General features: G+C 47.1%; 4 protein-coding genes across 12 annotated transcripts in view; 2 read left to right on the top strand and 2 right to left on the bottom strand.

Annotated features, from left to right (window-relative positions):
• TGIF2 (TGFB induced factor homeobox 2) overlaps window positions 1-9424 on the top strand; it is a 16789-nt gene extending 7365 nt beyond the window's left edge. For all 5 annotated transcript variants that reach the window (XM_081256075.1, XM_081256074.1, XM_081256078.1 and 2 more), the window contains exon 3: window positions 6627-9424. In XM_081256075.1, coding sequence (XP_081112201.1) covers window positions 6627-7148 — 522 coding nt within the window. In that variant the 3' untranslated portion in view covers window positions 7149-9424. The remainder of the gene's footprint in view (window positions 1-6626) is intronic.
• Window positions 9425-18671: 9247 nt separating this feature from the next.
• On the top strand, window positions 18672-27816 carry RAB5IF (RAB5 interacting factor). The gene is made up of 4 exons (XM_081256081.1): window positions 18672-18948; window positions 20529-20632; window positions 25697-25826; window positions 27269-27816. Exons 1-4 carry the CDS (start codon window positions 18835-18837, stop codon window positions 27308-27310), a joined length of 390 nt encoding a protein of 129 aa, XP_081112207.1. The 5' UTR covers window positions 18672-18834; the 3' UTR covers window positions 27311-27816.
• Window positions 27529-47466, bottom strand: SLA2 (Src like adaptor 2; the record flags this gene model as incomplete). The annotated part of the gene is made up of 7 exons (XM_081256073.1): window positions 27529-28990; window positions 29399-29531; window positions 30292-30441; window positions 40963-41066; window positions 42802-42888; window positions 43274-43373; window positions 47376-47466. 7 exons carry the CDS (start codon window positions 47464-47466, stop codon window positions 28825-28827), a joined length of 831 nt encoding a protein of 276 aa, XP_081112199.1. The 3' UTR covers window positions 27529-28824.
• Window positions 47467-53149: 5683 nt separating this feature from the next.
• Window positions 53150-70392, bottom strand: part of NDRG3 (NDRG family member 3) — an 87069-nt gene continuing 69826 nt past the window's right edge. For 2 of the 5 annotated variants that reach the window (XM_081256953.1, XM_081256954.1), the window contains 8 exons: window positions 65108-65211; window positions 63905-63970; window positions 63733-63784; window positions 60006-60053; window positions 57182-57217; window positions 57045-57096; window positions 55814-55852; window positions 53150-54736 (listed from right to left, as the gene is read on the bottom strand). In XM_081256953.1, the coding sequence (XP_081113079.1) occupies window positions 54555-54736; window positions 55814-55852; window positions 57045-57096; window positions 57182-57217; window positions 60006-60053; window positions 63733-63784; window positions 63905-63970; window positions 65108-65211 (579 nt within the window). In that variant the 3' untranslated portion in view covers window positions 53150-54554. The remainder of the gene's footprint in view (window positions 54737-55813; window positions 55853-57044; window positions 57097-57181; window positions 57218-60005; window positions 60054-63732; window positions 63785-63904; window positions 63971-65107; window positions 65212-70392) is intronic. The other 3 variants (XM_081256955.1, XM_081256957.1, XM_081256956.1) reach the window with 2 other exon arrangements.

The following is a 70392-nucleotide window of genomic DNA, read 5'->3' as shown; positions in this document are numbered from 1 at the left end:
CTCAATGCCAGGTGTCTGGTGGGTGCTCAGTAAATAATTGTTGAAGTGACAAAATGAAGATAAAAGTGCTAGAGGGAATTCCCTGGTGGTCCAGTGGTTAGGACTCTGAACTTTCACCGCCGAGTGCCCTGGGTTCAATCCCTGGTCGTGGAACTGAGATCCTGCAAGCCGTGCGTGGGGCCCAAAATAAAAAAAGAAAACAAAAGTGTTGGAAATGTCAATAGGCAGGGCCTCAGAAATAAAGGAAATGTAGTGGCTCCTCAATCTGGAAAAGCTGGTTTAAGTCAGTCCCCGGAGACATCTCTTTTTCCTGTATTGAATTTTAAAAATTTCCATTGCTTATTAGGAACGTTTGCAGATAACCGCAAAAGTAAGAGAATATTATAACGCACCCCTGGCACCAGTCACCTGGCTCCAGCAAGCATCAACATTTTGCCAAGTTTGTTTTCTCTCTCCCTGGGGACCTCCCTTTCGATTGTCTTCTTTAACCGGCCCAGGAGCAATCTCATTAGCAAGTCAATGAGTTATTTAACTAACTGGTTAGCTGGTAGTTGCCCGGGGGGAGGCAGTTGGGAGGGTAAAACCAGAAAGTCATTTGTGAAGGATTTTCACAGGTCCCAGTGACACCCTGTAAACCCACTTTATTGCTGTGGTTTCTGTTCTGAGGGGCTGCCAGTTGGGCAGGGGAGGTAAGTGTGGCGGGGACGGTTCGTGCCCATTCCTTCTCTGTGTAATATTGATTGGGGGTGTGCTCTGTGCCAGACCCAGTGCTGTGTGCTGGGAACAACACAACAGTAGAACCGGCACTGTCCCCCCTGGGGGAGGGAAGACATCGAAAGGACTGAGAAGTCAGTGTAATTAATTACCCGTGTGTGTCAGCTGAGCTGCCCTGGTAGGCGAGGCTTCTCCGGAAGCTGTATATGAATGGAATCTTGACGGACTTGAAGGATTGGCGAGGTGGGGAGCAGCAGTCTCTCTGGTACTTGTACTGGGCAAGAAAGGAGCCTGGTGCAGAAGCTGTAGCGGCCTGCTGTGTGGTGAGGGCGTGGCCTGGCTGCTGTCCTTACTCTGGCTCCACAGATTGCTGCCTCCCGATTCTTCCTCCTGGTAACCCCTGTCTCCCCACCTTAAGGCCTTTCATTTGTATATTTTTTGAGCTTTTGTGTAAGCTTTTTTGCTTAAGTAAAGAGTTTGGCCCGCACGGACAAGTTAAACCAGTGGGTTAAACCATTGATTGGTTCCTAAGCTTGGGTGGCAGAACTCTGGAGAGCTTGTTTAAAAACACATTCCTGATTCCACCCAGCCCTCTCCCCTGCCCCCCATCTATGAAGCAGATGAGACCGAGCAGTTTTTTTAAATCACCCTCAAGGTTATTCTCATACAGCCAGCAGCCTTTAGGAGCACCTGGATACGGGTGGTCACAACGCAGGTTGAGGGACCGTGGTGTTTGGGAAAGGTCTCTCCATGCCCTCTCTCTCCCCTCTTTTGCTTCTGTCTTTCACAGTTGAAAAGACATTACAATTAAAGCACTTGTGTCGCCTTCAAAAGCCCTGCTCTGGTCCTCCGGGCCTTTATCTGCTCCCCAGGGCCCCTCCCACTCCCATTTGCCACAGTGATTCCTCCCGTGTCCTTCATCTCAGCCACTGATTAAAAAAAAGAGAAGATACTGACAGGGCAGCAGCTTTTCAGATAGAGCCCTGTTTTATGGTAGAGACAGGCTTTCAGGCACCCAGCCTGTGTTTTGCCGAATCAATCACAGAATTCACCTTGGCATTCTCCTACCCCCTCCCCAAGGACCTTGAATTGGGGCAAGTCACATGCTTTTTTCCTGACTTAGGCGTGGGTCAGGCTGCTGGAAGGGGCTACAGAAAATCCGCAGAGCCCATTATCACAGCTGGCACTGGTGGTGCACTCGGGCCATGTGCCCTTGCCCGGCTGCCCTCAGCTGTGCATTTCTATCGGATGAGAAGACAAAACAGTAAGTAGGCTGCCAAGTTTTCTGTGGACCAGGGTGAGCACGTGGGGGGGGGGTGTTTTTCTGCTGTTCTCTTCTCAGAATTAGAAGCCAAAATGGGAGGTGCAACTAGAGGCTAAGTGCCCACGCATCTGCTAGTAAACACCAGGCTCCCCTCCCCAGGACTGCTCTCAGCAAAAGCACTAGTCCCTACTCCTCTTGACCCAGGTCACGTTTCCCCTGCGTCCTGGGCTGAGGTGGAGAGGTGTAGTGCTCTCCTGTAGCGCAGGTAGCCAAGGAGGCAGCTGTAGGATGGAGAGATGGAAGCATCTGAACAAGGAGAAAAGGCCTCAGGCTGACTCTCCTCCGTCTCTTATCTTCACCTGACAGGTAGTCGCCTGGAATCAGGCTGTCTGGATCACATCCTAGCCTTTGCCCTTGAGCAAGTTACTGAATCTCTCTGATCAGGGCCTCTGTTTCTTCAGTGGTTCACATAAAATGGAGATCATCACAGAACCTGTCTCATAGGCTGTCGAAGATTAAATGAGTTAGTTAGATGGGAAATGTTCAGAACAGCACCTGATATGTTTTGTGTTCAGCCAGAGTCTGCTTTTAGGATTATGGTGATGCCTTGCAGCTATCCATTTTGTTCCTCTTTTGGTAAGACAGCAGACCAGAATGAGAACAGCAGCAGGAGACCTGAGTTTGAATCCCAGCTCTGTACTCGGAGGCTGTGTGACTTTGGGCAGGTTCTCTCATCTCTGAGTTCCAGGTCTCTCTGTAGTACTTTGGGGACACTGCTTACTACCGTCCAGGCTGTCATGCAGATTAAACATAATGCAAGTGAGATGGTTGGCGTGATACCTTGTGTCAAAGATCCTTAGTTCCTTCGTCCACTCAGCTGTTCAGTCTTACTTCTCCCTTGGGGCTCCCCTGCAGCTCCAGCCAGGATTGGAGTGAGCAGCTCAAACAGTGTCAGCTGATGTCTGCTGGCGGGCGCGCGCGCGCGCGCGTGTGTGTGTGTGTGTGTGTGTGTGTACGTGTACGTGTACACTGAGAGGACCGGAGAGGTCAAGGGGTAAATGAGAACCCCAGAAGGAGGGTCCTTCCAGGCTGGAATGGAAAGGGAGAGAAGCCCCAAGAAGGCTCTGGCTCTGCCCTGCCCATGAGCTTTCCCAGCCTGACAGGACCTGGAGCCTGGTGCTATCCTTGGGTCACCTGTGGAACAGGTACAGCTGCAGGCTGCTGGGCAAGGAGCCATGCCAACTCCAGGCGCCTGCTCTTGTCATAGGTGGCCATCCCTTTGTCTGGGTAGTGGTACTCAAGGCCTTGCCCAGGTGTCAGCTAAGGAAGGTGATAGGCAGGGGTAGGAACTGGTATGGGAGCCCTGAGGAGGGTTGGGCCTTTGATCCAGTCACCCATTAGAGGAATGTTAGGCATTGCTGCAGCCCGCACAGTTCCTGGCCTCAGCACAGGAGGGGTGTGCGGGAGGGGTTCCTTTCATTTCTTCCCCTACAGCAGCTACTACGTGCTCTGTAAGTTTCCGTTGATGAACTAAGAGGAGAAAAAAGACAGGACCAGGAGAAGGACGTACAGTTTGAAAACTAGCTTAAGCCACTGTTTAGGCCCCTTTGGTGGTTAACCATGGTGTTCTGGCCTAGTGGGATCAGCCCTGCCTGCTTTCTGTCTGTTCCTTAAACCAAACCCTTTCCTGCCTCAGGACCTTGACATTTACTGTTCCCTCTGTCTAGAACACTCTTCCCTCAGCTTTCTGTGTGGCTGGCTCTTTCTTATCTGTTAGGTCTCAGCCTTCCCAGACCCCTTATCTACAGAGGTCTCCCTTATCTTTATATACTATCTTTTTATTCCTGTCTGTTTCCTTCCTGGCACTTCTTGTTGCTATAGTGATGTTCGTTCATTGCCAGTCTCCACAACTAGAAGGACTATAAGCTCCACAAGGCAGAGTGCATATCTGTTTAATTCACAGAAGCATCCCCAGCACCGAGAACTGGCCTGGCACATAGCAAGCATCAATAAATATTATTTGAGTGAGCACGAAGTCTTGAAAGGGAGAGCAACAGGAAGGTGAGAAGTTCTAACTTGACCATTCTAGTGAGTAAAATAAGCTGGGCTCTGGGGTCCTGTGATAGTCTGAGAAAGATTCAGAGAGTAGGGGTTCTCGTTCCTCCAGATCCAAAGGTCCAGGCTTGGGGATCCTTGGCTAGAGGTAGAATCCTGCCTGACTTCTCCAGGCTCAGCTTTATATATGTTCGTCAGTAAAATGGGAGCTGATCAAACTCACAGGGCTGATAAAACTGTTAGAAGAAAATTGCGTAGATGTACAGTGCTTAGTAAACGGCAGCTATTGGTAAAGCTTCTCAACGAAGGCTCCCAGAAAGATGCCTAGATATGTGGAGGCATACCATGCCACACCCAGGCCTCATCACCAACACACTCCCACAGTTTGTTTCTTCTCTCCAGCTAGTTTTCTGTTAGCAAGAAAGTTTAGGCAACTTTTCCCCTGTGGCAGCTCCTCCAGTGGAGGGCAAGAGGGAGAAAGACATGGAAAAAATGATAAAGGGTTGTATTTGTCTATTTAAGGAAAAACGGGTTTTGCATTTATGAGCTTACACCAGCCATGCAGCTAAGAAACTGTTCTCTAGTCTAATCCATAACTTTTAAAATAATGCCCAGGTGAGCTTGTTAAAGGACTGGTCTTGTCACATCTCCAGGCTGTTAGGAGTAAATGAAAGGAAGGAGGGGGTAAGTGGCTGGTCTTTTAGCTGATCAGTAATGATGCCATGATTAGGTGCCTTCTCTGGGGTGTGCAGAAACTATTCACACTCTTCCTGAACAGTTATCTACCCTCATGGTGTTATTCATTCAAGTATGAAAAGAAACTGCCAGGCCCTACAGCAGCTGTAGGTGAGGAGAGATGTTTTGAAACCATTTCCTCTGCCTCAGCCCAGTCTCTAATGTCTTACATCAGCCAAGACTTAGAATAGTGGGCATTCTCCAGGTAGAGAAGAGGGTGTTCCAGAAAGAAGGAATGTGATGTGCAAAAGGCATGGAGTTGTGTTTTGTTTTTTAAAGCACAGGGCCTCAATGAAGGCTGGTGAGCAATTTCACATGAAGAAGAATATAGGGACTTCCCTGGTGGCACAGTGGTTGAGAATCCACCTGCCCGTGCAGGGCGACATGGGTTCAAGCCCCGGTCTGGGAAGATCCCACATGCTGCAGAGCAACTAAGCCCGTGCACCACAACTACTGAGCCTGAGCTTTAGAGCACACAAGCCACAAGTACTGAAGCCCATGCGCCTAGAGCCCATGTTCTGCACTGAGAAGCCACTGCAATGAGAAGCCCACACGCAGCAACAAAGACCCAACGCAGCCAAAAATAAATAAATAAATAAAGAAGAAGAAGAAGAAGAAGAAGAATACAAGGGCTGGAAAGATAGGCCATGAACAGGGGAGGCTTTTACCACCCAGGCCCAAGAGTCTGGAGTTGTTCCTATAGGCAGTAGGAGACAAATGGCAGTTTTTTAGAACAGGAATAACAGTACTGCATTTTGGAAAGTGAGTTACAACCAGTGACGAGGCTGGATTGGAGAGCTGTGAATCTGGAGGCTATTATAAAGGGTCCAGACAAATATAGGATGGGTGCTAGATATGCCTTGGTTTTGCAGCAGACCACTTAACAGTAAGAAATGTCATGCCTCAGGCATAGGCCCAAGAGGATTGATCTAAACAATCAGCTGGACAGGAATGGGGTCACGGTTAATGGTAGCTTTCTCAGCAGCATATAGGAAAAAAGGATTTAAGGATGTTGGTTGAATGCACATTCAACCACTGACCTTGGTTTTGCTTGGAAACAATAACTTTTCTTCTACCTGAGAGTCCCTTTAGTGTCTTTGTGGCTCTTTCCCTGGCATACAGCAAGACTCTCTTCTAGAATCTTAGGAGTGAATGACCCTTGGCCCCATCCCCTCTCCTCTCACACACCCATATCCAACTGGGCACCAGGTCCTGTCATTTCCAGTTTCCCAGACAGATCAAACGTTTGTCATCTTCTCCTCATCTCCCTTAACCTAACTTGAACTACTAACCTTGCACTCTGCTTGCACTCTGTTCTCCACATAGCATTTTTAGCATTCTTTGCCTAAAACCCTCCTGCGGCTCCCCATCGTCCTTAGAATAAAGAACCAGATCCCCACCATGAGAGGTAACCTCTAGTTACCACTCTGAACTCCATCCAGACGGGACTTCCTTCTCTGAGCTCGTCGTAGGCACTTTTCAGGTGTTGACCCTTCTCAGTCGAATGCTCTCCTCCCCTCCGGCCTCCCACCTAACCTACTGCTTATCCTCCAGATCTCAATTCACAAGCCGCTTCCTCAGAGAATACGACCCCGCGTCCACGAAGACTGGATTGGGTCTTCCCATTACTGTGTCCAACAGCACCGACGTACCTTCCCTTCATTGGCTGGATCACAGTTGCAGTTTATTTTCAATGATATGATTTCTTCTTTAACTCTCTCTGCCCAACATAAATCTGAGGGCTGCGATTGTGCCTGAATTGTTTGCTGCTGTGTTTCTGGGGCCAGGAATGCAGGTGCTTTGCAGCCGGTTTTGAGAGAGTAAACTGATCAGTCTCTCGAACTCATTCTCATTCCAGATTTGTAACTGGTTCATCAACGCCCGGCGGCGGCTTCTCCCAGACATGCTTCGGAAGGACGGCAAAGACCCCAACCAGTACACCATTTCCCGCCGTGGGGGCAAAGCCTCCGATGTGGCCCTCCCCCGAGGCGGCAGCCCCTCAGTGCTGGCTGTGTCTGTGCCGGCCCCCACCAGTGTGCTTTCCTTGTCCGTGTGCTCCATGCCGCTCCGCTCAGGCCAGGGAGACAAGCCGGCAGCCACCTTCCCACAAGGCGAGCTGGAGCCCCCCAAGCCCCTGGTGACCCCTGGTAGCACACTCACCCTGCTGACCAGGGCTGAAGCTGGAAGCCCCACGGGTGGACTCTTCAACACACCACCGCCCACACCCCCAGAGCAGGACAAGGAGGACTTCAGCAGCTTCCAGCTGCTGGTGGAGGTGGCGCTCCAGAGGGCTGCTGAGATGGAGCTCCAGAAGCAGCAGGACCCGTCACCCCCATTGCTGCGCACTCCCATTTCTTTTGTCTCTGAAAACCCCAAGTAGGCATCTGCCAACAGGGGTGCTCGAGGCTCGAGCCAGCTGTCCTGGGTTTCCGTTTTGGTTCCCCTTCCTACAGAGGGTTTTCTTTGGATCACTGCCAAACATCGGGATCATCTCCTCTGTCCAGAGGTCTTCAGCAGGAAGACGCCAGCTGGTGTCACTGCACTGTGATGGGACCTCTCCTCTGCTGACTCTGCCGTTTCTCCAGGCCTCCTCAGTGATGAGACCAAGAGACTGGAGACAGGCATGGTGCTGCTGCTGCAGAGAATCCCCGGGACCCCTTTGTTCCCACCTGCTTTCCTGGGCTGGGCACAGGAAACCTGCCAAGTTCACTCACACCTGTGCTGGGTCCCAGTTGCCCCTGACAGGGCCTCTTTTTGTTAAGTGTGGACATTCCAGGTTCATGAGTGTGAACAGAAGAAAAGAGGAGCCCAGCAGATGTAACAGAACCGACTCCGGTTGAATGTTTAGGTTTTTGCTAAACTTTGTGTTTATTTTTCCCTTTGCTGTGGTTTGCATTAACAGGAGTAGTTAGCCCAGGTGTGGGGAATGAGAGTGCATTGCTTGGTGGAGTCTGACGAACTGAGAAGAATCCACCACTGCAATTGGTGATTGTTTTACAAGGAAGGAGTATTTTCATTTGGGGGACCAGCTAAATCTCTGCAAAATTCCAAATGGTTGTTTTATTGTTGGTTTGGTTTACAAAAAAAAAAAAAAGTTAGAAAAAAACTTTTATGGGCTTTGGCTTTTCTGCATCATGCACAGAAGGGAGAAGGGGATAAAGGCACAGCCAGAGAGAGGGTCCAACAAATCTGACCAAACCTTCTAGGTGCAGAGCAGAGAAGGATGATAGAGGTGTTTTTCTGGTTGGTCGGTGGTTGTTTTTACTGTATTGTGGGGGAGGGGAGGGGGAGGTAAGCTAGGCTGAGCAGTGGGGTGGTGTTTTTTTTTCTCTTTCATGTTTTCCCCTTCTTTATCTTTGAAAGCTTCACCCCACGGCCTGAGTTCTGAATTACTTCTAGGAACTTGGCTTAGTGGGGCCAGATGTCAAAAGCTCCCTGTTGCTCCTACTTGGAGAGAAGTGAGCCATCTAGTGGTCAGGAAGGCCTTTTCGCTGATCCAGACGGGCAGCTTTTCCCATGATGGTGGCCGGAAACTGTTCCTGGAGGAAACATGGAATAGTTCCCCCTGCTGCCTGTGGAACTGCCCCGGGAGGAGGCTGGGGCTGGGAATCGGTCACGAAGCCTGTTCACTGTGAGTGTCTTTCTGTTGCACCTCTCTTTAAATTGGAGTTGCAGAAGCCCCTGCCCTGAACTTCACAGTGAAACCGATCACAGTTAGTCTTATTCTCCTCCCGCCTCCCCCCGCCGGGCCCCACTTTTTTTTTTTTTTTTTTTTTTGCTGTTTCATTGCTGATAGCATTCAACAGCAATATACCCCATCTTTCTAGTATATCCTAAGAAACACTAATCCTAGGTTATTAGCTGAAATATTTGTGTTCTGAATAACATTGTTACTGGGCCAAAAGACAGGTCAGGATCCTCAGCCTGTAGTTTCCTGAAGTTGCCATGCTGGGCACAGGGGGAGAGTTCCTGGGTATTGGCTGACGTGGGTGGGCTTGGCTGGGAGAAAGGCAGCAACATGTGTTCTATCCTTTCTGGGATGATCCCTGAAGACTTCAGGGAGGCTCCCCAACTTCTGAGTGGCTTGGCCCACCCATTGCTGTGGGAGTGGGGATTGGTTATTTAAGAGAGGGGGCTTTGCTCTCTGTTAGTGGGCAGGCTTTCTAGGCTCTCTCTTCTGCCTCCTCCCCTCTCTGTGCCCTCTCCTGGCATGCCCCGGGGGGGATCAGGGACCCTCACCCTCCTGAGGCCCAGCTGGGGAAGAATGAACACGGCAGCTTCAAGATCAGTTGAAGCTGCTGCTTGCCCGGCCTCTTGCACCCCACCCATGTCTCTGAGCCCAGGTCTGTTGTCACTGTTGCAGGACTCTTGGCAGCAGGGGACTGTGGAAGCGTGTGGGGCTGGGGTGGGAATTTCCCTCCCACAGTGCACTGAGCAGTGGAGGGTGGTGAGGGGTCAGGGAGCCATGCTGCTGAATTCTGGTTGGCACTCCCCCCTTGTACAAGACGGGGAGGCTGGGGGCGGGACAGCCTCTGCTTGGTTCGGTTCTGAGGTAACCCTGGAAGCACAGTTATCCCGTTGGATTATTTGAGCAAAAAACTACTGTAAATAACTTTGGTTTTTGTCTTTTGTCAAATAAAGTTTTTTTGTTTTTTGGTTTTGGTTTTGTTTTTCAAAGCAGAAGGACTGATCCACTATGACCCTGGGCCCAGCCTGGAGACAGGACAATTGCTGAGTTCTTACTCTGCCTTACCTCTTTCACCCTCCCTCTAGTAGCTGCCTGTGAGTGTTGTGTACTCTGCATCCTTATTTCCTGGGCCTCACGAGTATTCCACATCCTCTTCATCACAGTGTGCAGGGGGCATATGTATCCCAAGCTGGACCAGTCTTCCTTTGTGTCAGCAGTCAAGCTTTGGAGTTGCTAAGTGGTAAGGGGACTTAGTGAGCTGGTAACTTTGTCCCCCCCTCTCCTAATGAGGAAGGAGCATGACTACAGGATGAAGCCAGCACAGAAAGAAGCAGAGATGTTATATGGATACTTTAGACATGTCTGAAACCAGTACCGTCTCTGGACTTCCCTATTATGTAAGCTAGTAAATTCCCCTTTTTGCTTAAGCTACTTGTAGCATTTCTGTTGAAATGACTGTACATTGTAATTGCAGCCCAAACATTATCTCTTAACTTTTGTACACACATTCACCAAAAAAAAGAAAAAGAAAAAAAGAAAAGAGAGGGCTTCCCTGGTGGCGCAGTGGTTAAGAATCGACCTGCCAGTGCAGGGGACACAGGTTCAAGCCCTGGTCCAGGAAGATCCCACATGCCGCGGAGCAACTAAGCCCGTGCACCACAGCTACTGAGCCTGTGCTCTAGAGCCCGTGAGCCACAACTACTGAGCCCATGTGCCACAACTACTGAAGCCTGTGCGCCTAGAGCCTGTGCTCCACAACAAAAGAAGCCACGACAATGAGAAGCCTGTGCACCGCAATGAAGAGTAGCCCCCGCTCACCGCAACTAGAGAAAGCCTGCGCCCAGCAACAAAGACCCAGCACAGCCATAAATAAATAAATAAATAAATAAATTTTTTTTAAAGAAGAAATATAGCAACACTCTATAATAACACATTCATTTATTTTTTTTTTTTAAAAAGGAATCCCTAGGGATTCAGGACTCTGGATTATTTATTTATTTATTTATTTAGGCTGCTCCGGGTCTTAGTTGCAGCACACAGGATCTTTAGTTGCGGCATGCGGACCTCTTAGTTGCAGCATGCATGTGGGATCTAGTTCCCCGACCAGGATTGAGCCCAGGCCCCCTGCACTGGGAGCACAGAGTCTTACCCACTGACCACCAGGGAAGTCCCTGGATTTTAAAACTACACGCTAGGGACTTCACTGGTGGCACAGTGGTTAAGACTCTGCGCTCCCAATGCTGTGGGAGGGGGTGGGGAGGGTTTAATCCCTGGTCAGGGAACTAGATCCCGCACGCTGCAAAGATGATCCCGTGTGCTGCAACTAAGACCTGGCGCAGCCAAATAAATAAATGTTTTTTTAAAAAATCACTTGCCCAATACCACACAGCTTTTAAGTGGGAGAACCCAGAGAAGTAGTTCTCATGCATCAGGAGAGCTTACAAAAATGCAAATTCCCAGACCTTACCCCCAGAGAGTCCTGGAATCTGCACCCTTCACTGATGCCACAGGAGATTCTCATGCTATTGCTCCAGAGACCTGATCATTTATAATCAGGACACTGACTTATCCCCAGGAAACTGCTGGGTTGGGAAGACAGCACCTCATCTTTCAAAGTTACAAGGTGAAAGACAAATACCGTATGCTAACACATGTATATGGAATTTAAGAAGAAAAAAAATGTCATGAAGAACCTAGGGGTAAGACAGGAATAAAGACACAGACCTACTAAAGAATGGACTTGAGGATATGGGGAGGGGGAAGGGTAAGCTGTGACAAAGCGAGAGAGAGGCATGGACATACATACACTACCAAACGTAAAATAGATAGCTAGTGGGAAGCAGCCGCATAGCACGGGGAGATCAGCTCGGTGCTTTGTGACCGCCTGGAGGGGTGGGATAGGGAGGGTGGGAGGGAGGGAGACGCAAGAGGGAAGAGATATGGGAACATATGTATATGTAAAACTGATTCACTTTGTTATAAAGCAGAAACTAACACACCATTGTAAAGCAATTATACTCCAATAAAGATGTAAAAAAAAAAAAATTTACAAGGTGAGAGGAAGACTGCCACCAAGTAGTCCCCCAAGACCATTTGACTTCCCTCGGCTCCTAGGAGTTTACAATGTCCTGAAGGTCAAGTGTAGCCTTCCTGAGGTGGTCATTTTAATTACATAAGTAGTCAACATTCACTATAGAAAAATTTTAAGTAAAGGTACAGTAGTCCTTTCACTTTCTGCAGTTTCAGTTACCCATGGTCAACCTCAGTCCAAAAATATTAACTGGAAAGTTCCAGAAATAAACAGTTCATAAGTTTTAAATGGCATGCTGTTCTGAGTAGCATAATGAAACCTCCCACCCTCCGGCCCGGGAACGTGAACCATCCCTTTGTTCCGCTTACCCATGCTGTCGGTGCTCCCCACCCCGCCTATTCGTCACTTAGGAGCCCGCTCTGTTACCAGATCCAGTGTTGTTCTACTTCGGTGCTTGTGGGCACGTAACCCTTAGTTTACTTAACCATGTGGCCCCAAAATGCAAGAGTGGTGATGCTGGCGATTCAGAGATTCTCTTACTGTGCCTAACTGATGAATTAAACTTCATCACAGGTTACGTACACATAGGAAAAAACAGAGTGCACATAGAATTGGCTACTATCCATGGTTTCATGCATCCACTGCGGGTCTTGGAACATGTACCCTGTGGATAAAGGAGGGACTACTGTAAAAGGAGAGGAGTTGAGTACAGTGACTAAGAGCCCAGCCAGCTTTTGGAGACAAATGTATGAAAAACATTTAGTAAAGTTGGGACCTGGTAAGGGCTCAATAATGCCAGTAAAATAGTTCTTGTGGGCAAAAAGAAGAGGACCAGGGCTTCCCTGGTGGCGCAGTGGTTGAGAGTCCGCCTGCCGATGCAGGGGACACGGGTTCGTGCCCCGGTCCGGGAAGATCCCACATGCCGCGGAGCGGCTGGGCCCGTAAGCTATGGCCCCCGAACCTGCGCGTCCGGAGCCTGTGCTCCACAATGGGAGAGGCCACAACAGTGAGAGGCCTGCGTACCGCAAAAAAAAAAAAAAAAAGAAGAGGACCAGCATACAAACTCAGACCCCTACTTCACAACCAGTGCTCTTTCCACAGCTCCTTGGTTTTCCCCCACATGGCTCCTGATTTCTGTGACTCCATCTATCTCTGTCTGAGGCCACAATCTTACCCCTCAGAGCACACCTTCCTCCAAACCCTGCTACAGGCAGCTGGCAGTGGTATAGGGGCATTCAACTGAAAGGGACACCCTCAGGCCCAAGACTGACATCATATGTTTAATTGGTGCTAAAAAGCCCCAACCTCACAAAGGCAACATTTCCCCTACTTCCAAATCTGTCTCTCCCACTTCCAAATCTGACTCTTCATTAAGTTCTTTTCCATCTTAGACCACCCAAGACGTTTATTTTAACCAGATGGATGCACTGGGTTTCAGCCAAATTCCCCACTTCCTAAGATAAGGAAAGCTTTGGGTAAAAGCAGAAAGGGAACACGTCTCAGTCCCATGAATACCTTCTCGGCAAGGGCTTTCCAGGCTGCCAGCTTGGCTTTGTCTGCTCCTAGAAAGCTAAGAGGAGGGACACAGATGAGGTTTCAGATGCCTGTTGGACCTCTAACTTTGCTGTGTGACCTTGGGCAGGATCTAAGCACCCTTCCAAATACAACTTTCTGTGACACTCTCCTCTCCTCCCATGTAAACACAAACTTACAGAATCTTGGAGTTAATAGCAGAGCTTCAAAATATGATACAATATGACATATAAAGAATTAACTTTTGCGGGGGGGGGAGGCGGAGAAATAAATTTATCTCTGTTTGCACGTATGATCGGCTATGTAGAAAACCCTAATGATTCCACACAAAAAACTGTTGAACTAACAAACGGATTCGGCAAAGGTGCAGGATACAAAAATCAGCACACAAAAAGCAACTCTGTTTCTGCAGTGAAAAATCTGAAAAGGAAAATAAGAAAACGATTCCATTTACAATAGCATCAAAAAGAATAAAATACTTAGGAATTAACCAAGGAAGTGAAAGACTTATATGTCGAAAACTACAAAACATCACTGAATGAAATTAAAGAACATACAAATAAACAGAAAAACATTTCATGCTCATGGATTAGAAGACTTGATATTGTTACTACCAATGCAATCTACAGATTCACTGCAATCTCTATCAAAATCCCAATAGCTTTATTTTTTTCAGAAATGGAAAAACTCATTCTAAAATTCATATGGAATCTCTAGGGATCCCCAATAACCAAAACAATCTTGAAAAATAAGAACAAAGTTGGAGGACTCACGTTTCCTGATTTCAAAGCTTACTACAAAGCTACAGTAATCAAAAGAGTGGTACTGGCATAAAGACAGACAAACAGACCAATGGAATAAAAGAGACGGCCCTGAAATAAACCCTTGCATATATGGTCAAATGATGGTGCCAAAACCATTCAATGGGGAAAGTAGAGTCTTTAACAAATGGTGCTGAGAAAACTGGATATCCACATGTTGAAAGGATGAAGGTGGACCCTTACCTAACACCATATAAAAAAATTAACTCAAAATGAATCAAAGACCTAAACATAAGAGCTAAAATTATAAAACACTTAGAACGTAGAAAAACTTGATGACATTGGACTTGACAATGATTTCTTGAATGTGGCACCAAAGGCACAGGAAACAACAACAAAAAATAGACAAATTTCACTTCATTAACATTTAAAACTTTTGTACATTAAAGGACACTATCAACAGAGTAAAACGGCAACCCACAGGACAGAGAGGTATTTGCAAATTACATATATGATAAGGGATTAATATCTAGAATATACACAGAACTCCTAAAACTCAACAACAAAAAACCAAAAGACTAGACTCAAAAACAGGTAAAGGTCTGGAATGGACATTTCTCCAAAAGAGATATACAAATGGTCAGCAAGCAAGTGAAAAGATGCTCAACATCACTAATCATTAGGGAAATGCAAATCAAAAACAATGAGTTACCACTTCACACCCATTAGGTTGGCTGTTATAGGAAGAAAAAAAAAACCCCAGAAAACAGGTGTTGATGAGGATGTGGAGAAACTGGAACTCTTGTGCAATGTTGGAATGTAAAATGGTACAACTGCTATGGAAAATGGTATGGCTATTCCTCAAAAAATTAAAAACAGTATTATCATATGATCCAGCAATTCCATTCTGGGTATACACCCAAAAGAACTGAAAGCAGAGACATGAACAGATATTTGTACACCCTTGTTCACTGTAGCATTATTCACAATAGCAAAAAGGTGGAAGCAGCCCAAGTGTCCAGTAACAGATGAATGGATAAATAAAATGTATATACCGTGGACACTTAACAAAGCTATTATTCAGCCTTACAAAGGAAGGAAATTCTGACATGCCATGACATAGATGAACCTTGAAGATGGTGTGCTAAGTGAAATAAGCCAATGAGAAAAAGACAACACTGTGATTACAGTCTTATGAGGAACTCAGTCAAATTCAGAGACAGAAAGTAGAACGGTAATTGCCAGGTGCTGAGGGGAGGGGAGAACGGGGAGTTAATAGTTTAATGGGCACCAAGTTTCAGTTTTGTAAGATGAAAGTGTTCTTAAAATGGATAGTGGTGATGGCCACACTACAAAGTAAATGTACTTCACTGTGTCACAGAACTATAGACTTAAACACAGCAAATTTTGTTATGTATATTTTAGGGCAAAATTTTTTAATTTTTTTACGTTTTAAAAAAGAATTAACTTTTATTATTTTAATAATAAAACTTTAATAATTAATAAATTTATTATTTAAATTTAATAATAAAATTATTAAATTTAATAATTATTAATACTAATTATCATTATTTATTATAAGTTTTATTCCAATTTTCTCCATCTTCACTGCCCCCACCAAAATTCACCTGGGTAAACTAGTCTCCCAGGGCTTCCCTGGTGGCCCAGTGGTTAAGAATCTGCCTGCCAATGCAAGGGACATGGGTTCGAGCCCTGGTCCGGGAAGATCCCACACGCCGCAGAGCAACGAAGCCCGTGCGCCACAACTACTGAGGCCCGCACGCCTAGAGCCCGAGCTACGCAACGAGACGCTACTGCAATAAGCCCGCGCACCACAGCAAAGAGCAGCGCCCCCCTCGCCGCAACTAGAGAAGGCCCGCGCAGTAACAAAGACCCAACGCAGCCAATAAAAAGAGAGAAAAAAAAATCTGATCTAAAAACTAGTCTCCCACTGTGATCCAGTCCTTCAAATAGCAGCCAGGGTGATCTTGTCAAGATGCAAACCTGAAAAGTGAAGTGTTCCCTGCTGAAATCCTTTCTGTGGCTTCCTCCACGCTTGGGATAAAAACAAATTCTTCATGGCCATCATCAAAAAGACAAGAAATAACAAATACCGGCGTGGTTGTGGAGAAAAGGGAATCCTTGTGCACTGTTGGTGGGATTGTAAATTGGAACAGTCACTGTGGAAAACACTGTAGAGGATCCTTAAAAAAATAAAAATAGAACTACCATACGATCCAGCAATTCCACTTCTGAGAATATACCCAAAGGAAATGAAAACACGAATTCAAAAAGATATTTGCACCCCCATTTTCATAGCAATATTATGTACAATAGCCAAGACATGAAAACAACCTAAGTGTCCATCGATGGATGAATGGATAAAGAAGTTGTGAGATACATACATACACACATACACGAATATTATTCAGCCATAAAAAAGAGAACATCCTACCATTTGCCACATCATGGATGGAACCTGAAGGCATTATGCTAAGTGAAGTAAGTCAGACAGAGAAAGCCAAATACTGTATGACCTCACTTACATGTGGAATCTTTAAGTATAATAAACATTTTAAAACCCGTAGCAAAAGCGATCAGACTTGTGGTTATCAGAGGCAGAGGGTGAGGGGAGAGGGAAGTGGAGAAAGGTGGTCCAAAGATACAAACTTTCAGTTAAAAGATAAATAAGTACTAGGGATGTAACATACAACATGATGACTATAGCTAACACTCTGCCATACAATGTATAGGAAAGTTAAGAGAGTAAATCCTAAGAGTTCTCAGGACAGGAGAATTTTTTTTTTCCTTTTTCAGATTCTTCTTTCTTTTCTTTTTATTGTATCTATCTGAGAAGGTGGAGGTTAGTTGATCTTACTGTGGTAATCATTTCACAATATATGTAAGTCAAATCATCATGCTGTAGACCTTAAACTTATACAGTGATGTACATCAATTATTTTTCTATACCACTGGAAAAAAATTATTCAGCATGATTCTCCTCGTCCTTCCCCAACTTGTGGCTTTATACCTCACCATTAGCCGACATGGTTTCATCTCCTGGAATGCCCTCTTCCCTTCCCCTCCCTCTCCCTCTTCTTAACTCCTATTCTTCCCTCAGAGTTCAGTCTTCCCTAACCCCCCAGATCAAATTCCCCATTACAAACCTTTGCCACCAGACCCAGCAGACTAAAAACTTACCTCTTCTGTCTTTGACTCCAGGGTAGGTATTTTCCCAACATTCTATGACAGAATGATCTGTCTGTCTCCAGCACTGCATGCCACCAGGGAGTCTATAAAATAGGCTTTATATCAGTGGTGCACATCCAAACTGGAGTGAGCTGGTTAGGCTTTACCACAGTTTTGCATATGGGAGAGAAACTGTTCAGAGAAGGGAGGGCTGATAAGAACAAGATCCACGGGAAAGTTAGTACTAAAGTTGTAAGTCCATGTCAGGTATATGGCTGTCCCACCAGGTCCAGACAAAGTAATGTCTGTTGAAGTGTGTATCATCTTTGGGGTCCAGCCCCACTCAGCCTACTGAAACAGGATCTTGGGATTGGGCTGTGGGAGAAAACAACAGCTATGGTATTCTGAAAAAGTTTCCTAGGAGATGCCACTGTTCACCTAAGGTGGAGAACTACATCTGAATGTTGACAGGTATGCAAAGGATGTTCTGACCTTATTGATATTCCTTAAGACTTCAAGTGTAAGATTAAGAGTGCGGATTTAAAAAAAAAAAAAAAAGGGCGGATTTTCCTCTTTTTTTTTGGCCTCGCCGCCCGGCTTGCAAGATCTTAGTTCCCTGACCAGGGATTGAACCTGGGGCCATAGCAGTGAAAGTGCGCGGGGCCCCAACCACTGGACCGCCAGGGAACTCCCCAGAGTGCAGATTTTGAAGTCAGACAGACCCAGGTAACAGTCGAGTGATTCTGAGTTAAGTTTCTTTGCCTATAGAAACCCACCATGTAGGATGATGGGCCTTGCTACATAGCACAGTGCGCATGACACCACCTGGAGGGCTTACTGAAACGCTGATTATGGGCCCCACCCACAGAATTTCTGATTCAGTAGGTCTGGGATGGGGATCTCAGAATTTGAATCTCTAATCAAGTTCCCAGGTGATGCAGCTGCTGCTGGTCCAGAAACACACTGTGAGAACCACTAACCAAGTCCATAGCGAGGCCACGATAGATAAATACCCAGATCTTCTGATAGCCAATAAAGTACTCTCGCAACTTTACTCCCCCGAGGAGTCCTCAGCTGGTTCCAACATGCTATACAGCCTTAGAAAATCACTTCCCCTTTTTGGATCTCCGGGCTCACATTTGTCAAGAGGGTGCTAGGCATGAGGAGACACTAAGTTATTACAGAAAAGAGTTAACTCTGTGAACAAGGTCCTACGGGACTTGAAGGGTTAGGGGAGAAAACGAGCAAGGGCTAAATCCTGAGGGGCAACTTGTGGCTTCCGGGGAGCAAGGTTTGGGCTCGAAAGGACGCCTCGGGGAAGGTAGCGCCGCGTTCTGCCCCGCTGCTCGACGGGACAAGCTGTGGTGGATTAGACGACGCTCCTGTCCCAACCTCTGCTTTCGCCTCAGCCACCGTTCTTCAGTCTCCGCAGCACCTCCTCGCGCTCGTGTCGCCGTCCCTACCAAGATTGTCCCTTCCCTCTCACTCTACCGCTGGGCTGGCGGAAGCGTCCCGTCACTTCCCCGCGCGTAGAGCGCTTGCGCCGAAGCGGCGGTTGCTCTTCCGCGTAGATGGCTGTGCGGCCACCGATTGGCTGCGTGGGCACGTCGGCGGGAGGACGCGCGGCGCTGCGTTGTTCCGCCCTCCGCGCTCCTGGTCTCGGCCGAGCTAGCAGAGCCAGGGTGTTTGGGTAAGTGGGGGCAGTCGCAGGCGCGCCGCCGAGCCGATTCGTTGAGCCTGTTGCTGCCCGCCGCCGCCACCGCCACCGCCACACCCCGTGCGCCGTGACCCGCGACCCGCGACCCCGACCTCTTTTAGATCGGCCCGCGCGCCCCAGGCTCGGCCCGGGCGGCGCGACGGGAGGATGAGCGGCGGGCGGCGGAAGGAGGAGCCGCTTCAGCCGCAGCTGGCTAACGGGGCCCTCAAAGTCTCCGTCTGGAGCAAGGTGTTGCGGAGCGACGCGGCCTGGGAGGACAAGGTGCGGTGGGGCCTGGCGAGGGCGCACGTTCGAGGAGCCGGCTGGGACTCGGGGACGAATAGACAGGCCCGAGCCTGCCCCTGCCCCCGTCTGGGCGCTGCCGAGTGTTCGGGTTGGTGGGGCGGGTGGCCCAAGGGTGTCGGGGCGAACTCGGAGGGCCCGGCTGTCGGGCTCCGGGCTCACTACGGAGTGGCCTAAGAGTGAAGTCGCCCGGGTCAAGGAGGGGGCGGAGGTGTTGCCACCCCGCGGGCAGGTCGGGTGCCTGAACGGCGAGAGCGAGCTGAATTCGATTCGATCTCCGCCTTTTACTCCCAGTAGGATCTTGAGTAAGTGACTTACCTTGTCGAATTAACTACTTACCCCCGTGGTTAGCACGAACAGTAACGGTAACAGACTTCTACTGAGTACTTGCTGTGTGTTGTGCGCCCTCTGTGCGTCATCTCACTCAAGTCTCCGAACAACTCTGAAGTGGGGTACCGTGGTGCGGTAAAGCATTTAGCACATGGTGAGGCTCACTAAAGTTGAGATGCCAGTGCTTTACTGCTGAATGAGAAAACAGAATAAGCGTGAGAGTTGAGAGGGGAGAATGAGACCACCTTTCAGGGGTGAGTGTGTGTGGGGGGTGTGTGTGTGTGTGTACACGCGAGGGAGGGGGGGAGAAACCACCAAATGTGTGTGAGGAATGGTTGGGGGACTTCAAGATGTCCTTACTAGTCACGCTCATTCAGAAGATCTGAGTGTAAGCGCTTCCCCAATTCTGCTCCATCGCGTGGAAGGAACCATCACAAATAGCTTGATTCCAGTTGGCCTGAAAAGAATGTTATATTTGCAGTCTCCCCCCCACCCTTTTTTTTTTTGGACTGATGAAGTAGTTTTTCATCAGTTACTTTCATCAGAAAGTAGTTTTTCCTAGAGTTCCTGTAAAGGGGGGGATGGGAGGTACTTCCTGAAGGTGCCCTTGTCCTGCCCATAGTGCTGCCCAGCTGTTGTAAAATCTTTCTGATTTGCTGTGTCATTTCTTTCCTTCCTTGTGTAAGGACTGGTTTCTGCAGTCCAGGGCAGGTCAGAAACCTGAGTCTTCCGTGTTCTTGTATGAAAATTAGATATGCTGGCACCTGCCTCCTGCACTTTTGTTTCTCATCTCTTTTCTCTTTTGTGACTTACTCAAAATTCAGAGTTTGGGAAGGTGGTACTGAATTGGTTAACAGTCAGCCCTTCTGCCTGTGGATAGTCTGTTCATGTCTCTCCAGGTCAGATAACTGGCCAGTAGCTCAGTTACTATCACAGCTATCTCATTTTTGTAGCTTCTGAAAAAATAAAGTAAATGATTTTTCTAAAGATTTTTATGTAGAGCACAACGTCCTGGCAGCCATCACTTAAGATAACTAAATGCATCATTTTTTAACCACATTTTAGTATAAGAAGATGTGGAGATTCAAGAACCATATACCATTGCTTTTGGGGAAAATTCCTCTGGAAGATGAGTTTAGCAGAAAGCTTTTCTGTTCCTCACCTATCACAAGAGGCTCTCTTGTGGCACCCACTCCAGATTATGCACACATTCTCTCTCTTTTCTACAGGATGAATTTTTAGATGTGATCTACTGGTTCCGACAGATCATTGCTGTGGTCCTAGGTGTCATTTGGGGAGTGTTACCATTGCGAGGTTTCTTGGGAATAGCAGGGTAAGTCTTGGGTTTTTTGTTTTGTTTTGTTTGGTTGGTTTTTTTTCCCTGTGTGTGTGTGTGTGTGTGTGTGTGTAATGACTAAATCAAAAAACTGGCCCCATGATGGCACTCCTGGGTCTGATACAGCACTCGTCAATTCCACAGGCTTGGGAGCAGCTTGGGTCAGGCATGTTACCTTTATGAAGATCCGGGTTAGTTTATTCATTCATGGGTCCATAGTGACCTCATGCAAGAGGTTGCCATATTGCCTGTTGGCAGCAGGCATCTAGTTCTGACATGACCTTTGTTGTCTGTGGAAGAGCTTCTAATACTTGATGACCACTCCCTTGTGCACTGTGCTGGATGTCCTGAATCTTGGACTTGGCAGAAGTTGTTTTAGGTCCCTCCTTTTTTTTTTTGGCCACGTCTTGCAGCATGCGGGATCTTTAGTTCCCTGAACAGGGATGGAACCCGTGCCCCTTGCAGTGGAAGCGCGGAGTCCTAACCACTGGACCGCCCGGAAAGTCCCAGGTGCCTACATTTTAAAGGCAGTGAAAAGTAGGAGATGAAGCCCTCAGTTTTTTATTGTGTGCCTGTGGCAACAGTTGACACCAGCTCCCGGTCGTGGCTCAGCTTGTTAACCAGTCACTGAGAGCAAGTCCGAATGCCCGCCAGGTTGACTTAATAGGATCTGTGGAAATTGTCTTTTTCTTTTTTTTTAAGATGTATTTATTTATTTTTGGCTGCATCGGGTCTTAGTTGCAGCACGCAGGATCTTCATTGAGGCATGTGGGATCTTTTGTTGCGGTGCGCGGGCTCTTCGTTGTGGCGTGCGGGTTTTCTCTTCTCTAGTTGTGGCGCGCAGGCTCCAGAGCATGTGAGCTCTGTAGTTTGCAGCACGTGGGCTCTCGTGTTGAGGCGCACGAGCTTAGTAGTTGTGGTGTGCGGGCTTAGTTGCCCCATGGCACGTGGGATCTTAGTTCCCCAACCAGCGATTGAACCCAAATCCCCTGCATTATAAGGTGGATTCTTTACCACTGGACCACCAGGAAAGTCCCGGAATTGTCTTAGGATAGGAGTTGTGGGCAAGTTATAGTAGAAATGGACAGGCAGGCCTCTGGGAATACAAACTGTCGTACTCACCCATGGAAAATCACATATATTGTTTTAACCGTGATCACATACATCTCTTATTCCTTACTCTGGGGTGAAAAGTGTGAAATCGTTTCAAACTCATTGGAGTTGCCTGTTTTTTCAGAAGATAACCCAAAGGAATGTACAGTCCCCTCTCCTAACTAAAGAGTTGTTGTTGTTGTATTTATGTATGTATGTATATATGTATGTAAGTATGTATGGCTGCGTCGCGTCTTCGTTGTTGAGCGCAGGCTTAGTTGTGGCGAGAGGGGACTACTCTTCATTGCGGTGCGCGGGCTTCTCATTGCAGTGGCTTCTCTTGTTGTGGAGCACGGGCTCTAGGCACGCAGGCTTCAGTAGTTGTGATACACGGGCTCAGTAGTTGTGTCTCGAGGGCTCTAGAGTGCAGGCTCCGTAGTTGTGGCACATGGGGCTTAGTTGATCCGCGGCATGTGGGATCTTCCCAGACCAGGGCTCGAACCCGTGTCCCCTGCATTGGCAGGCAGATCCTTAACCATTGCACCACCAGAGAAGTCCCTAAAGAAGTTTTCGATTTATGATGCTGAGCTTCATTTGTCCAAGGAAACTGTAAGAGTTTATCCTCTGACTGACTTTGAGTGGACATTTGATGAGGACTCATTGAGGGTCATGAGACACAGGCAGGACCTGGCGTTCACAGAGGTCTTCTCAGGGTGGAAGTGGTATGTAGATACATTTTTAGAATGTTGGTCACCCAGTTTTAGCTTTCTATGAGAAAAAAAAAAAAAAAGCCAGATATAAGGAAAATGCCAGAGAAGGCAGAAGGCAATCTAAAGGCAAAAGGTAGTCTCCTGTCTTCCCCAGATCACTTTTCTAGGAGAGGATGACACTGGTTCAAACCCCCAGCACCTATCTCGTCTTGTAGGAGTCCTACGGGATTTTTCCGAAGTCACCCAGTCTGGAAATAATATAGCAAAGACTAGAGCTGGTCTAGTATCCTTCCCACTGTGGCAAATGAGTAAGGCTGCCCAAACAGATTTTTTTTTTAAACTTTCTAGAGAGCTCTGGATTCAAGTTCCAGCTCTGCCACTTTCAAGCTACATAATTTGGAGCTCACTTTCTGAGACTCAGTTTCCTTATTATAATGGGCGCAATAAAGAAGTGCCTTCCTCATGAGATTGATGTGTGAATTAAATGAGATGATACAAGTAAATTGCTAAGTGTAGGGCTTAGTACATCGTAGGTACTCCATAAGTGGTTCACTGCAATCATATGATCAGCTTTACAAAGAGTGATAAAATATGGCTGGCTATTGAGAAAGCAAGAAACAGGGTGTTTGCAGTGAATTCACCTTGGAGTGGCTTACCCATCATGCCACTTTCTCAGGACTGCCTGTTTTCTAGGGTTCAGTCCCACACTGTCCTGCCAGAGCCAGTTTCTCTCACTCCAAAGGAATCCCTTCCCTCCTTTGGTTGGCACCTTTTTCCCAGCTCTTGGAAAGTGCCCAAGGACATTGATTTTTCCACACACACCCACCCCCTTTCCTCCATCTGTCTGACTCAGCTGCCTGGTGCTCAGTTGTGGTGACTGTCTCCTCCCCACTTCCCGCTTCCGCTGCCCTCTGTCTGGACCCCCACTTGACTTCTCTTCATTTCTGGTGTGGCCACCAGCTAGGGCCTATTAAGGTAAAGCCATTTCCTTGGGTCTCATTACTTAAAATTTGCCTGGGAACTGAGTGTGATGGTTCTGCTCTGTCTGCCGAGGTTTTACATTATTGGAGAGGGGTTCTATTCATCCCTTTCTGCCTCTCTGTCTCTCATAGAGCTTGGCACATGATTAAGAGGTGCTCAGTGGATGCTTGTTAAATATTTTGAAAAGCTGAAATGAGTTCCCATTGACCCTTGGAAGCAGAGTCATATATTACCTTCCAGCCCTGAAGTCAGTATTTGTTAGAGATTCATTATTTTGTTAAGACTGGAGTTTTTAAGATAGAATTGTTAAAAATCCATTTGAGAGTCAGTCTTTTTTTTTTTTTTTTTTGCTGCCCCATGCGGCATGCAGGATGTTAGTTTCCCCACCAGGGATCGAACCCCTGCCCACCTGCAGTGGAAGCCAGAGTCTTAACCACTGGACTGCCAGGGAAGTCCCCAGTATGTTCATTTCTTTGTCCACCCATTTGCTATGTCATTCTCTCCCATTTCCAATACAGAATTTATGCCCATCCTTAAAGCTCAGTGTGAGCCTTTCCAGTCCTTTTCCTGACCCCTCCCCCTTGTACACTAGACTTTTAAATGCCTTTGTGTCTGTGAATTCATTTTCTACTTAATGTGTGCCCCTTGGAAGGCAGGGCCTCTGTCAGCCCTTTTCTCTCTCCCGTCATCCTTTATTTATCTCTTTCTCTTATATTTCCCTTTCTCATCTCACTAAGCAACCACCTCACAGCTGGAGACTGTCAGTGAGTCTCCATTCACTGTCCAGCCCTAGCTTATTAGCTGAGCCCCAGAGTGACACTGCTAAGTCCTGATAGTAGGCTCTGTCTAGAGCCACTAACTCAGCCTGTCCAAAATGGAACGCCTGTCAGGGGGAGGTGGCCAGATTGGCTGGGTCCCGAGATTTCTAGTAGACGATCAGGATATGGCCATGACATAGCCAAGCCAAGGACTGTATTTCGTGTGAAATCCAAGAAAAACGATCTGTCCTTCCTGACTCCCTGCTTCTGTTACTGGACCCACGGTCCTCCCAGGTCCTTAGGCTTGAAGCCTTTGCGGATTCTTGCCTCCCCATTCAGCCGTTTTCCCAGTCCCTGTCCTTAAACTTTATTTGTACTTACGTCCAGAAACAGGTCTAAACCAGCCTCCTAGCTCCTTTTCCTTCCACTCACGAGAAAGCCCATACTCTTGACTACTCACAAACTAGACTTCCTGGTGTATGTACACCCTACCTCCTTGTTACCTTGCTCAGACAGCCTCAGGGTCTGTTCCCTGCCCCGCCCCCCCAAATACCGATTTACACTCATCGCCGTCATACTGCCCTGCCCTACACCAGCCCACACTTAACTGCTAGGAGGAACCTGTTCTCTTTGCATTTTCTACTGCAGCCTTCAGGAGGCATGTGGCCTAAGGCTTATAGTCCCCCATTGGATTAGGTGCCGTAACTGGAAAGATCATAAAGAGAGTTTTGATCACTTTATGAATATTACTTTTACATAGTGACAGTACCGAGAGATCAGTAGAGCAGAGTGATGTGTTACTACTCACAAAATGTTATATACGCATACAGTAGAATATTACTTGGCCATAAGGGTATTCTGATTCCTGCATCAGTTAAATCATATGTGATAGGGGTCAAAGACCTTCCTGGAAGTGCTCACAAACCTCTGGTTTCAATTCCACCCTGACTGCTGTTTCTGGCCCCTAATAGGTGGTGAGCTGAGGGCAGGAACTGTCGTGTTCACCTCTGCATCAAGTGCAGTAGCAGACAGTGGACATTCAGAAATTGTCTCCCGTTGGGAATTTTGCAGAGGCTGCTTTACTGTGCCCTTGCTTGCTCAACTAGGCCATGAAGCAGCAGCTTAACATGTGTTTTCCCCATGCCCCCCCACCCCCACCCCCCGAGCTGGAGCTACCTGGAGGCCCATGTCAGGTACTGGACCTGTTTGGGGTTGTTCAGCAGGCAGCCTTCTGTCATACTTCAAGGGGACTTGGAGAACTTATATGTGCTTTATTTTTATTTTATTTTCTGCTTTTGCTGGTCAGCTAAAAAGAGTTGCTCCTTTTTTAAGTCTCTAGCACAACCAAGTGGGCAGCTCCATTGAGGGCCGAGGCGTTTTTATGTATTATTTCATTTGCCCCCATAATAGAGTTAACTGTGCAACAGCAAGTGCCCTGATAGAGCTGGACCATGTTGGTGGGAGTTCTCAGTCTTCCAAGCTCACAGTTTATGTTTGGTGCTTGTCCTCCCTTGCTCCAGATTCTGCCTGATCAATGCAGGTGTCCTGTACCTCTACTTCAGCAACTACCTACAGATAGATGAGGAAGAGTATGGCGGCACATGGGAGCTCACAAAGGAAGGGTTTATGACATCGTTTGCCTTGTTCATGGTATGTGTAGCTGATAATTTCACAGCAGGTTTTGTCATTTCCTGAGATGTCAGTTATTCAGGGGGAGCCCCTTGATTGAGTTACAATGTGTGATTTGGGTACCATTTTTCTAGACTCCCGAGGCTGGAGGGCATGTCCTTTCTTGAGTTAATGTCCCAAAAGATGTGGTGTGATACACTGTATAGTCTCCCTGTGGTGAGAGCTCATTGTCAGTTTCTACATCTAATTCTCAACTCTGGCTGCATATTGAGAACTGGAAAACATTTAAAAATATATTCATAACAGCCAAAAAATGCAAACAGCCGTCACCCGATGAATGGCTAGATAAAATGTTATATACCCATACAGTAGAATATTACTTGGCCATAAAGAGGAATGAAGAACTGGTACGTGTTACAAGGATGAACCCCGAAAACATTATGCTACGTGAAAGAATCCAGACACAGAAGACCTCATGTTGTATGAGTCCATTTATGTGAAATGTCCAGAATAGGCAAATCCGTATGGATAAAAAGTAGATTAATGGTTGCCAGTGGCAGGGGTGGGAGGGGAAATGGGAAGTAACTGATAATGGGAATAGATTTTTTTTTTTTTTTTGCGGTATGCGGGCCTCTCGCTGTTGTGGCCTCTCCCGCTGCGGAGCACAGGCTCCGGACGCGCAGGCTCAGCGGCCATAGCTCACGGGCCCGGCCGCTCCGCGGCACGTGGGATCCTCCCAGACCGGGGCACGAACCCGTGTCCCCTGCATCTGCAGGCGGACTCTCAACCACTGCGCCACCAGGGAAGCCCGGGAATAGATTTTTGTCTTCAGGGTGACGCAAATGCTCCAAAATGTTTTTGCAACTCTGAATATACTAAAAAACCTCTGAATTGTATCCTTTAAAAGGGTAAACTTCACGAAATATGAATTACATCTCAAAGTTATTTTTTTTAAATTATAGAACCTAGCCCAAACAACGAAATGAGAATCTCTGGGAGGTGGCGCCCAGGCATCTCTCTGTGGGTTTTTTAAGAGCCCACAAGATTGCAAAGGCGAGTCAGGTTTGAGAACCTCTGCTTTATTTGATATGAAGCTGACAGGGTATGATGTAGTTTTGTTTTCACGTTTGTTGCTAATGCTAACACTTACTAGCAGTACAGTTTGCTTTACCTGTATCATTTCCACACCTATAACTCTAAGCCCTCACACTCTGGTCTCTGTTTGGCAGGGGGAGAGACTTGTCCAGGGTCCCTTTGGGAGCACAGGACGGTGGTCCTGGGCTCTATTAGAGACAGCTTGATTTCAGTGAAATTATGTAAGCCCCCAGGCAGCTTATGCATTGGATAGCCCCCGGGAAGTACACTGTGCGCGCATTCTTAGGATGCTTTTGATTTGTGGAATGGGAGCCTATGTTGACCCTGTTGGTGAGGGAGCCCATGAACATTGCTTGTTTCCTCTCTAGGTCATTTGGATCATCTTTTACACTGCCATCCACTATGATTGACGGTGCACAGTCCCCACCTGCTCCCTGTCTGGTCCAAAGGACCCTCTTAGTTACACCACAGAAGCACGATTGTTGGGGGGCACCCCAGCCACGCGGAACCTGGAAGACCCGTGTTTCCTGGACCGAGAATCAGTGTGTGGGGCGTCAGTGTTTTCTGCAAGGGTTGTGACCTGAAACTTTTTAAAGAACCATCCACCTTTTGGGGAAGCATTTCTGAATTGTCCATCACCAACCGTTTCTTCTTGGATACCATCATGAAACACCTGTTTGCCGATTGGAGCTGTCCTTCAATTTGGTGCACCTCTGGATCCGGATGAAACATTAAATTGTCTTCCTTTTCCATCAGGTGTATGGTTTTTAAACTATATCAAACATTGGCATTTCAAGTCTCCTGAAAACAGTATGGCAGTACGTGCGTGGTCCATAGCACAGTACAAGCAGCATCTAATAACAGTTTTCGTTGTAGAATGTTTTCAGATACTTGAATAAATCAGATCTTTAATTGAGCCCCTGTTGGTGATACCTGATGAAGCCTTTCCCACCTCACCTCTAGCCTCAGAACCCAATAGGACCAATAGAGGTGGTGCCCTCCCATCCCCTTCCCTCTTCCCCCTTCCCTTTTCCTCCTCTCCCTGCTCCCTTAACACCTCTATCCAGGCTTCTTTCCCTTAATGTGCAGCAGGGAAATCCAGGGCTGGAGTTGGTGTAGGCTGTGGCCTTGACTTTGTGGAGGGAGGGCTTACCGCCTCCTGATGCCCTGATGCTCCCGCTCAGCACTGAGACGTGACTAAGCTCACCGCAGTGTGCTGGGCTCAGATGGTGTCCTTTGCATTTGGCTACAAGACGGCAAGGCTGTTGTAGCCGAGAAAGCTTAGCCAGGTTCAAATGATGAGCCACAAAATGAAAGATCTGAGAGCTAGGACTGTCCAGAGAAGGGGCTTAATGGGGACGTGGAGGGACCCGGACTGTCAGAGGTCCTGCTCTTTGCCGTGGCGGTCAGGTGGAAGCTGGAGAGCCCAGGTTCTGCTGCCGTTTAAGCCACCCATCCCCTCTTCCTTCCTGTCCCTTCTAGGCCGTAGTTCTACCTTCTGAGGTGTGGTGGCATTCTGAGTGAGACTGGTCAGTTTTCCTTAAATGATGGTTTTTTTCTCCTTGATGCCAGTGGGCGTTCTCTGCCTCGTGGGAGTGGTTGTGGGGATGTAGAATGAGACTCGACAGGCAGAGGGAGGAAGGTGGTACTGGGGCTCCCAAACTCGGGAACTGGCTGGGTCACACCAAGGACATCTAGTCTCCCTGGAGTCCTGGCCCTGTTCTTAACTGGTCTTTACTTGAACTAGAGGCTGTAGGTCGGGTCATGGCACTGGGAGGAGGTTAGGTGACTTCTTAGGGCTGAGAGAGGAAGGAACAGAGGATAGAGGTGGGACTCTGGCCGTGCCTCTGTGTCCCAGCCCTCCCCTCACTCTGCACAGTCTTTGCCTCTGGGGTGCTCAGTCAGGCTGAGCTGAGTTGGGGTTCTAGGTGCTGCAGCGTTGGTTCCCCTTTCGGCCTCTGCTTTGGGCCTTGGCATCGTCCAAGGAGATGTCATCAGTCAGGCTGATGTAAGAGCTAAGGGCCTCCCGGAGTCCCTCACTGAGGGGGGACTCCTCCCCTGTGGTAGATGCTTTGGAGAACAGGAGAGAGCTGTGGAGAGGGGGAAGGAGTTGCATCAGGGAGCCTCACCCTCCTCCCTGCACCTACCACATGGTTCCCTGTTCTCAAAACCTGCTGAAAAACTCACAGTGGTTCCCTGTTCCCTGTCAGATCAAACTCCCCTTGACTTCACTCAGGACTGGTGCTCTCTGTTGGACCCCATCTTGTCTGACCTTCCATCCTGGCCACCTTGGTGCCCAGGCATGCCCCATATCCATGCCCACTTTGGCCTCCCTGCTAGTCCCCCCAGCAGACCTGCTGAGCCTGGGCTGGCCTGAGTTCAGTCAACGCTTATTGGCTCCCAGGTGTCCCTGAAGGTGACAAGCCCATTCTGGGTTCCCAGGGGTGGGTCCTTCTAACTCTCCTTTGTTCTGCCTTCACGTTCCAGGGGCTCCTCACCTGTCCAGCTCTTTCCAATTGAGTGGTGTCCTCTGCACAGTCACAGGTAGAGGTATGGACTTGCCAGGGGGTGAGCCGGCCCTCCGCAGGGCACAGGGCTTCTTGAGTAGGCAGCAGATGTCATCCGCCAGCTCTGAGGAAGAGACCTAGACCCTTGACATGGCTGGCTCCAGCCCTGCCTTCCTCCCCAACAACTCCACCCTCACCCTGACAGCTTTCCACACTTGGCAGGTGGGAGCATGAGCCCCAAGCTGTTAATCTGGAAGCTGACATGCAGTCAAAGGTCATTCTGGGCTAGGTTTCGGGAGACGTAATTTACCGTGTGATTTCGGGTAAGTTGATGAACCTCTTTGAGCCCCAGTTTCTGGTTAGAAAAGTGCTTTGGAAAGAAGAAAGCTAAGGGATGATCAGTCTCTACTTGTTCTGTCAGTATCTGCTGCATGGAATGACTGTCCTGAAATCCCCCGATCAGTTTTCCCAGTAGCAGTCTTTCCTCTCTGCTTCTCTGACACTCTGCTGTAGTGGCTGCAGTGCCTGTTACAGAACAGGCACCAGAAAATGCTGAGAATCAACTGAATTCCACGATAGCAACAGCTCTGGGCCTAGTTCCTGTGGAGAGAACCGTGCCAGCTATTGGGGACTTTGACTCAGAACCACAGTGGTGGGTGAGGCACTGGCGTGCACTAACACGGGACACCTCCGTGGCTCTGTTGGCACGAGATGAACTTGGGGCTTCCGGGCTGTGTTCCTTGGCACAGGGACTGGCATGGAGAGAGGGGAGGTCCCTCTTCTGCCTAGATATTCTCCAGCAGGCAAAGTGTCCGAGGGTATGACTAACTTCCCCACAGACCGACACCCCACTCTGCTCTCATGGAGGTAGGGGATGGCCATACCAGAGTAATGGTCCACCAGGGCCTGGAGTGAGGGGAAGGTGAGGCGCGGTGAGATGTACAGCCAGCCATTGTCAAGGCGTTGGATCCTGTAGTGTCTGATCCGGTCCCAGGATGCAGGGCGGCTGAGGCGGACCGACAGGGAGTAACAGCCTGAGAAGGAAAGGGTCCAGGATGGGATTAAGGCTATGCTGGGACCAAGCCCAGCCCAGAGTGGAAGAAGGAAGACATGAAATGGCCACAGAGAGTGGGCACTGGGCCCAGACGAGGGAAGGGGGAAGGGAGGGACAAAGACTTGCTCCCTTGCTCATAAGTGACAACACACTTATCATAGCTAGGGCTCTCGTGAGGATGAAACAAGACCACGCACACAGTGCCCAGAACAGGGCCTGCCACAGTTTAAGTGAGCATTAAGTGTTGGCTGTTCTTATAAAGACTCAAGTGGGCAGAAGTGTTAGGATGTGAAAATGTGTCAGGAGATGTCAGCAAGGATGTGGAGAAAGGAATTCTTACCCTGCTGGTGGAGAGATAAATTGTACAAGCCACTTTGGAAACAGTTGGCATTATCTAGTAGAGTTGAACATGCTCATACCTCACAACCCAGCCGTTCCATCCCAGCACGATGCCTTGCAAAGATACATGAACAAAAATATTCATAGCAGCATTGTTCAGAAAAGCCCCGAACTGCAAACAGCCCATATGGACTCAAGAGAATGGTAGGTTCTAGAATGTAACACTATTCAGCAGTAAAAGTTAATAACCACTACACACATAAGCATAGATAAATGTTTAAAATAATGAGCAGAAACAGCAAGTCACAGAAGCATACGTTCAGTATGATTCTATTTAAATAAAGTTCAGAGGCAGCCAAGACTACTGCATAGAGACGCATGTATGGCAAAACTATGAAGAAGGGGCTTCCCTGGTGGCACAATGGTTAAGAATCCGCCTCCCAATGCGGGGGAAGCGGGTTCAGTCCCCGGTCAGGGAACTAGATCCCACATGCATGCCACAACTCACAGTTTGCATGCCACAGCTAAGGATCATGTGTGCCGCAACTATAAGGAACTGGTGAGCTGCAACTAAGGAGCCCACCTGCCGCAACTAAGGAACCCACCTGCCTCAACTAAGACCCGGCACAACCAGGAAAAGAAAAAATTGTGAAGAAAAGTAACTGATTAACACAATGAAGCAGGCAAAGGGCTTCAAAGGGACCGTTGCACAATTTCTTAAGCTGGTAAGTGGGCATATGGATGTTGGTTTTATTATTAGTCTTTTTTTTTTTTTGGCTGCACCACACGGCATTTGGGATCTTAGTTCCCCAACCAGGGATCAAACCCACACTGCCTGCAGTGAAAGCACAGAGTCTTAGCCACTTGGACTGCCAGGGAAGTCCCTGTTATTAGTCTTAAACCTATACATGAATATTATATTCACTGATGCAAGTGACAGAATTTTTCCAGTTTAGTTTTAGTTTTTGTTTTTTTTTTTTGCCGTGCTGCGTGGCTTGTGGGATCTCAGTTCCCAGACCAGGATTGAACCCAGGCCTTGGCAGTGAAAGCCCAGGATCCTCACAGCTAGGCCACCAGGGAACTCCCTGTTTTAGTTTTTTAAATCAACTTTATTGAGGTATAATTTATATAAAATAAAATGCATATGTTTAAAGTGTACAGTTTGATAGGTTTCAACGAAAATTTTAAAGATAACTGGCTAGAAGAGGAAAAGCACATGGTTGAAAAATGAATAGAGAGAAAAGACTATATGAAATCATAACTATATAACTATATAAAATCAGGCCTCCAGCAGTAGTTTCCAGCAGAGGAGGTTGCATATGAGTGCTCTTTATAACTGTAAAGTGGGATTCATTTCTAACACTTCATCAAAGCCAAATGGGAAGAGGGTGCTTAGTGGAATAATAGTAATAACCTATTATTACTATCTAATTCTTTAAAGCTATCTGTAGCTTTCATTTATTTAAGTGCTTACTGTGCACTTTTTATATGGATTATCTCGTCTAATTCTCATAACCACCCTGTGAGGTAGGTACAGTTATCCCCAGTTTACAGATGAGAAAACTGGCACAGAGAACCTGGAGGAAGAGCCAGTGACCCTCTCACTTCACCTTTCCCTGTGGAATGCCAACAAAATGCAGGAGTGACTTTCCCAAACCACAGGCAGTGCTCAGTTTTAGGAAGCTTTTACTTTGAGGAAGTGGTCTAAATACTCCATTAAAAGGCAGAGATTTTCAAACTGTATTTTAAAAAGCAAGACCCAACTACATGATAAACACACTTTGAATATTAAAACACAGGCTAAAAGTAAATATGTATCATGCACACATTAATCATAGGAAAACTGGAGTGATTATATTAATATCAGAAAAATAGAACTCAAGACCAAGGGTATTACCAGAGATAAGAGGATATCCTGAATTTCTATGCACCAGTTACAGAGATTCAAAATATAGAAGCAAAGCCAACAGTATTAACAGAAAAAATAGATGTCCATAATTATAACTGGAGATTTCAACACTCCTCTCTTAGTACTTGATAGGATAGAAATCAACAGGCATATAGAAGAGTTGAACAATGCAGTCAGCCCATTTGATTTAATTAACAAAACTTGGGCCCAACAAGAGCACATGGAATATTCAAGGCAGACTATAGACTGGGCTGTAAAAACAAATTTAAAAGGATTGAAATAATTAAAGGTATGTTTTCTGACCACACAGAATTATGAATTAATAATAAAAAGACATATGGAAAATCCCCAGATGCTTGGAAATAACCCAGGGATCAAAGAAGAAATCATAAGCAAAATTAGAAAATATTTTTAACTAAATAAATAAATTTAAATAAATTTGTGAGCTCAGCTAAATCAGGACTTAAAGGTATATTTTTAGCTTTAAATCTTACACTCGAAGAAAAGAAGGCATAAAATAAAGTTTCTACTTTAAAAAGCTAGAAAAAATAAATTTAAGTGGAAGGAAATAAAAATAAAATAGAAGACAATGGAGAAAAATCAAATGCTGATTCTTTGAAAAGGTTGATAAAATTGATAAAGCTCAAACTAGACTGATGAAAGAAAAAGAAAAACACCACACAAATTACCAACATCAGGAATGAAGAGGGGACATCGCTACAGATCCTACACACACTAAAAGGATAAGGGCATGTTGTGAACAACTTTATGCCAATAAATTCTACAACTTAGATGAAATGGACAAATTCCTTAAAAGACACAAATTACCAAAACTGACACAAGAAATAGAAAATTTGAATAGACCCATATCTATTGCAGAAATTGATTCATAATTTTAAAACTTCCTGAAAAGATAACTCTGGGTCCAGATGGCTTCACTGGTGAGTTCTATCAAACATTTAAAGAAGAAATAATATCAATTTTATACAAACTCTTTAAGAAAATAGAGAAGATAACATTTCCCCACCCATTTTATGAAGCCAGCAATTAACTTGCTAAAAAAAACAGACAAAAACATTATGAGAAAACTATAGACCAATATACCTCATATATGTAGACACAAAAAATCTTTAACACACTGTTAGCAAATTGAATCCAGCAATATATAAAAAAGATAATATATTATGACTAAATTGGCTTTATCCCAGGAGTACAAGTTGATTTAAAAATTGAGGGACTTCCCTGGTGGCCCAGTGGGTAAGACTCCACACTCCCAATGTAGGGGGCCCAGGTTCAATCCCTGATCAGGGAACTAGATCCCACATGTTGCAACTAAAACGAAACAAAACAAAACAACAACAAAAAAAACAGATCCCGCATGCCACAACTAAGATCCAGTGCAGCCAAATAAATAAATATTTAAAGGGGCTTCCCTGGTGGCGCAGTGGTTGAGAGTCCGCCTGCCGATGCAGGGGACGCGGGTTCGTGCCCCAGTCCGGGAGGATCCCACATGCTGCGGAGCGGCTGGGCCCGTGAGCCATGGCCGCTGGGCCTGAGTGTTGGGAGCCTGTGCTCCGCAACGGGAGAGGCCACAACAGTGAGAGGCCCGCGTACCGCAAAAAAATAAATAAATAAATAAATAAATAAAAATTAAAATTGAACGTCAGGGCTTCCCTGGTGGCGCAGTGGTTGAGAGTCCGCCTGCCGATGCAGGGGACACGGGTTCGTTCCCCGGTCTGGGAGGATCCCACATGCCGCGGAGCGGCTGGGTCCGTGCGCCGTGGCCGCTGGGCCTGCGCGTCTGGAGCCTGTGCTCCGCGGCGGGAGGGGCCACGGCAGTGAGAGGCCCGCATACCGCAAAAAAAAAAAAAAAAAAAAAAAAAATTGAATGTCAGTGTTAGCTCACTAAGTTAGTAGAATAGAGGAGAAAAAGCATGATCACCTGCAGAAATGTAGAAAAATAATTTGACAACATTCAACACGCATCATGATTTTTAAAAAACAAAAAACTACAAATAGAAGGTGTAATAATTTCCTATTGCTGCTATAACAAATTACCATATATATAGTGGTTTAAAACAACAAAAAATGTGTTATCTTACAATTCTGAGGGTCATAAATCTAAAATGGGTTTCACTAAACTAAAATCAAGGTATCAGCAGGCCTGTACTTCTTCTGCAGGCTCTAGAGGAATGTCTATTTCTTTGCCTTTTCAGTTCCTAGAAGCCCCCTGCATTCCTTAGCTCATGGCCCCTTACTCCATCTTCAAAGCCAGCAGCATAGCATCTTCCAATCTCTCAAACTCTTACCCTCTTGCCTCCATCTTGTAAAGACCCTTGTGATTTCATTGGGCTCATCTGGATAATCCACGATAAACTTCCTATCTCAAAATCCTTAATCATGTCTACTAACTCTCTTTTGCAATGTAAGGTAAGTCATATTCACACGTTTCAGGGATTACGACCTGAACATCGTTTTGGGGGCTAGTCTGCCTACCACAGAAGGGTACTTCCTCTTAACCTGACATAAAGCATCTGTGAAAAATCCATAAGTAACATCATAGTTAATGGGAAAGACTGCATTTTTCCTTCTAAGAACAAAGCAAGAATGTTCTTCCCACTTTACTTGTTATACTAGAGGTCCAGTGCAGTAAAGCAAGGGGGAAAAAAAAGGTATATGAATTAGAAAATAAGTAGTTAAACTATATTTATAGATAATGTGTGATCATAGATGTAGAAAATCCTAAGGAACCTACAAAAAAGCGACGAGAACTAATACGTGAATTTAGCAAGGCTACAGGATACAAAGTCAATATACTTTGAGAAGTATGGAGTAAGGTCCTTGCTTCCTTTTCGTTGTTTTCTACCTGACTCTGGAGACCCCTTGACTCTGTACCTTTAAGAAGAATCTCTTCTGGAGCTGTGCTGTGACCCTGAAAAAGCTCTGTGGTTGGGAAAGGGATACATATCTGAAACTAGGCCCTGGAAGCCAACCCACCAGCTGAACTAAGTGACCAAGTCCCTCTATGGGGCCTGGTTCTCCAGCCACCCCACCCTGGCCACTGTCATCACAGTTACTAGACCCAGGAGGGATCCTCACAGCTACACTGAGGATGTGACTGGTAGACTCAGAGATAACAAGCAAGCTCTGTCAAGCCCATGTGGGGTTGTCTACCCTGCTGTGGGGACAGGTCACCTACCAAGGCCACCTTCGACTACCCTGTGTGCCTGGTATCCTGCTGTTCCTTCTCACTGCTGCTCAGCCAGCCCCAGATATCTGCAGCTGGCTCCCAGTTCCAGGACGTCTTTTAAACTCAGACTCCCTGGTTTCATATCCCACCCAGAGTCGCACACTATAACACCCCTACATCCTAGAACCCTAGCTGTGTCTCTAAGACACATTATTTGACTTCTCAGATCTGTTTCTTCCTCTCTAAAGGGGGATAATAATTGTCCCCGCCTCAATAGATTGCCACAAAGATGCAGGTGGTAAAGTAGGTAAAGCACTTAGCAGTGTCTGGCGCATAGCAAGCATCCAGTGCTCCTTATCAGTTCCCTGGTTCTTTGTTCACGCTGTTCCTTTTATATGGAACACTCTTCCACCTGCGTAACTGCCAGCCTTCCTTTGACAACTCAGTTCCTACTCAGACAACTCCTCTCCAGAACACCTTCTCTGCCTGGTAGAAACCCCAGCTCTAGGCTGCCCAGACACAAGTGCTAGCGCCAAAGGAGCTACTCTCCCATTGTCTGTCCCTCAACACTACCCCACCCCACCATATAACCAACTGTGAGCCTCACAGGGGACTGTCCTAATGTATCTGCCCACCATCTTCCCATCTCAGAAAACAGCAGCACAATCCATTCACTACTAAGCTCCTAACCCCGGCATCATCCCTGGCAGCTCCCATTCTCCCTCACCTCCCATCCAGCCCCACAGAAAACCCTACTGGCTACATTCAGAACATATCCGGAATCTAACCACTTCTTAGCCTGCAATAACTTCCCATGTGGCTTCCCACTTCCGCCTCATCCCCTGCCAAATCCTCTCTCTGCACCGTAGAGGGATCAGATCATGTCACTCTCCTGCTTAGAACCCTCCCTGAAGCTCTCACCCTGGAAAGGCCTTGCATGACCTGACTTCCGGTGACCTTGGATCTGCTCCAGGCACACCTGCCTCCTGCTGAGGATGCACCTGTTTACTCTGTTCCTCTTAACCGTCGCTTGATTGTTTCTTTGTGGCACTTGCCGTGATCAGTTGCTCAATTACTATTTGTTCACTATGCACATTGCCAACTGGATTGTGGGCAGGGATTTTGCTTTTTTCTTTAACCTCTTTATTGGTGCTTTTTATATTGTTGAATCCCCAGCACTTAGAACAGTGGCTGGCCCAGAGTCACCATGCAATATTTATTTGTTCAATGAATTACTGAGTCTCTGTGATAAACACTGGACACGGCCATGATTACAAGCAGACTTGAAGAGTCCTTGCCACCATTTGCACTCCTACCGCTGTGAGCACAGATGGTGTTGGGGGTCAGTCTACCCTACCCCAGGCTCTTCATCCTCTCTCCTCCCCTCAACGTACATGCATGCACTCCTTCACTCATCCATTTATACAGTAAACATCTGTTGAACACTTGCTACAAGCTGGCACTGCACTAGCCCCAGACACAGGTAATCAGATCTTCATACTCTGGGGAAAGAAGTACTGTCCCTCAGCACATCCCTCAGCCAGAATTTTCCTTTATGGTCCTCATCTCAAGTATTTAGTTCCCCTGCTGTTAGACCACATACCCTGACTTTGTTTTAAGAAATGTTTATTGCAGCTACAGAAGAGGTCTTTTCAGGATGCTGTGGGAGTTGAGAGCAAAGAGTGACAAATAACCTGGGGAAATGGCATTGCCATGCATCGAGAAGGATCAGTGTGGGTTGGCCAAGTGGAGGACTGGAGGAGAGGGCTTTCCAGGCCCTGAGGGAGGCTCGTGTGCAAGGATGCAGCAGTAGAAAGAACAGGTGTGTTCATTCGTGGAGTGTCCCGGTGGGCAGTGGGCCAGAAGGCGGGCTGTGGGAAGGAATGGTAGGAGCTATGGCTGGGTGCAGGGCCTGGAGGGAGACCCACTGGGAAAAAGGCAAGGAAAGTATGAGGTCCTGGATTCCAGAAAGCTCCAGCAGGCTGAGCCAGTGTCACACCCTGGCCTGCAGTGACCCGTGGGCTCAGGAGCCATGTTCTCCCAGGTGTTCTGAGGATGATGCCGGGAGGAGGGGAGGGGTCCACAGTGGTGTGAGGGAGCACATTAAAACCTGTTCGGGGGACGCAGGTCTAGCAGGACCCTCTGAACTTCTTCTGAGACCTCTAAGAAGCTGATAGCCTCGAGGATGCTGCACCCTGGACCCTTGACTGTCTGAAGCCTGAGGGCAGGAATCACAACTTATCAGGCCTGACTCAGAGGAGATGCTTTTAAGTGTTTCTCAGCTGTCAGAATCACAGAGGTGAGTCCCTCAGGGGCAGGAAGCATGTCTTGCTCATCAGTTTCTCTCGCAATGCTCAATACAGTAATAGACACATAGTAGGACAGTAGGAAGGCAAGAGGGTGATGCTCTTGGGATCTGGCCCTGGCGCTGACCTCTGGAGCAGTCCTGGGACCTCCACAAACTCTTCGTGCCCCTTCACACACCAAGGTTTTCGGCCTGACTTGGGCCCTGCCGTGGCTCCCCCCAGGCCTAGAACACAACCAGGTATGCCAGAGGGACTCTGGGGAAGATGGGGGGTCTTCCCCTCCCCCTCCAGACTCTTGAGTAGTGTTCTTGGGAGCTCAGTGGCCCCAGGCCTTCCTCCTTGGTCCACCCACAGGCTCAAAGCCCCTACAGAATTCCCTTCCCAGAGGTACGTCTGGATCTTGGGCCAAAGAAAAGCTGATCCTGATCCTGATCACTCACTTGGTCAACAGTTAATTACTGTTATATATGACAAGATGCATTATGTAAACATGAAAAACATTGTCTCTCATTACTTAATTTTGGGTTCCCTAGATTGGAACTGTGTTTTCAAACTTAAAAGAACATGAGAACCATCCGGAGAGCTTGTGAAGGAAGCAGTTTTCTGACCTCTGTACCCAACCGTCTGATTTGGCAGGTCTGCGGCGGGGCCTAAGAGTGCATCAGCAAGACGACACCCTGACAATTCCTGTACACTCAAATCTGAGAACCACCATCTTGTGGCGTCACTCGGGCCCGTACAGATTTAGTGTCAAACTTTTTTTGACCACAAGCCACATATGAAATTTTACAGTGACCTAGGACACACTTAAAATTATCGAAAACAAAAAGTTTGGTGAAGCAATGGAAAAAGATTTGGTGAAGCTTCCTCTCCAAAGGAAGCCCAGGATGAGAGATAAGAAATCAGTACTGGGAAACTGTTGCCTTTCCTGCAGAATTGGCCAATTCTTCCTTTTTCGATAATGAGAGCTGCATTCTGATCTATCCCTTTTTGGTGTTGCTATGGGGAACCTCAGAGTCAAATCTAACCTTAATCCCAGCAATTTTGTGGATCCTTAAAGATCCTATGGATTCTTTACACCTTAAACTTATGCAGTGCTGTGTATCAATTACGTCTCAATAAAACTGCAAGGAAAAAAAGAAAGATCCTATGGATTCTTATCTGCTTTCTCCTTTATTTCTCCACCAGTTCCTCTTGTATATGTGCCTTCTTAGAAAAGGGGCTCAGAGAGGCAATAAGTTTCGGTCACTATGCTCTTAGGGTTGAACCAGGCCAGAGAAGGGGTGTGGGAGGGGCAGCTGAGCACGGAGCACTTCCTGTGACTTCTCACGCTCACTGGGGCCCGGTCTACAGTGCCCCTGCCCCCAACAGCACCGCTATGGTTTCCTGTTTGTAGCTGTTGCACTTGAGCCAGCCCCCAACCCTGGCCTGCCTATGGGTGTATGTGAGGGATGCTGGCGCTGCCTGGAAAATAGTAGGAGAGGCTGGGGAGAGGTCAACCCAGGGGGCTCCCAAAGGAAGTGAAGGAGAGGCAAAGACGCACTGGAAGGGGCCCCAGGAGGGAGACTGAGTAGAGAGCAAAGGACCCTGACGATGCATCAACGTGAGTTCAGTTAAGGGAAGCACAGGCAGCCCGTCCTCACTCCTGAATAGCTTCTCCCTAGTCTGCCCCTGTGCTTGTAATGCTACCATTACTGTCACAGGTGGGCCTCTCTTGGGTGTCTGAAGTGCGATGAACCTCAGCGGGGTTTGAATCCCAGCTCTGCACTTATTAGCTGTGTCTCCCCAGGCAAATCATTTCTCTTCCCCCAAATCTCCAGTTCCTCATCGGTAAAATGGGGACATTGGAAGTACAATCCCCACAGGGTTGTTTGAAGGCATTTAAAGAGCTAACATAAACGAGGGCACTGCCACTCCTTCAATGTCCCTCTCTGTCCCTGCTGTAAGGGACTCAGGGCAGCTCAGAGAGAAGCAGGGGCATCAGAGACAGACTCAACTTCGTGTTTCGTTTGCACCTGGGGTGGGAGAAGTCCCATGTGAACATGCAGTGTGACATGTCCCTATCCCTCTGTGGGCCTCTGTTTCCCCATCTGCACAGCACAGAGAGGAAGATCATGAGGTGACTCCTAGTGGGTTTTCTGGCTCCGACTGGCTGGTGACCCAAAGCACAGAGACCTTGTCAAGAGATCAGGGTCATGTTGTGTCTTGAGGAGGGAGAAATCATTGCTGGTCAAGGCAGAGAAATCCTGTGACTATACTCTGTTACGAGTCCTGGTTGCTGAAGTGTTGGCTGAGCTGGATCCCTCCGGTGGGCAATTCACACCACTTTTAGAAATGCAGGTTATTGCCCCATTGTTGTTTTTTTTGTTTTTTTGTTTTTTTTTTTCCTGCGGTACACGGGCCTCTCACTGCTGTGGCCTCTCCCGCTGCGGAGCACAGGCTCCGGACGCGCAGGCCCAGCGGCCATGGCTCACGGACCCAGCCGCTCTGCGGCACGTGGGAATCTTCCTGGACCGGGGCACGAACCCATGTCCCCTGCATCGGCGGGCGGACTCTCAACCACTGCACCACCAGGGAAGCCCTACCCCATTGTTGATAGGCTCTCACGGCAGCAACAAGTGGTCAGTCAGCCAGACTGCCCGACACCAAGGCCAGGTCTCCAGTCCACATGTGGCCTCCTACCTCTACCCCCAAGTCACATCACACCTGGCTCTTGGCATGAAAGGGAAAAGCCCATGGCAGGCTGAGCTTACCCACCTCTCCTGGTCTGGCTCTCCCGGATGAGGAAGGCCCCTCCTGGGTTTCCAGGCAGCAGCAGAAGTTCCTCAGCTTTCTCCCGGCTCAGGCCCTCATATAACCACCTGGGGGTAGGGAGATGAGCAGAGAGAGGCTCGGGGGTCAGCCTGGGGGTGGGTGGCCCAAGACTCTCCTGGAACCTCTCTTCCCTCTGTGGGCCTCAGACTTCCAAACGTCCCATGAAGAGCTGGCCTCAGGTCTCTCAGGGCCCCCAACTTTGTCCTTGTCCTCTGAGGCCCCTGGAGCCAGGACCATCTCATGGGGTCAGCCCCAGCCTTTTCTAACTGAAGAGCTCATTCCCAAGTGGCCAGGGTCTGGGGGCAGGTGAGGTGATCCCAGACCCTCTCCTGTCACTGCCCAGTTCCCCCAGCACCCCTACACCATCTACTCACCTGTCTAAGCCTTCAGCTCTCCAAGAATTGCCTCTCTTATTTTTTTAATTTTAGTAAATATTTTATTTCAACAGTTTAAAGTTTAACTCTGTAGCCAAAAGGTATGCAGGTGAACATTTACTCATTATCACTGAAATCTAACTTCCACTGTAGCTTATTTGTGGGTAGAAAGTTTGGAACTGGAATGTTCAAGACATTCTAAAATTTTGAAAAAAATCACATAGCCCATCAATAGCCATACGTGCCTCTTCCAGTGCTGGGATTGTTGATAATTCTGAGTCCACAGCTTCCTTTTCTCTCTTCACTTAATCCCTCACCTATGTATGTCCATGAAGGACTTCACTGCAGTGAAAAGTTCAAGGAGTCGTGCAGGAATTTTTTGGCTTACAGTCCATCAGCTTCTTACTGTCCCCAGAGACATGTCCAGGGGTCCCAGGCAAAGCCTCCAGAAGCCAATTTGATGGAAATGGTTGCCTCCCTGTCATTTTGTGAAATGCCAGAGTCAGGGTTGAGTTGATTCCAAGTAAATAAAGTAGAGAAGCTGTGATTGTCTTGGGGCCAGCAGCAAACTGAGCCTAGTTTTATAGTAAATAAAATACACCATTCATACGACTTAGGAAAATCGAGGCTATAAATGAAGCAGAGGCAAGGAAAGGGGCCTCTTAGAGGTATTCGGTGTTTCCTCTGTTTAAACTTCACGCCAGGCTGTGGAGGCAAAACCCTGCCCAGCAGGCCCAGGCCACTGGGAGACGCGAGCTGATTCTATGATGTGTCCACATGTCTCAGGATCCTATGCTGCTTTCCTCAGAGCCAGACATACCACGAGCTTCAGAAAGGAAGGCCATCCAGTGTGGGAGCCGTGCTTTGCCTCAGAACTGAAGCGTGGCTGTCACAACACACACAGTGACACAGGGACATGTCCCTGGCTCCAGGTTATTCACTGCCTTTCTCTCTCGACATAGAATTTGCTCTGGAGTCGGTCTGCCCCTTACTCTGGGCAAGGGATGGCTCACACTTTTTGAGAGACCCTGCGTCCCCGAGTCCAGCCCTCCTGAGGAAGTGCCTCTTGGAAGGGCAGCCCGAGGAGGCTCTCTGGGGACATTGATGCAGGCTGCCCCCACCTCCTGCAAGTCCCTTCCAGCATTCTCCACCACCAGATTCCCGGCCACCCTCCAAAGCGCAGGTGCCACGTCTCCATGAGGCCTTGCCGAGCCCTCTCCTCTGGGCTCCCAAGTCTCACAGGCTGACCTGAGACAGTCAGTCATCAGCTCCTCTGGAGGGCAGGGTCTGGGCCTGATTTTCCCCTGACCCCAGCTTTGCTCAGCATAACACTGGGCGTAAAGAACTACACTTGTGGGAGGAGAAAGCAGGAAGCTCCCCGGAGGCAGGGCCTGGGGTGTGAACTCACCCATGGGAGGTTTTGGCCACGTGGATGCTGGGGATGATGTACTCTCTGCCTGAGATGTCCGACAGCACCGTCCACCAGTCTCCATCCCTGGAGAGAGAAGGGCGAGGGGACCCCTCTCAGAAGGGCCAAGGCCCTGGGCACCGCTCATGTGGGATTCACAAGGACCCTCCAGGTGAGGTCCTGCGGCCACCTATCCCACCTGAGTTTCCCAGGTTTCCTTGCACCAGCCAGTCTGGGTACCTCCTGGGCAGTGAATGGCCTGATTCAGGGCTCCCCTGCAAGGCCCTGCCCACCCGCTGCTTTTCCCTACAGGTGTGTCAAGCTGCCTAAAATCCCATTAGAGTGCTGTGTGAGCTCAGCACAAAAGTCCATGCTCTTTTCTCCTGGAAGGGGCCCCTCCTCCCACTAATGCATCTTCGGGGATCGGGGGAGGGGAGAGAGCACCCCACCCAGTGCCCTCAGAGGGACTTACTCAGAGACGATGGTCAATGGCTCCCCCAGTCTCAGAGACAGCTCTGCCTGCTCGCCTACCGGGAAACTGCCCAAGGCCACAGCTTTGGCCTTGCTCCTCTCTGGATGGAGGGACAGAGATGGTCACCCTCTGGCCAGACATGAGTTCCAGTGGAGGCGGGGCTCCCACCATCAATCCTCCCACGGGCACCCTAGGGCGGCATGTCTGCTGGGCTCCCGGGATGGCAACCTGGAATCTGATGCTTTTCCATAGGGCTCTGCAGAGCCCTGGGGGTGCCTAGACATCTCTTGGGGGCCCCTCGGGGAAAGGATTGGTGTGGCAAGAGGAAGTGGGGCTCCTGGCTACAATCCCATTTTTTATGCAGATCATCACAGGAGATTCTGATAAAGGAATTCAGCAAACTTAAAGCCGACAGCTCTAAGCAGGTATCAGCCTGGATCTCTGAGCTCAGCTTCTGAAAGGCACCGATGAGGTGGCCACCAGATGGACTAGCTTTGAGGGGCTGGGAGGTGGCCACGGGAGGGGGAGGGCTCCTGGAGGGGCCCAGGAAATCACTGACCTGGACGGGCTTTGTAACTCTGGAGTGCCGTGCACGTGGGCAGAGTGGCTCTCCCGTGACCTCTGTCCAGAGCGACAGGCGTAGGTCTGTGCTGCCCCCTCAGAAGAGGTGCAGCCCCAGGGCCCACTGGGACAGGCCTGGCCCAGAGCAGACGCCCGGCAGGAATGTGTGTCTCAGCCAAGTGTCCTGGTCACACACCTGCCATCTCTTCCTGAGCACCTGCTCTGTGTCAGGGCCTGACGGGTGCTGTATGTGTCATCTCCATTCAGCCCCATTACACAGCAAGGCAACTGAGGCTCCACGGAGCAGTCTGCCGGGGAGGGCGGGCACAGCTCCTATGCCACATCACCCTGTCCCTGTCCTCCCATGGGCCCAGGGTGGGGGGACTGGGCTGGACAGCAGCAGCACGTCTCTGAAAGGCCCAGACTCCCCGGGAGGCTGGCGTTCAGAGAGGGAGTCACAGAGACAGGACACCAAGCCGCTGCACCCCACCCCATCACACCAGGACTGGTCCTGAGCACGTGGTGGCCTTGAGGCCCAATTCTGAGGTTGGACAGCAGGCGGCCAGCGGCTCCCTTAGCACAGGACGCTCATCCCCTCGTCCCCCACTCAGGGACCAGCCTGCCCCGACCATCTAGACCTCCTGATGCCTGTCCAGGCCTACTTGTCCTGAAAACACATGGGCTGCAGAGCGCCCTTCACCCACACCCCAGCGCCCTCCCTTCTCTTCCTCCTACCCCATCTCAGTAGGGGTCTCTGCATGAAGCTATGAGAAGCAGTGAGGTCAGCAAAAAAGGTTTATGTGCTTCACAGATGCTCCTCAGAGGCTGAGAGGCCTCTGTGAAGCCCTCTAGACAGAGCTGGGGCCCCAGGAAGTGAGGGAGGGAGAGCAGAGGACAGACAAGGACCCAGGGGACGGGTGGGACAGACACAGAGCTGGACGCTATGTGGGCTGAGGGCCTCTGGGACATGAGCAGAATGAGACTGTGGTTCTGGAAATGGACCAGTTCCTACATGTCCTCCCAGACACACATGGAGCCCCCCGTGGTGAGCTCAGACAGGAGCTCCTCAGAACACAGGGCCTGGCCGTCCCCCGGTGCAGGGAAATGCCTGCCTGATGCCCGAATACACGGTGCAAGTAAGTCTGGGGAGGGTGTCCTCTGACAAGAACAGAGCCAGGTGGCCAGAAGGGCCCCTCCCCCTCCTGGAAGCCCTGGCCTTGCGCCCCAGGAGCCACTGAGCTGCACATGCTGTCCCCCTGATGGGTCCCCTCCGGTGGCTGAGTCACCTTCATCCTTCACTCCTTGGATGAAACGTCCCTTCCCTGATGAGCCCCTCAGCACACACTCTTGGTCAGAGTCCCTTAAAACACTGTCATCAAAATCTAACACAGTTGTAATTGATTACTGGTTTAGCACCTGTCCCTGAGGTTTGATTGTTCCTGAACCCAGGGACTGTATCCGTCTTGTCCACTACTGTGTACCCCGGTCCTGGCACAAGGCCTGGCATGGGGTAGAGCCTTGGTAGATTTTGGATGGATGCAAGGCTGATGGACAAAGGAGTTGCCCAGAATCCATGCTCCTGCTGGGACCAGGGGTAGAAGTACTGAGAGAAGCCCATTCGTCCCCTGGAGACCCTGACAGAGAGGGGAACACAGTGCCCCTCAGTTCCCACAGGCAAGGAGGGCCCCAGGACACCTGCCGGGGGGTCACCCCCTCAGCATCCTGGGCATGACTCAGAGCAGCCTCGGGGCCGCTGCCTGTGGCTAGATTCAGAGGAAATGAGGTGGGGGTCTGTGTGGTTTCCAGATCTCTTCCTGCAGGGCCTGCTGGGCCCCAGGCTCTCGGCGCACACTGTGTGGCTAGGAGGAGGCAACTGCCTCCCCAGCAGGAGTCTACAGGGTCCAGGGTGCCGATCAGTGACCAAGGGGACTAGGGGAGGCTGCTGTTAAAGAGAGGAGGAGGACATTGGGGCTTCCCTGGCTGTCCAGTAGTTAAGACTCCACGCTTCCAACACGGGGGTGCGGGTTCGATCCTGGGTCCGGGAACTAAGATCCCACGTGCTGTGCAGCGTGGCCAAAAAGAAAAAAAAATAATAAAAAATAAGAGTATTTAAGAAAAAGAAAGGTGGATATTGGGGATGGGGGCTGAGGAGCAGAAAGGAAGCCCCAGCCATTGCAGAGGTCTTTTCAGTTTGGGGGAGAGCCTGCCAAACACAGAGAGCCAGTGTGGCTCTGCAGTCTTCTACCTCTGTTTAACTGTGTGTGTGTGTCCTTCCTCCTAGAAGTGCTGCTTGGTTTAGAGTCATCTTGATATCTCTGATGGCTGATTTTATGTGTCAACGTGGCTAGCCCACAGTACCCAGATATTTGGTCAAACACCAGTCTAGATGTTGTTGTGACACTATTTTTGAGACGAGATTAACATTTAAATCAGTAGACTTTGAATAAAGCAGATTACCCTTCACAATGTGAGTGGGCCTTATCCAGTCGGTTGAAGATTTTAAGAGAAAAAGACTGAGGTCCTTTGAGGAAGGGAGGATCCTGCCTCCAGACTCCACTGTGGAATTCTGCAGCATCAACTCTTCCCTGGGTCTCCAGCCCTCTGGCCTGCCCTACAGACTTCAGACTGGCCACCCCACAGCTGCGTGAGCCAACTTCTTAAAATAAATTCTCTGTTACACACACGCACATACACATTCTACTGGTTCTGTCTCTCTGGGGAGCCCTGACAAATACATTATCAAAACCCCAAATCAGAATGTGATTTGAGAAAGGATTTGTGAGCTGTTTCAGGGAACAAGAAACAAACTGGGGCTGTAGCTCTGACATCAAAGTACTAGATATTGCAAGATACTTTGATTGCCTAATCGTCCTAAAAACTGGTATTTTTTAGTCAGGACTGCCTCAGAAAACCACAATTACAGGTTCAGCCCATGCATTGCATGAACTCATTTTTTCCAATCATCATAGCTCTATTTTGCTTCAAGTATTTCACAGCACCTCTCAGGATAAGAGCATTTCTGTCCAGTAGGACTTTCTGTGATAATGGAAATATTCTATAATTGTATTGCCCAATAAGGTAGCCACTAGCTTCATATGGCTGGAGAGCACTTAAAATATGGCTGGTGTTACTGAGGAGCTGAATATTTAATTTAATTTTATTTTAATTAACTTCAGTTTAAACTGAAATAGCTACATAAGGCTAGTGGCTATCATAATGGACGGTGCAGCTTTGGAGAGCTACGGATGTGGGTTGGTCTTAGGGTTGCAGCTCAGGCTCTGGATAAACTGGTTTAGGAGGAGGGAAGCCATGGGAGATGCCTGGGGGACCATCACACACTCCTGGTTAGTTCTGGTCACCCTCACATTTTCTAGTTTATCTGGTTTAATGTTCTGACCACTAATATGTAAGCTTCCTAAGAGCAGGGACCCTGGCTGTGTGGTTCATGGGGAGGGCCTGGTATACAGCAGGTCCTCATTGATACTTGAGGCTGGAGTGGCTGCTCAGGAAGGGCCTGGCTGCCCTGGGGCCCTCGGCCTACCTGCTTGCATGGGCTCAGGACCCTGGCCTTGCACACAGGGCCTCAGGCTTGGGCTTGGAAGGGCTTTCCCCCTGCTGGGCTGACTTCCCATCGTTCCTCAGCAGAACACTCAGAAGTGCATCACCAAGAGAAATCTGAAAGAGATGCTGTGATGGGGACAGAGCCATGGTTCCCAGCCTGGTGCCCAGACACCCTCCCTCCCCAGCTCAGCCCTGCTGACCTCCTTGCTGACACAAGCAAATGAGATCCCTCCCATCAGGACCAGGTTCCAGCCCCTCCACCAGACTGTTAAGGCTTTCTGCAAACCGGACCCTGTTTTCTTTGCCTCCCATCTCTTCTACACTGTAGCCGTGCTCCATTCTTTGTTCCTGGGCCTTTGCGTGTGTGAAGCCCCCTCCCATTACTGGAAGACCCTTTTTCCACTTAGGGCCTGTCTGGACCCCACCCTTCTCCAGGAAGCTTTCCCCGAATCCCCCAGCCCTAGCTGATCATTCCTATGGCTCCTCAGAACCACTGCCTGACCTGGGATCACATTCTGCCACGGGGTGGCAGGGGCCAGTGACAGGACAGAGTTCACTCTAGGCACACCAGGACCCACGGCTAGGTGGGCAAGGGGGATCTGAGGGGGCTTGGGAGCTGGCTGGAATGTCTCACGCGCTAAGGTGACACTGAGCACACTTTTACTAGTGTCACAGGGCAAAGTAAGACGCCTGGGAGACTGTATGACACAGTGATGACTTGCAAGCCTTTACAGGATTGGTTGTCGAACCACTTCCCTCTCTTTGCCTCCATTTCTCCATCTGAAAAATGGGGATAACGGTACCCACCATACGGGTCTGAGAGATAACGCATGTGAAGAGCCAGGTCAGGGCCTGCTTTTCCTTTTTCACGCTCCAAGTGTCACTTCCCCAGAGGCCATTCCTGGGGACCTTCCCTTCTCTCCCTCTTGGGGCTCCCTGCTGTGCTCTTCCCAAGTTTTAATTATTCACGTACTAGGGTGCTTGTTTAATGAGCCATTATTCTAGAGCTTGTTGAGAACAAGGACCTCTCTGCCCATTTCCTCAGCATTTTCACCCACACAAGTGTATCACCCACACTTGATACACATTATCTAAATGCACGAAGTGATTATTAGCTCTTTGGACAGGTGTCTTATCCTTAGAATAATTTAAATTCCCAGGTTTCCAGGGTAATGCCGTTTTTTCAAACACTATATGTATTAAGATGTTGTGGGGAGAGTTTCATTCTTTCAGATGGTTTTCAGTCTCTTCGTTAGAGACAAGGCATAATTATACCCGTTTAGGGACATAGCAGGCTCCGTCCTTGCCTTTGACCCTTTCCCCACACCTGGATGAAGACAGGTGTCCGTCATGATGGTGGAGTGACTCCCGTGGCCTCACGGGCCTTCCTGTCCGAGGAGCAAGGATCCGGCCCTGGAAAATGGAACAGCCGTCTGTAGTCTCATGCCATCCACACGCGGATGACAGCCTGTTCGCTCCTGCCTCCCGGGGGAGCTCCGTATTCATGGGACAGGAGAGCTCTCTAACACAAACAGGCCCACCGTTCGGGAACGGCTCCCGGCAGCCACCTCCTGCTCCGACTGTGGGATCCTGAAGCCTTGGCTGCCCGAGACGGCGCTGCTACCTCCGGGGGTCTCCGCTTCCCTCAATGCCAAGGCACCCCTTCAGGCCAGGTTTTCAATAGTCCTTTCCCCGTGGGTACGGGGCACATGCTCTGTGCTTAACTATGCAGACAGACAGGGGTCCAGAAAATCCCTGGGAGAGATCATTCCTGGGGAGCACGAGTGATTCAGACCAACCAAGCTCGAGCTGTGTGACCTCAGGCAAAGCGTGTAACTTCTCTGAGTCTCACTGGTGCATCTGGGATAATACTGACTCCATGGGGCTGTGAGGAGAAGCTGAGGGGCCTGGCACGGAGTGTGTGCTCAGTAGAGGTTAGTCTCCTTTCCCCTGCTTCAACAAGACAGTCACCAACCACACTGAACCGAGACTTCTCCCCACTGCAGGTGGTGCCGGGGGCTGGGCCCGTGAGGCCGGAGAACCCTGCACTCAGGCCAGCAGAGCCCCCAGCACTCTGCCAGCTCCCTTCACCTGGTCCCGTCAACGTCAGGCCTTCTAGGGGCAAAATGAAGACGGTGGGTGGGCAGACCTAGGAGGGGGAGATGGTACTGGCCCGAACTTTTAAGAATCTAATCATAATTGTCTAAGTATTTGAACAACTTACTACATGTTAGGTAGGCGCTTTCTAGGGGACCCAGGCATGGGCGGAAGCAGAGTTAAAGGCAGCCGCGGTCAGCATGTGGAACATCTGGTGTTTTGACCATAGTACTTGACCCTTTGAGAGGTCGGCAGGGTTTGAATGCCATTCAAAACAAGGACCAGGGCCCAGGGAGAGCAACGTCGTGCTCACTGCTCGTAGCTGGTTAGTGCAGAGCTGGATCTACAATCCGCGTCTTTTGTGTTTTTCTGAAGATAATTTTCTGCAGATAATTTCTCAGTGGCGGCGTAAGTGATAAATTTGGATTGAGCTGAAGGGAGACCTCCCTCCCTTTCAACTGAGAAAGATCACCCTTTTAAGAATTGTAGACTCTAGAGCTGAACGTGACTTCAGAAGTTATAATCGAGACTCCTCTTAGCCACTGACACTGTGTCCCAACCGTAAAGCCCACTCCCAGTCTTGAGGGGACCATCCTTCCACACAGTTCCAAGGCCATCGGAAAACAAAAAAACAAGCGTACTTACTGTTTTCCTGTCATCAGAGGCTTGGGGCAGGGGCTTGGCTAGGACGTATGCTTTAGCTGAAGAGGTTAGGGCTTTGGGGGGCCCCTTCTGGAAGTCTGCCAATGTCCTTAGTCCTAGGTCACCCGGGACCCTCTCAGCCTGGGAGTCTTCAGGGAGAGGCTCTTGATATTGCTTTGGGGAGCTTGGCATCTGCCTGTGGTCAGCAGTCTGTACCCCGGGGATGGGACAGGAGCCCCATGCTCCTTAGAGACCTCCAACTGGCTGGCCCTCCCAAGCACAGCCAGGCCAGGACACAGGCTCAGGGCTCTTCAAGCGCTGTCACAGGGTCCTTGGAGCTCCCAGCTCACATCTGCAGGCTCTGTGGTTCTCACAACCACCCGTTTCCTCTGACGGCATCACAGACCATCGAGGAGCCACCTTCCCCAAGTTCCTGTTTATGGGGGAGAAGCAGCTGCCTCATCATGATCCTGGAGGGAGAGGTTTCTCTCTGACTTTGTGGCTTGGTCTGATCCAAGGAACACAGAACCAAGCTAAATGAGCAGGAGTTTCCCATGCTTACCTGGTCATAATAATCACCTGAGGGGCTTGTTAGTATCAGATTCCTGGGATCTCCCCACATCTTCTGAATCCAAGTCACCAGAGGAGCAGCCCAAAAATGTGAATCTTAAACACTCCAAGAGATTCCTTTGACTAGCGAGTATGGGAAGCACTGCCTTGGAGTGTCCCCACCATTAATGTGCATAGGAATCCCCTGGGGATCTGGTTAAACAGATTCTGGTTCGGTGGGGTTCAAGATTCTGCATTGCTAACAACTCCCAGGCGATACCCATGTTGCTGGTTTGGGAACCACACTTTGCGTAGCAGGACCTGGACAGTGGTTCTTCAAGTGCGGTCCCTAGGCCGGCAGCCTCAGTATCATCTGGAAATTTGTTAGACATGCCAGTTCTCAGGCTCCATCTCTCATCTACCCAATCAGAAACTCCATGGTAGGGGGCCAGTAACCTGTTTTCACAAGCCCTCCAGGTGATTCTGATGTACACCCTGAACTTAAGAACCACTCGGCTAGCCCTTTGATTGGTATGTTTAAATCAGTCATTAAAATTTAAATTTAGGGAATTCCCTGGTTGTCTAGTAGTGAGGACTCCACGCTGCCACTGCTGAGGGCCCGGGTTCCATCCCTGGTTGGGGAACTAAGATCCCACAAGCCGTGTGGCGTGGCCAAAAAAAAAATTTTTTTTTGAATTTAAATTAATAAAAATCTCAGCTCATTAGTATCTAAATAACCACCCATTCACTGCCTCCCCATTAGGGCTTAGCAATCCTGGAGACAGATGCTTTTAACATGAAACCGCTATTTCACAGACAATGCAGCCTTTTCTGGGGCCTTGAGCACACCTGGGCTCTCGTTCTCCCTTTCTCCCGGGGACGGCTGGTTTGAGATTTAACTCCTGCGGCACCTGGCGTGGAGAGCTGAGGGAGCCAGAGTGGAGGTTCTAACCAGGATGTTAGGGTGGGTGACGGCCACTCAAGGATATGGCCTGTGGCTGGGAGGGAACTGATCACAGGCCCACCCTCCTGCTCTTGCCCCCACACCACCATGATGCCCATCTTTTCATCTGACAGGCAGACTTTTGGACTGGCCTTAAGGAGAGGCCCATGAACGAGGAAGGAAGTAGGGAATGACCATCTATGGTCTCAAAAAAAATCCTACCATATCCTCTCCCGTTCCACTCAGGGAGGCACCTGAGAATTAGAGAATTTAAAGCCTAGATCTGCTGCTTTGTTAGTTTTTTGACCATTTGTAAATTGGTTACCTCTAGGCCTGTTTTCTCATCCACAAAACTGGAATAGGGTCTCACTGGCTCAGTAGGAGGAACATTCAGGAAGGTGTAAGGGCGTGGCCTGTAGTTAATAAAATACGAAAATGCATCGATTTTGGAAGAACTGGGAACTTTTTCTAGCTAGATGTCCTTGGCCAAATCACTTAACTTTCCTCAGCTGTTCTTTGTCTGTAAAACACACTGCCACTTTGCAGAGTTGCCATGAGAACTGGGTGAGACAATTCATACGGAGAAGCTTCACACAATCATCTTGGGTAGGTAGCATCGACCTGGCCACTTCCTTGCCTCTCACAAAGCAGGTACCCCAACTTTTTTATTTTTGGAATATATTGAATAGGAAGAAAGGAAATGAAAATGAGAGGAGGATGAGTGTGGCAAGGACCAGCCAGTTGGGGCCCGAGTCCACGCACACAGCCAAGGTGGGAAACAGGCAACCATCCCTGCCGATGTGTAGCCAAGGCAGCTGGAGCAAGGTGGGTTCGTAGAGCAACTGTGCCCATGAGACCACCTCCAGCTCTGGAACTCTGCTTTTGCCTGTTTTGTAAGGACCTCAGCACAGTCACCTGTATCGGCCCACATGCATTTGTTTCCTGTCCTCTACCAGGATGGACAGGGTCGAGTCATTTTACAAGTATCTGCCACAGACACAGCAACCTCGATGTAGTGGTAGCTGCAGCCCCTGGACCATTCAAAACTGACCTGAGACGGCTGCCTCCTGGAATTATCCTTGGTGGGTATGAAGACAGCCCCTTCTGGCAAAATACAGTGTGGTCTGTTGGAGGAGCCCTGGCAGGTGGCTGCAGATTACTACATGAGGGGTGGGAGGTGGCAACTGCACAAAGAGGGCAGAGCTGAGATGCAGAATGCCTTTCCAAGAGCTCGGCTTCTCCCGCATCACCTCACGGTCAGGCTGCTCACGGTCAGGTTTTCGGTTTGAGAGGAATATAGGTGTGTCAGATGGACTCAGGGCTCAGTCTCGGCTGGCTTACTGGTATGACCTCGGGCAAATGATTTATCCTGGGTCTTGGTTTCCTCACTTTAAATGGACAGTGTTGCTGGGTGGATAATCATCAGGTATGTGAGTACACCCAGCGCGGAGCCCGCACGCAGTCACTCAGTACCCCCCTGAGCCCCAGGAAGTGGCTTGAGAGAAGTCACACCAACCGCCAGGTAACAATGAGACATATACAGCTTTATTTCACCATCCGTAAAAAGTTGTACTCTGACAGAGTAACGCATTCCGTATCTCAGCAGAAAGCAAATGCTACATCCGAAAAGCCCCTTCCTAAGATCAGAACTGTGTAACCCTTCTCTATGTAACATCTCAATGCCCTCAAAGCTGGGCCCTTACTGGGTGGCAGTTGCTTTCACCCTCCTCCTGGTGATACTCTGTGACTGTGACTGTGACTCCCTCACATAGCAGCGGACTGAACAAAATTCTACCCGGACAGGCTGCCCTTACAGATTGGTCCCTTCCCTCGTACAAAAGGGAGTTCACAGGAATAACTTCCTGAGAAATGGGTTCTATCTGAATTTCATTTAGCTTCCATTAAGTCTGCTGAAATCAAGTCGAAACTGTTCCTCTCTCCCCAGCCATTTCCTCATCATCTACATAATTTTCAGGCTATAATACCTCTCCCTTCTGGGGCAATCGAGGGATGGAGAGTGTTCCTCCTGGGAGGTGCTTCCTGCAGACGTCTGGTATGTGGTATCAGACACTGCAGAGACTCAGTTTTGTTCTGACAGAGCAGAGGCCTGGAATTTCGTTTTCCCCTTCCTGTGCTAAAAAAGTCCAGTGACTAAGCCACACTCACTCCTCGGGAAAAACTCCATGTTGCATCAGAACCTCATTATTCATGGGCTTCTAAGAGAACATATCCCTCCCTTTTATTCACAGAAGAGTATATGTGAATTCATTTGGAGAGGAGAAGGTGGCTGGCCACCCGGCCTGCTTCTCTATGTAACAGGCTCCCTTCTGTTGGTCACAGTCAACAATCCAAACAGGAATTATGATCTTCCACATTCCTCAGAACTGCTCTCCTGAAGTCACTTTGCAGATCTTGTTGGCCAATATGGAAGCGAAAGGGAATGCAATGGCCTACCCAACCTAGAAACCTGTTCTGCATATTTCCCCTAAAAACACCACTGAAAATGCAAAAAAAGAGTCCCTTTTTTTTTGTTTTTTGCAGAAGCTCTACAAGAAAGCCTGTCTAAAATCACAGAACTATGCACACACAAACACAGACACGCGTGCTCACACACATACATCAGGATCAAACAATCTTAGCTACATAGTTGGGAAAGCACAGGGAAAAGCTGGCAAGAGAAGATATGGAGATCTGACCAGCTGAAGATGTTGGAATGCTACAGTAATGGCATGGAAGTGGTTCTTGGTACATACAAAAAGGGGGGTGGGCAGGCAGAGAGGATGATTCCAGGATACCAGAAAGAGAGAGTCAGTGGCCATGCAAGACTTAAAGATAGATAAGATGCCAGTTTGCTGGATGAAGTGTTATATTATGGAGTGCTTGTTTGAAGGGGGGTGGACTTGCATGGTCCAGGGGAGGAGCATCTGCTTAGCAGGACACCTCCATAGTCTGGTGTCTGTCCAGAACATCAGGAGACTCAGAGGATTCTTGAGCTCCATCTGAGTGATTGCTGGTGACAGATCGGCTGAAGGCACTTTCTCCAGAGCCGATGCTACTTGAGGTGGAGTGGGTCCGTGATCGGGCGAGCCGGGTCATGCTGGCAGATGGGACTGTAAGAAAGAACCAAGAGGACTATAGGAAGGAGCCCTGGTTCAACTCAGCTAATCTAGAAGTTTCACCAAAAGCTTTACATTTCGCTTTCCCAACCCATTTATAAGGTGACACCAGGACAAGACAGAGCCATCCCCACTTTGCATTATTGGCTCTAGGTGAGGGGCTATAGGCAAGGCTGCTTTAATCCTCTGGTTCTGGCTGGAATCTCAGCTGATTCTAGTCCACAGCAGAACAAGGGGAAACCTAAGTCCAGAGTATAGCCTCTTAGCTGTGCCCATGCCATTCATAAGGTGATTAGGAAGCAGGCTTTGGGAACCCAAGCAGGTAACCAAAACCTGCAGTGCATGCAAGACTAAACCAAAGAAAGACAAACCACACCACACAAGTAGGAAGGTGTTTCACAAACACAGTGCAAGCCCGATACAACAAGACTACCATCCGTGTCCACAGGCGACCCTTGCTACCTGGGGAGGAGACATGGAGGAAGATGAGGTGTAGGGAGGGCAGACAGGCCTGGAGCTGGTCTCTGCACAGGGAGTGAGGTACAGGCTGCCTGTGAGGAACAGCACTGGAGGTGGCTGTTTAACTCAGACTCCTGCCTACTGCCACTGCTTTGTCTGTAAGGTCCTTCCAGCTTGGCCAGGAAAGGGCCTTACCCGGCATACCCCCCTGCCTATCTTTCTGAGACACGAGCCACTCCCCCAGCTGCCGTTTCAACGCTGGGGTCCGAAGATGCCATCACCTGCAGTTCTCCGGGCACAGGCTCTGACGCTCCTAACTGAGAATCCAGTGTCTGGGCTTTAACTCAAGGGATCAGTAAGTAGGTGGTGGTGGAGGGGCCCTGCCTATAAAGTTTCAGCTGCTGCTGTGACCCTGGCTGTTACAACCCGCTCCTTTCCTCCTGGGGGACCAGGGCGGGACCTGGAGGCTAACTCGCTCAGGGCACAACGAACGAGCCACGTTCTATCGGGCTCTCACCGCACAGGAAAACCACGGACATGCTGCGGGCAGCCAATGCAGCCGGGAGAGCATGGCTGGGAGGCGGGGGCAGGGCCCAGCGTGGAGAAAGGTACCTGACTCGGTGCTCAGGTGACTGAGCTGCACATACGGGACTGGAAGCAGGATGGACACAGGAAAAGGCAGGTTAGTGACCCGACAGTGCCAAGCGGCAGCCTTGGCTGCCTAGCAGACACCGACAGAACACTCTAAGCCAGGGGTGAAGTTCTATTTTAAGGCCCAGAAAGGAGGTGAGGCCAATTGATGCTTCAATTACATCTCAGATGTTACTTCTCTCAACTAGTCAAAGGTTTTCTCCTTCACTATAAATAGCCAACCTGCTTGGATCAGAAATGGATCCAACAGCTGGAAGATCAGCTGCTTCCTAGGAAAGGAGAGGGACTTTTGCTCCTCCCAGAGGGATATGGGTGTGGGCTCGGTTGGTAGTGGCTCACAGACGGGGATGACACAGCCACTCTAGACGAGACATACACGAGCTGCCTGCCAGGTACAGGGCTGTACCCAGGGGCCCAGCTGCTGCCCAGAGCAGCTGCCCAATCGTCATTAATCACACTGATACCAAAGACAGGAGAAAAATCACCCTACTGGATAAAGAGCTCTGTACCTGGGTAGAAGAGTTTTCCTTTTTATAACTCCAAGAAAGGAGCAAGTGTGGATATTCTGTGACAAATGAGAAAGCTCAGGGGTCTCACAATACAAGAGACCAGGACAGTGGCACATGATATGGACACATCCTTGGATTCACTCTAAAATACTCTGCAAATTCATCTCCTGTGGTGGAGCAGACTTAACTGATTTAACTCCTTTTCTTCTGGAGTCTCCATTTTGTTTCTCTAGTCCAGGAGTCATTAACCAGCTGAGTTCAGATGCAAATAACAACTTCAGATTCATAGCTAGGTCTGGCTAAGCTTCAGTGGTTGAAAATGTGGGCTCTGGAGTCAGACTGCCAGGGTTTGAATCATGGCTCTGCAGCTGAATTGTTACCCTGGGAAAGGTGCTTAGCCTCTTTGAGCCTCAGTTTCCTTTTCTATAAAATGGGACTAATGACAGAACTTACCTCTCAAGGTTAAGAATATAGAGCGCCTGGCACGAAGTAAGTGCTTAATAAGCATTAGCTCATCTTTATATATATGCACAGATGAATGTTCCATAAACATTTTGGTTTCTACTTGATTTCAGGCTGGTTAGCACAGAGGTTAAGCCCTGAGAATTGAGTACTCATCAGATGCCGAAATGACCCCATTATCAATAAATCTTTGGTAGAAGAGAAAGCTGTGTACTACTCACTGTAGCCCATTCCCTGCAAAAAGTACTTGAAGGCCTCGGTGAGCTTCCCGGGCTAGGGGGACAAAATAAGAAGGCATTAATCTTTGCACAGTCAGAGAGCTGGAATCAAATGGGTGCTTTTATAAAAATCTCCTTACCTGAACTACTTGGGGTAGTCCACCACAGTCTGCCATCTAGAAGAGGAAAAATATGTAAGTCAGATGAGACTTACACTTAAGGGAAATGCTCCAAACATCCATGGGTCCTTTCAAACAGGACAGGATCAAATTTTAGGTTCCTTAACTTAATGTTTAACTACATCCAAGTGTCCATCTCCTCAATGCACTCTTTTTTTTTTTTTTAATAAATAAATATATTTATTTATTTATTTTTGGCTGTGCTGGGTCTTCGTTGTTGCACGCGGGCTTTCTCTAGTTGCGGCGAGCGGGGGCTACTCTTCACTGCAGTGTGCTTGCTTCTCATTGCAGTGGTTTCTCATTGTGGGGCATGAGCTCTAGGCGTGCGGGCTTCAGTAGTTGTGGCACATGGGCTCAGCAGTTGTGGCTCGCAGGCTCTAGAGCACAGGCTCAGTAGTTGTGGCGCACGGGCTTGGTTGCTCCGCGCCATGTGGGATCTTCCCGGACCAAGGCTTGAACCCCTGTCCCCTGCATTGGCAAGAGGATTCTTAACCACTGCACCACCAGGGAAGTCCCCCTCAATGCACTCTTACACAAAGACTTAAATCCTAGCAATAACCTTGGATGTAATTTTGAAGGATTATTCAACATTAATGAGTAGTGCAGGGCCTAACTTTCAGGCCCATGTCGGGAACTTTCCATTTGGGTGATAGTGAAGTTAACCACTACCTTCAACCATGGTTCTGCCTCCACCTGGAGAACATTATTTTTCAGAGTCCTCAAATAGTGTGATCCTAACTTCTCAGGGTACCACACTTTTAAGGTTTCCTCTCAACTCTACATTGTCTTCACTTCACGACTAAGGGGATGTCTCCAGTCAGGCACTGAGGCTGAATTCAGCCAACCTACTTGGTCAGCCACTTTCATTTCATAGTTGGATTTGGTAAGGCTGTCTCTCAATTCATAAATCTTTACAGTTGGTTATTCTCACCTGTGCAAAGATTTCTAGAGTAGGGTTTTATTAGCATGCATTGGAATTACCAGGAGGACTTAAAACTCAGATTCTTGAGTTCCTGCCCTAGAGATTCTTTTTTTTTAAAAATATTTATTTATTTTGCAGCATGTGGGATCTTCACTGCCCTGTGCAGGATCTTTAGTTGTGGCGTGTGGGTTCTTTAGCTGCAGCATGTGGGATCTTTTAGTTGTGGCATGTGTGATCTAGTTCCCTGACCAGGGATCAAACCTGGGCGCCCTGCATTGGGAGCACGGAGTCCTAACTGCTGGACCACCAGGGAAGTCCCTAGAGATTCTTATTTAATAGGTTTGGAGCGGGTCTCAAGAACTTGCATTTCTAACAAGCCAGGTGATGCATATTCTGGCAATCCGCAGAGAACACTGCTTCTAGGGCATGATGGCCAACCATGAGGCCACCCTCCTCCTTCCAGCTGTTATGCACTCCATACTCAGATAGTAGCTTATTCAGGCTGACTGGCATTTTTTAAAAAAGAGACATGAACCCCATGGTCTCCCTTCACTAACATGAAAACTTTCTTTGAGGGTGGACTGTTATTCAGCAGATGGGATGCCACAGGAGACACAGGAATTTGAGGTTAATAAGAACAGTTCCCTGAAAGTTCTACGTGTAAGATCAGGAACAAATATTTAACCTGAATAAGTATCAAATAGACCTAACTGGCCCAGGCTGTATTTTCATGAAGGTTAGGAGTCAAAGTCTGATTAGAACTGTAAAACAGTTCCCGTATGCAGAGAGAATACTGGGAAAGACTGTTTCCAAGCTTGATACCTATCAAACAGAGAATCAGTTCCATCATGCTGTTGTGGATGGGCATTTCTGCCCAGAAATAAGCACATCTATGGCTACTGTAAAGTTGTTTTGCGCTTTTGGAAAACTGATTCAAACCTGCAACAAAAGCTCATTTGAAACCACATGCTTTAAAAAAAAAATTCAAATTTTAGACTAGTTCATCAATCACCTGGACCCCAGAACACTCTGAGTTTTGTCACCACAGAGCATTAACCTCATGTTATATTTCCAGGAACTATGGGCTGCTTCTGGTGGCAGCACTTCCCTTTTAATCTCACTTCAAAGAGAAAGGGAAGAAAGCAGAGGTCTTTCAGGCTGAGATACTAACAGTGAGAAGCATAAGATCAGTACTTAAATCTACTGTAATCCAAATTCAAACCAGGAGGTCAGGCCCTTAAATATGTCACTAGAGCCTCCAGAAAATGTGAGCCTGGGGTACAATCAAAATGGGGAGAAGCTAGATATTAACCCTAGAAATTTAGTACAAGAGTTACTCTCTATTTGCCCTAAGAGAAAGAAAAAATGCATTTACCCTTATCATAAGAATGTTATTGGAAGCTTCCTTATCCGTACAAGGGGATTTAGCACGTAAAGAATTTCCATTCATTATCTAATTTCTCACAACAATATTAAATAATGCTTATGACGTTTTTAGTGACACAGGAAGGTGTTTATATGTCAAAAAGTTGAGGAAAACAGACACAGGGTTATCAACAGTCTATGATCTTAAATGTAAAATGTATAGGAAAAAGACTGATATTTTTACCAGAAGGTTACCTTTGGGTGGCAGGATTAGGGTAATTTTTATTTTATTCTTTTTTATATTTCCATTTTTTTCCTATTTTCCAATTTTCTACAATGAGAATATATTCAGGAAAAGAAATTTTTTTTAAGAGAATGAGAAAATCAGACAAAGAGAAGCTTTCCTTCTTTCTGGGCAACTATTCCAGAAATAAAGTAATTTGAACCACATATAATTTACTCACTAATGGTTGGCAATGAGGAAAGAAGACACATTACCTTTAGCAAAGTTGTATTTACAGGATTCAGGCGAGAATTGCATTCAACCTTAAAAAAGAGAGAGAGAGAGAGAGACAATTTTATGAACTGCTAGAAAAATCAGAAATAGCTTGGCATGAGATTGATCTTCCAAGATCAATGGCTCATTTGGAGATGGCTGAATCAGCCAAATTACCAAAATACAGAGTGGGAGACATATTTATATGAAGTACTTTATATCTTATATTTCTTAGTAGATCTAAAAATCTGGCAATGTTCATTTTCTGAATCCGTTACGAGTAGAGTCTTTAAAGGACTACATGTTGAATCTAATTCCTCCTACCCGCTACATAACATGGGGACAAGTTGCCTACTTTAAAAAGTGAACTGGACTGTGGCCCGCACCTGCTGGGGTCTTGATGATTTCCCAGCGCAACCGGCCCTTATGACTGGCCCTTATACCCCTCCCCTACCCATTTCTCACCCCTTTCCCGTGCCCTGGAGGTAGTGGGTTTGCCACTCCTTACACCCTGACTCTCTTCTGCCTCAAGATCTTTGGCTATCCCACAGAAAGTTGAACTCTCTACGGTTTTTCTCTCACTGTAGCCATTACAATTAAGAATTACAACCTTGTATATTTACATGTATCGTATCTCATACCTTTGTTATCCACAAAGGCAGGGACCTCAAAGAAAATGTTCTGGGGAGATAATCTCCAGGTTCAACAATGTTTTATGGTTAACTTGATTAACTGGATCTCTTCTTTACACATGCTTGCCCAAGCACACATATAAAACACTGTGCTAAGAGCATGGAATCTAGTGGGGTGGAAATGTAATAATGTAATATGAGGCAGAATGAGATCACTTGAAAATTTCACTTCTGAGCTGAGTGAGAATAGAAGAATGAGTAGAATTTCTATAGCTAGAGTAAGAAGGGGTGGGCGTTTGAAGGCTTCCAGAGTCAGGGGGAAAGCATAAGCAAAGACCCAGGGGATGCAAAGTGAGTGTGCAGGGCATGCGTGGCGTTACAGAGACAAGCATGGCGTGAGGGTGCACTGTGGGGAGAGGTTGGAAAGACTTGAACTGACTGTGGAAAGCAAAAAGCCACAGAGAGTTTCTGGGGTGACAGGATGTGAGTTGTTTTAGGAAAATAAGCAGCCGTGGTCTGTATGACAGACTGCAGAGGCAGCGAGCCAGTTAGGGAGTTATTAAAATTACCTATGCAAGAACCAGTAACCCAGCTGAACGTTTACTCTGGGGATTGCTGATGGGTAGGTATTCAAAACTCCTCTAAAATCACAGGATGATCTAAAAGCCAGAATCACCAAATGAAGGTTTTTGCTCTATACAAATGACAACGCAGGCAGTGACAAACAAATGTACCCGTTTACTTACTATAGAAGGTGCTCTAAAGGGCAGAATGTAAAAACCGGATCCCTAACTGCTAGGCACAATGCTGAGAACACAGTAGATATACAATAAATATTTTCTGGAGGAATGAACTCCCAAGTCTGTATTTAATATAATAAAGCATGCTTTCCTTGGTTCACCACGTTGTAATTTCTGTAACCTTATAAGAAGTCTCAGTTTCTGGTAGGCCAAGAACAACAGTTGGTTTTTGACACGTCTACTCTCTCCCCAGCTCCAAGTGCAGAGACTCCGTCTTATTCATTTTTGTATTCTCCACAGCATCGAGAGAATAGGAGATGCTCAAAAAATGATGCTGAATGAATATGTGAGCAAGAATAGCTAGCAACAGGGCTTCCCTGGTGGTGCAGTGGTTGAGAGTCCACCTGCCGATGCAGGGGATACGGGTTCGTGTCCTGGTCCAGGAAGATCCCACATGCCGCGGAGCGGCTGGGCCTGTGAGCCATGGCCGCTGAGCCTGCACGTCCGGAGCCTGTGCTCCGCAACGGGAGAGGCCACAACAGTGACAGGCCTGTGTACCGCAAAAAAAAAAAAAAAAAAGAATAGCTAGCAACAGTGACCAGAATTTGTGGAGTTTCTTCCTGCTCTTCCGTGCAAGGATATAGCCCTTGAATCCCTACCAACTTATGGGATAAAAGGCTCTGGCAGGGGAGCTGGTTTTGAATGCGTCTGGAAGAGCATCTAGTTTGTGGCACAGATGGGGTTCCTGAAGTTCTTCTCTATAAACACTGAAGGTGTGGAAATCAGAAAGAGAAAAAGATCTTATCTGTATTGGCCAACTTACACAATCTTGAAAAATAATTGGTAATGTTGCTTTAAGTCCAAGTAATTTCCAAAAGGCAACTCAGCATGATTAGAGAATTCTGATTAAGGGTATTTTCTGTAAACGATACTATTTTCATAAACACATGTTTATGAAAAAATGGTTTTGATAGATATTTTGTAGCATGTATCTCTACCTTTTTAGCCAAAAAAGACTGACCTTTACAAAACTCCTTCTTGATGAGATCTTCACTATAACTTTATTACCTTTGGGGATTTTTTTTTTTTTTTTTGAGTTGAGAGTTATTTGCCTCTGTGCTCAAGCCACACTATGTATTTTACACTAGACACAGCATGTTTTACAGGGTAATTCAGGGAAGTGTGAATATATTCTATTGTCACACCTATCTCACCCTACCAACACTCCCCCTGCCCACCAACCTTCTCATCTATGTCTGCATCTCTGATTAATTACTAGATTCCCTTTCTAAAAGCTTTACTTCCTTATGTTTTGTTATAGGGTAGAAGTGAAGTAGGCCAAAGAAAACCAGATAATTTCACGCAGATACTTAAGTTATATATGCTGTGGGAAAGACAAGCAAGTGATAACAGACTTATGAAAAACTGTCAGCTTCATCTGTAATTATAGAAGTGCAAATTAAAAAGTGGGAGACCATTTTTAATCAAATTAACTACTAATGAAATTTAAAAGTCCAATGCTGAACAGCATGCTGTGAAACAGGCACAGGCAGTGGCAACACACTGTTATGTCTTTTCTGGAAAGGAATCTGGCAAAACGTATTAAAAACCTTACAGAGGTTTATGATTTTTGACACATTATTTCCATCTCATCCCAGGGAAATGATCAAAGATTCAGGCAAAGATTCTATAAGGATGTTCAACAGCAACATTATTAATGGTGCAAAATCAGAAATAATCAACAGGAGAATGAGGTTATATAAACAAGGGTATATTTATAAGACTGACTATTATACAGACATCCTGACTTTATAGTATGGAAAAATGCTCTCAACAGTGCTAAGTCATGAGGTCCCAAAACACTGTATAGCTAATATCATCCTATCTATTGTAAAGAAAAACATAATGGCTTGTCTTTGAGTAATGGGCTCATGACTTCTCCTCCTGTCCTATTTACCAATTTTCTACAATGAGCACATATTTTTTTTGCCAGTGTGCTACATGCTTGAGGAAAGTATACAGGCTCCCAGCAGCCTTCTCTATCTGTGGTAGCTGCAGAAGGCCAAGGCTGTCAGAAGTCTGACGATAAGCCAGTGGCCTTTACCTGTACTGCTTGCCACAGAGCGAGCTCCACCACCCAAAGCACTCAAGGGCAGTCCTGATCCCTTCTGATGAAACACAGTGATCAACGAGGAATTCTTCCTCCAAACTGGGTAACAAAGTACAAACCCTGGTCTGTGTAATGAGAAATCACAAAAACTAGTACCTACCAACTGTTTCGAGTGCGTCAGCAGTGTGTTACACACAATTTATTGCATTTCATCTTATTCACCTTCACAACATCAGGATGTACTTACCACAGCCTCAACTGCAGGTGAATTGTCACCTACCACCAATAAAGTAGAACACCTGGGGAAAGGGAAAACAAGAGGACACTCAGCAAGGAGCACATATACTCCACTGAAAATGACTCTGTCTATGAAAGGCAAAGATGTTGAGCAACGTAGTGGGGGAGACTGAGGGACTTACTTTAATGTCTTTGATTTGGTATCATTTTGTCCCAGAACGGGTCTTTCGATCTCCAGGTCTCTGCGTCTAGCGAAACACAAAGGAATCAATGCACTTTTCAGGTAAAATCATGGCAACTCAGGTTACTTCCTGGTTGTGAAAAACAAAATGTATCAAGAAATCTGAAAACTATCTTTCTTTCACACAGATGAGGGAAGGGGCCCTTGTGCACTTTGTTCAGTGGCATCCTGAGTGGTACAGAGCAGGAAAAAGGGACTCTGCAGGATGCTAAAAGGAGGCAACTTCAAAACTCAATAGCAATGCTGTTGAAATCCTCAAGTCTTAAGTGTTCAACTTTCCAACTAGTGTATAGGAATAATTTCTTAAGGGGAACTTTTTTCTTTTTTTTTTGGCCACACCACATGGCATGCAGGATCTTCCCTGACCAGGGATCCAACCCCTGCCCCCTGCACTGGGAGCACAGAATCTTAAGCACTGGACCGCCATGGAGGTCCAAGGGGAACTTTTTTGGGGGAACATTCTCCTGGTAATTAACAGTTCAGTGCAGTACTTAATAACCTTTCTGATTTCAATGAAAAATAAGGAGGCTTTGTTACACAAAGGAGCTAGAGAGACTGGGTTCAAAACCTGGCTTTGCTTCTGACCGGCTGTGTGACTCTGGGTAAGTTACAGCTGACCCATTTCCTCAATCTTTTTCCATGTACCCAGAAAGCTAGAAGGAGCTAACATTTTCACCTTGGAGAAGCTGGTCCCAAGATAAGAATTAAGCTTCTCTCCGTGTGTGATAAGAATTAAGCTTCTCTCCGTGTGTCACTTCTGCATGACAGGACACCAGCAGAGACTGAATTGGGGCCCAAGACTTCTATTCTTTGCCTCCTCTACATGCATCTTTCTGTGCCACCTCAATTTGTGTGTTTTGTGTGTGTACATAACTTTAGGTACTTCTGGTCTCAAAACATCTTAAAAGTACAACTGGTAGTTGAACATGCCTGAAACAGCCTTCAATTCATGCATTGCTCTTGAAAGCTGTCTTCATTTCTGTCTGAAAGCCCTTCCCCTTCTACTGTGGTGAAAAGTATGAAAGCAATCCCATCACACAACACTGGAAGAAGTAGTTTATTTCCTCTTCTCCTTCTCTCTTAAATATCCGTTATCTTCTTAGACCTAGTCTGCATTTAAGTGAAGGAACAGAAACAACTGTACCCATTATAGGAACCCAGGAAGAGCTGCAGGTTTTCTTGGTTGATATCTTGGGCAATATGCAGTCTGTAGGTTTGAATCAGGTCCAGGTTGGCCTGCAACTCTTCCTAGAACAATGAAAAGAAGACACAGGTGAACTTCTGAGCTACAGTACAAGTCTATCTTGTTTGGTTTGCATTCTCAATGCCCAAAGCCAAAGCTCCCTGCCCATGATGGGAGATGGGGCAGAGCCTGGGGGGCCTACTTATGTACTGGGAGGCTGAATGGCTTCTTTTTTATTTGCATCAGACTGGTTCAGTGCCATATTCTGTGTTGAATGAGGGCACCAAAGAAGCTATGATGGAAAAGGTTGGTAATCAACTCCAAATCAAGCACAAAAACTTGGGGATATGCTCTGAATACCCTTCTCTGCAGCACAGAAGAAGCTGCACTAAACTTGGATTCGAGTACTAGATGTGAAACTTAGGTGACCTAACCATTCGGAAGCCTAGTTTCCTTATTTGTGTCTTATTCATGTTCTGCCATTCTCATAAAAATAGAGTGTCTGTAAATAAAGATAATAACTAGCTACCTGCCAGGGCTGTTTTAAAAATTAAATAAGAAAAGTTATATGGACTGTAATGTATAAAATAAGTGGAAAGTAACATTTCTCTTATTAGCCATAAATCTGCATAATTAACTTATCTGTATCTTCATCAATATAATGGGTATAATATCTATTTATATACTATCATTTAATAATATACATTGTAGTATTATATATTACATTCCATTTATAATACTTTATTAAGTCAATTTATCATTTATTTATTATTACCAATACTATTTTTTGTTGTTGAGGTAGGATTGATTTATAATATAATATTAGTTTCAGTTGTACCACACAGTGATTCAAAATTTTTATAGATTATATTCCATTTAAAGTTATTAAAAAATATTGGCTATACTCCCTGTATAAAATTCAAGAGAAACAAAATGGTCTATCAGTAAAAAGAGAATCTCCCTCTCCATTACCCATTGTCCAGCGGTCCCTATCTTGCTGGTCTTCTTGGAGGCCACCAGAACGAGTTGCTAGGTTTTTGTGTACATAAGCATGTATGTACATATATGTATACACCCCCCCCCCAGTAAATAGTGTTAAGCAGAACGGAAAATGTTTACACTGGAGGAAAGAAATGTATCAGGGATAGTGAGAGTCAGTAAATCTAAAGCAGTGTGTAAAGGTCACTACCAGCAAGCCTTGTAGAGAAACAGAGATAAGGAGAACGTGTATTTGCATTCTCACTACTATATGGGTTAACTGAGCCAAGAATACAGTAGGAAACTTACCAACTGGATCAGAGGCTACCTGAAACTAAAGGGCACTGGAGCCATTCCAAAGAAACGTGATAAATGCTGAAGATACTAAGAAAAGTGAACAACAAATGAACCACATGGCAATTAGAGATGAAATGACCTATCCAGCTCCCCCTTGAAAGTCTGAAGGGGAACTTGAGCAGCAAAGTTTGAGATAAAAAAAAGAGAAGGAATGATATTGGTATAAAAGGGGTAAAACTGGCTTAAGTGCTAATGGAACTTCCCAGGAAAAGCTGTTACGTATAAATTGCACCCCCCCACTCACATTTTTTTAAAACACAAAGTGTAGTCGGCTACACGTACCGTTCTACACTGTGCTTTTCCACTTAAAAGTATGGCAGAGGTCGTCATTCCTTATCAGGATATATGGAGCCATCTCATTTATTTATTCTACCTGTTTTCCCACAGGCTTGCTAGCACAAATGATCACTTTTGATTTTTGCTAATTTGATAGATAAGAAAGGGGATATCACTGTGGGTTTTTTTTCTTATTAGAGAAGATGAGATTATTAACGTTTAGAAAACTTATTTGCTTTCATTTCAAAGCAATAAGAGCAATACAAGCATTTGTTTGCTTAAATTTTATTTATTTTTATTTTTTATTTAACATCTTTATTAGAGTATAATTGCTTTACAATGGCGTTAGTTTCTGCTTTATAACAAAGTGAATCGACTATACATATACATATATCTCCATATCCCCCCCTTCTTGCGTCTCCCTCCCAACCTCCCTATCCCACCCCTCTAGGTGGTCACAAAGCACTGAGCTGATCTCCCTGTGCTATGCAGCTGCTTCCTACTGGCTATCTATTTACATTTGGTAGTGTATATATGTCAATGCTACTCTCTCCCAGCTTACCCTTCCCCCTCCCCGTATCCTCAAGTCCATTCTCTACCTCTGCATCTTTAGTCCTGTCCTGCCCCTAGGTTCATTAGAACCTTTTTTTTTTTTTTTTTAGATTCCATATACATGTTTGCTGGCTTAAATTTTAAATGAACTCTTCAGCCTTGTGACAACCCACTGTCTGTGACCTCACACATTTTTAATTAAACACACATTATATATATGTTGTGAGGCTGTTCTTACTTTACAAAAATCATTAAAATTCTCTCCCCTATTCCAATGCAAACACCTCAGGGCCTCATTCTTCCAGGTCAGGCGCTGTTTTGGCAATTAACCTCCCGCAGGTATCCTACACTAAGTCTACCACCAGGTTATTGAAAACCCCCAAATGCATCTTATAATTCCTTCCTCTTTGGCTTTTGAACAAACTATTCCCCCTTCCTGGAATGATCCCCTTCCCCCCAAAATCTGAAATGTTGAATTTTATCCACCCTTCAAGGCCCAGCTGGGATGCCTCCACCTTGAAGCCTTCCTTGATGCTCTCCTGCCTTTGAATTTCTCTAGGTCCCTAATGGGGCCTCTCCTAAGATACCCTGACATGGTAGAAAGAGGAAAGCTTCAGAGTTAGACACACGTGGCTTCAAATCTCCCTTGATATGTTATTAGCTGCTGGCCTTGTATAAAACAATTCATTCTTCACCTGGAAAGTGGGACTAATACAATTCCCATTATGAGATTATTAGATTGAATTGTTTAACGTACATAACACGTCTGTCTGAAATCTGTAGACGTTCAATGAAAGGTATCAATAGTTCTTATTACTTATCCCTTTTTACATGTGCCATAGCAGTATTTCTGTACATCTCATCTCTCCACAGAGTGAGCTCCTGGAGAAGAAGGGCCATATCTTATATACATTTGTCTCTCCCAGAGCACTTAGCATGGAATTTTGTAAATTCTGTGAACTGGTTTTTAAGGTCTACAGTCAAAACCAAGCATCCTTTGTCTTCAGGAAAGTACCCACTCTACCTAGCACTATGCAGTGGAAAGATCATGGTCTTTGAAACTTCCAATTAAAGATCCTGGATTAAAATACAGTTTTACTCCTTCCAGAAAAATCATAAAAATAACAGTAAATTTTTTTCTTTATAAGCCATAAACTCATAAGGACAAAGACAACAAAGAAAAGTGACAACAGCAATAACATTTGAAAGTGGGAAAGCAGAAGGAAGACTGTAATCACTCATTTAACAGACTCAATAAGGCGGCTAGGCTGGCAGTGGGGAAAGTGAAAAAAGTAAGTGATCATGTACCAAGGAGCCTGAAAAGGCCCAAGATTTGTCTGCACCAGTTCTCTCTGTAAGCAGAGGGTAAACATGGTACAAAGGATGATTGGTTGAAAGTCCTGTTTAATAAAGACGTAACATCTGGGACTTCCCTGGTGGCGCAGTGATTAAGACTCTACGCTCCCAATGCAGGAGGCCCAGGTTCACTCCCTGGTCAGGGAACTAGATCCCACGTGCATGCCACAACTAAGAGCTCACATGCCACAGCTAAGGAGCCGGCGAGCCACAAGTAAGGAGCCCACCTACTGCAACTAAGACCCAGCACAACCAAATAAATAAATATTAAAAAAAAAGACATAGGGGCCTCCCTGGTGGCGCAGTGGTTGAGAGTCCGCCTGCCGATGCAGGGGATGCGGGTTCGTGCCCCGGTCTGGGAGGATCCCATATGCCGCGGAGCGGCTGGGCCCGTGAGCCATGGCCGCTGAGCCTGCGCGTCCGGAGCCTGTGCTCCGCAATGGGAGAGGCCACGACAGTGAGAGGCCCGCGTACCGCAAAAAAAAAAAAAAAAAAAAAAAAAAAAAAGACATAACATCAGGAAGACGTAACAATGAAAACGGATGAAGCAAAATGAAACAGAATTGAAGAGAGAAATAGAATATTCAACAACAACAGTTTGCAACTTTAATACCCCACTTTCAATTAAGGATAGAATAACGAGGCAGAAGATCACAAGGAAATAGAAGAAATGAACAACACTATAAACCACCAGACCTAACAGACATCTACACAACACTCCACTTAATAGCAGTAGAATGAATACATTTTCTTCTCAGTGTACATGGAACATTCTCTGGGATAGACCATGTTAGGACATAAAACAAGTCTCAATAAATTTGAAAAGGAATGAAATATTAAGAATATCCCCTGACCACAGTGGAATGAATTAAAAATCAATAACAGAAGGAAATGTGGGAAACTAAACAACATACTCCTAAATAATAATGGATCAAAGCAGAAATCACAAGGAAATTAGAAAATACTTTGAAATGAATGAAAATACCTTATAGGATGCAGCTATGTTAATATTTAGAAGGAAATTTACAGCTGTAAATTCCTGTATTAAAAAAGAAGAAAGATCTCAAATTCATAGCTAGCCTTCCACCTTAAGAAACTAGAAAAAGGAGAGGAAACTTAAAGCAAGCAGAAGGAAGGAAATAATAAAGATGAGAGTGGAAATAAATGAAAGAGAGAATAGAAAAAGAATGGGGAAAATCAATAAAATCGGAAATTAGCTAGACTAACCAAGAAAAACAAAGATAAAACTCAAAATTACTAAAAACAGGAATGAGAGAGGAGACATCACTGTCAGCTTTACAGAAACAGAAATAATTATAAGGGAATATTATGAATAATTATATGCCAACAAATTAGATAACCTACATGAAATGGACCAGTTCCTAAAAAGATGCAAACCACCTAAAGTGTCTCAAGAAGAAACAAAGATTAAATTAGTAATATAAAAACTTTCCATAAAGAAAAACTTTGGCCCAGATGGCTTCACTGTGAATCCTGCCAAACATTTAAAGAATTAACAGCAATCTTTCCAAAATTCTTACAAAAAATAAAAGGGAGAATACTTCTCAACTCATTCTCTGAGGCCAAGTATTACCTTAATACCAAAACTGCACAAAGACAACATAAGAAACTTATAGACTAATATCTCTTATGAATATGGACACAAAAATCCTTAACAAAATACTAGGAAACCAAATGCAACAACATATAAAAAGGATTACACACCA

Source organism: Mesoplodon bidens (assembly GCF_964165515.1).
Source record: "Mesoplodon bidens genome assembly, chromosome: 15".
In the NCBI taxonomy this organism is placed as follows: Eukaryota; Metazoa; Chordata; class Mammalia; order Artiodactyla; family Ziphiidae; genus Mesoplodon; species Mesoplodon bidens.
This window is presented reverse-complemented; position numbering and strand designations above follow the sequence as displayed.

What these genes read in the sequence shown, in the direction of transcription:
- RAB5IF (XM_081256081.1), top strand. Translation starts at nt 18,835, where the DNA reads ATGAGCGGCGGGCGGCGGAAGGAGGAGCCGCTTCAGCCGCAGCTGGCT. An exon ending in GGTTTCTTGGGAATAGCAGG is followed by an intron (nt 20,633 to 25,696) that starts GTAAGTCTTGGG and finishes CCCTTGCTCCAG; the next exon opens with ATTCTGCCTGATCAATGCAG. An exon ending in CATCGTTTGCCTTGTTCATG is followed by an intron (nt 25,827 to 27,268) that starts GTATGTGTAGCT and finishes TTTCCTCTCTAG; the next exon opens with GTCATTTGGATCATCTTTTA.